General features: G+C 46.3%; 3 protein-coding genes across 7 annotated transcripts; all 3 read left to right on the forward strand.

The window, feature by feature from the left end:
* The first annotated feature begins 5,609 nt into the window (after positions 1-5,609).
* On the forward strand, positions 5,610-10,117 carry AZGP1 (alpha-2-glycoprotein 1, zinc-binding). The gene is made up of 4 exons (XM_055410256.2): positions 5,610-5,767; positions 7,675-7,935; positions 8,659-8,934; positions 9,563-10,117. The coding sequence occupies exons 1-4, from the start codon at positions 5,635-5,637 to the stop codon at positions 9,856-9,858; spliced, it is 966 nt and encodes a 321-aa protein (XP_055266231.1). The 5' UTR covers positions 5,610-5,634; the 3' UTR covers positions 9,859-10,117.
* Positions 10,118-25,596: 15,479 nt separating this feature from the next.
* On the forward strand, positions 25,597-58,115 carry ZKSCAN1 (zinc finger with KRAB and SCAN domains 1). 5 transcript variants are annotated; one of them, XM_055410228.2, is made up of 7 exons: positions 25,597-25,832; positions 35,540-35,667; positions 45,811-46,332; positions 46,582-46,735; positions 48,706-48,797; positions 49,071-49,197; positions 51,146-58,115. In XM_055410228.2, exons 3-7 carry the CDS (start codon positions 45,910-45,912, stop codon positions 52,033-52,035), a joined length of 1,686 nt encoding a protein of 561 aa, XP_055266203.1. In that variant the 5' UTR covers positions 25,597-25,832; positions 35,540-35,667; positions 45,811-45,909; the 3' UTR covers positions 52,036-58,115. The 5 variants fall into 5 exon arrangements, with proteins under 5 accessions (XP_055266203.1, XP_055266207.2, XP_088689120.1 ...); XM_055410232.2 differs by lacking the exons at positions 25,597-25,832; positions 35,540-35,667 and adding an exon at positions 39,336-39,469; XM_055410230.2 differs by lacking the exons at positions 25,597-25,832; positions 35,540-35,667 and adding an exon at positions 39,598-42,022.
* A 4,027-nt stretch (positions 58,116-62,142) lies between these two features.
* ZSCAN21 (zinc finger and SCAN domain containing 21) lies at positions 62,143-68,366 on the forward strand. The gene is made up of 4 exons (XM_088832997.1): positions 62,143-62,199; positions 65,164-65,652; positions 65,927-66,119; positions 67,136-68,366. Exons 2-4 carry the CDS (start codon positions 65,266-65,268, stop codon positions 67,969-67,971), a joined length of 1,416 nt encoding a protein of 471 aa, XP_088689123.1. The 5' UTR covers positions 62,143-62,199; positions 65,164-65,265; the 3' UTR covers positions 67,972-68,366.
* The last annotated feature ends 1,717 nt before the right edge of the window (positions 68,367-70,083 follow it).

Genomic DNA, 70,083 nt, shown 5'->3' on the forward strand with positions numbered 1-70,083 from the left:
ATATGATCAGTTCATCCAAAAGAAGGCAGAAGAGGAAAGAAAGGGAACAAATAAAGCAGATGAGACAAATAGCAAATAGATAGCAACGTGGGAGGTTTGAATTTAACCATGTAAATAACTACAGGAGGTGTAAATGGTCAAGCCACTTCAATTTATAGGCAGAGAGACAGACCAAGTAAAGCGAGAGCTACTCATATGCTAAGTACGAATAACCCACTTTATGATTTTCTTTATTTCTTTGTGACTGTGCTGGGTCTCCGTTGCTGTGCAGGCTTTTCTAGTTGCAGCGAGTGGGGGCTGCTCTCGTGCTGTGGAGCTCGGGTTTCCCACCGCAGTGGCTTCTCCTGTGCTGGAGCACAGGCTGAGCTGCTCCGCGGCATGTGAGAACTCCCTGGATCAGGAATCGAACCCAGGTCTCCTGCATTGGCAGGCAGATTCTCTACCTCTGAGTCACCAGGGAAGTCCCTAACCCACTTTTTAATTTCACATGTGGATTAGAAGTAAAAGGATGGAACATATACTATGCTAACATAAAGCAAAAGAAATCCTGAGGGGCAGAAATATTACCAGGGATAAAGAGGTCACTCCATTATTTTAAAGGGATCAATTCATCAAACCCTAAACATTTACACTCCTAATAGCAGAGTTAGGTGACTAGCAAGGAAACCAAGGTCCAGACAGTTTGAATCACTTGCGAAGGTCACTCAGGCAGCGAGTGGAAGAGGCAGGGTGGGAACCAAGGGTGGCTCTAGAGTCCGACGTCCCCCTCCGCTAAGCCGTGTCTCAAGAAGGAACCACTGAGTCAGGGGCCTTCAGCTCATCTCTGCTGATGGCAAGTGGTCACCTCCCGGGAAAGTCAGAACTGTGAGCCCACCTTTCGGGGCCTTGCAGACGGTCCAGACCCAGTGACCAAAGTCCTTGTCTAACTGAAGAGGGGGTGGAAATTGGGGAGAAACACAGGACTTGGGGAACAGGCACACTTTTCACAGTTGCCTGGAGTTCTCCCGATTCCTCAATGGCTCCATTTATAAATGTCCACAGTGCCCCGGGCAGTGTGGGTATCAGGGGAGGAGGTTAAGGTTGGTGCTGGAGGTTGAGGGAGGGGGCTTCTGCCCCATTCTTTCTAAGCTTCTGACAGGACCCTAAAGCACCAAGACAGACTTCTCTTTCACAGTAAGTTTCTGAGGATTGGTGCCAGGAAGGGAGCCCCCAAGGGTGCCGAGAAGTCATCCCACTTCTTTATTCCACCAGACAAGGCCTTCTTTGTCTCCCTCCTCCCACCAGATGAGACCGGCCTCCTCCCACAGCTGTATGCTGGCGAAATGTGCCAAGCCCTGGAGCAGCAGGGTGCCTGGGGTGCAGGGGTCACCCAAGGGTGGGGGGCAGAAGGAGGCCTGGCGTCTCTGCGCCCTCCCAGTGGTGGGAGGAGAAAGCTTTCTTCTCTCTCTCCCTCCCCCCCTCCCTCCACAGCTGGATGGATCTGTCTGCCTCGGGGAAGAGTGGGAGACCACCAGGAACGAGGGTGGAGGAGGAGTCAGGAGAAGGAAAGGACAGTATCCCACAGCACTGGGCCAGGGAGACTACCTGACCTAGAGAGAAGGCAGATAAGGTGGTCCTGGGAAGGTGCATATGATCTCTGGGGCATAGAAGGTACCACACAGGTAAGAGATGGAGTTCCCAGGGTGACGAGGATGAAGGGAGATCCCAGGCGTAGAGAGCAACCTGTCTAAACCCAAGATTCCTGAATGTCTTGTGATGAGATTCATGACTGGTGAGGCAGTTGAATAAGAACATAGAAAAGTAATGACCATCAGCGCCATTAAAAATAAAAAGTTGTGTGAGAAAGTAAAATGATTATAGCTCAGTACACAGCAGAGCTGTGAATGTATTACAGTCATAATAATGAAAATAATGAAGACCTAGCCTAAGTTCTCATATAAGGTATTTTATTGTGAGATGGATGATGGGAAATGGACGTGTGTGGTGACGGCTAGGAGAGCATGAAGGAAGATCATCATTTTCCAGGATGTTGACTTAATAATGAAACATCAAGAAAGCATTAAGAGACAAGGAGGTAAACGTCTTCAAAATAACCAGCTAGAAGATACGAAAAATCACTGCATGAAACATAGGGGGAAATATTTTTAAAAACCATACGACTTTGCATAAACCAAACATTGGAAAAAAAAATACTTATGGTCTTAAGCAAAGAATTTTGACTGAAAAATAATTAACGGGAAAAGGAAAGAACTGCAAAAAGATCATGTAATTGGAAGTAACAGTGTGCACGTTTATTTAAAACAAAAAATGTGCAGGAATTCCCCAGCGCTCTAGCGATTAGAACACTGTGCTCTCACTGCCGTGGGCACAGGTTCAATCCCTGGTCGGAGAACTAAGATCCCACGTGCCGAGGAACAACTAAACCCACACACAGTGACTGAGCCCCTGTGCCGCAGCTAGAGAGTCCGTGGCCACAACCAAGACCCGACTCAGCCAAATAAATAAATACTTTGTAAAAAGAAGAAGAAGAAAAAGGCCTACATCTGGATTCACTCCTTGTCCTGAGCTCCCCAGGGAGACACTGGCCTGGATAAACGCCACGGTCCTATAGGTCTGTCTCATAGCAGTGTTTCCTCTCACCCCGTACTCGGTAGACAGTACATGGAAATGCCATCCTTAATAATTAGTCTTGAGGGTTCCCTAAGGGTCCAGTGGTAAGACTCTGTGCTCCCAATGCAGGGGGCCTGAGTTCAATCCCCAGTTAGGGATCTAGATCCCTCATGCCGCAACTAAGAGTTTGCATACCGAGACTAAAGATCCCGCGTGCTGCACGCAGACCCAATGCAGCCAAATAAAGAAATGTTTTTTAATTTACTTATTTTAATTGGAGGCTACTTACTTTACAATATTGTAGTGGTTTAGCCATACATTGAAACATGTGTATTATCATATGTGAAACAGACCGCCAGTCCAGACGGTGCTCAGGGGTGGTGCACTAAGAAATGTTTAAAATGATAATAATTAGTCATGGAAGAGGAACCAAGCAACTCAGAAGGATATCACACAGCGAGTGATAGTTCAAAGCAATATTTGTTCTGACCTTTGAACAAACAAAGTATAACATGACAGGAGGAAATTTTTAGATCAGTGAGGAGATCCAGGGTCCACGTGAACAGGTCAGGGCTGAGGCCAATTGGAATGTGAGACCCACGCCACCTATACGACAGGAGACGCGGGCCAGGGTGGGCAAGGGGCGGAAACCTCAGAAGACCTGAGTCCTGGCCAGGTGTGGGGACAAGGAGAGGGCACACAGCCACTCAGACAGCCAGAGAAACTTCCTGGTGGAGGTTCGGATTTCAGGGGAAGCCTAAGACAGCTTGCCAAGATGAGGCAAAAGATTGATCCTGACCAGCCAGCTGTGAGACAGCTGAGATATGAGAGTGGCAAGATGCTGACAGAGGGAAGCAACCCGAGGGCAGGGCAGGACCATCGGCAGTGACGGCACTGCAGGGAGGAAGGAGTGGTCCAGAGAGCCAAGTGTGGTCCTGCCACGGCCACCTCCTGCCCACCCAGCAAAGACCCACCAACAGATTCTCCAGCAGGTGGGACCATCGTCAAGTGCAGCTGAGGATACCATCCCCGCCCCCCGCCCAGGAGGGGCTCGTTGCCACAAATTACCTCCTTCTCAACAGTTTATCAGCCATTTTAGAAGAACATGTTGCTCTGTATTTGAGGGACCCCGCTGCAGACAGCCCATCAACCCCCAGAAGTGCACAGAAAAACCTGAATTTGCATGTGATGGGCTTTCTCTGTATCCTATGTTTTATTTTATGCATTAAACATTATCTTGCGAATTTTCTGGTGGTCCAGTGGTTAGGGCTCTGTGCTCTCGCTGCTGAGAGCTCAGGTTCAATCCCTGGTTGGGGAATTAAGATCTGCATGGAGCAGCCAAAAAAAAAAAACTTACCTTGAAGGAAATTTTTTAATTTATCAGTCAGTAGAGTTGCTCAGTCATGTCTGACTCTTTGTGACCCCATGGACTGCAGCACGCCAAGCCTCCCTGTCCGTCACCAACTCCCGGAGTTTGCTCAGACTCATGTCCAGCAAGTGGTGATACCATCCAACCATCTCATCCTCTGTCGGCCCCTTCTCCTCCTGCCTTCAGTCTTTCCCAGCATCAGGGTCTTTTCGCATCAGGTGGCCAAAGTATTGGAGTTTCAGCTTTAGCATCATAAAATTTCTTTTATAAATAAATAAAATTTTAACATTAAAAAATAATAATTATCTTGAGCATAACTAGCAAGGGAGTAGACGGCTGTGCTGTGCTTTGCTTCGTCACTAAGTCGTGTCTGACTCTTTGCGACCCCAAGAACTGTAGCCCACCAGGCTCCTTTGTCCATGGGGACAGGACAAAGCAAGAGTACTGGAGTGGGTTGCCATGCCCTCATCCAGGGGACTCTTTCCAACCCAGGGATCAAACCCAGGTCTCCCGCGTTGTGTGTGGATTCTTTATCATCTGAGCCACCAGGGAAGCCTGAGTAGATGGCATAAAAGGCTAAGAACTGCTGACCTAGAGGGATGGGTGAGCAGAGGCCACAGACTGGGATGGAAAAGACACGATCAAGGAATGTGCCTCGTTCCTTGGACACTGGGCGCCCATAGGATTGTGGCCCCAAAACTCTGACTCAAGCCTCCCTTTTGCATTTACCATCCTACCACCCAACCGCTCGACCCGTTTCCAAGTCAGCCTCAGTGCCCCTCAAGTAGGTCTGGTGCCATCTCTTTCTGTCTTTGCTTGCGGATCCACTGATCTGTTTTTCTAAATGTTCATTGATTGTCTTCTTGCTGCCAGGCACCACACTGTGCAACTGGTCCTAGGAACACGTGTGCTGGCACCAGATGCCACAGGGGAAGCTGGACTACCCCGGGGCTACTGCTGCCCCAGTGCCCCCAGAAGCCACCACGATCCCCAGGACGGGTCGTCTGCTGCAGCTGCTTCTCAGATTCCCTGACCCCTGAGTCGGTGTCCAGAAAGAGAGCGGCTGCTCCCCTGAGCCCGGGCCACGTGCATCTGCTGCTGGGGGCACTGCACAAGGGGCCTCTGGCTGTGCCCGCTTCCCTGATGGAAATGCTGGGGTTCCCCCAGGCATAGAAGGCTGGGAGACAGAGCTCTGGCAGAGCAGTGGGGGTGGGGCGGGTGGGGTGGAGGTCACACCCTGGCTGAGGTCTACCCAGGCCCAGGCTTTTCCAGCGGGGAGGGGTGAAGCGTGGCTTAACAATACCCAACTCCCCCTACAAACCCCAGGGTGGGGATGTCAGAGAGGCTGGAGGGGTGACACACGCCCCAGACATCTGCCACTTGCCACACAGACACCCAGCCCACTGGCATTCTTCCACACTGGGGTACCCAAAGCCCTGGTCCCCAGATCAGCTGTCTCAGCTCTCCGGTGTTCAGATGGTCTGTAGACTCGCTGATCACAGAGCCACCCAGCCCGGCCTGTGCACCCCCTTCTCTCACTGGCAGCCCTTTCTGACACCTCTCATTGGCCCGTGGATTCCCGCCCCTCCCTGGCCCCGCCCCTGACCAGGCTCAAAGCCCAGCCATTCCCATAGCCACACCTGGCTCTATTCTGCATGTTGTCTGCTGCCAGCTCCAGGACCGGGGGAAGTCCAGAACCTTCCAGCTGGACGGCGAGCACAATGGTACCTGTCCTGCTGTCCCTGCTGCTACTTCTGGGTCCTGCAGTCCCCAAGGAGACCCAGGCTGGTGAGTGGGGGAGCAAGGGGTGGGTCTGGAGAAGAATGGAGGGGGGTAATGAACTGGAAAGGTGGGCTCAAGAAGGGCCCAAAGGTGGCTGAGATTCTCAAGTGTACTACAGGAATGGGTGTCCCAGGCCGTTCACCAGTTCAACTCACACACTTCCAGAAGCACTCAGGGAGCTGCTGGACTCAGGCAAAGTAAGACGGTAAAGAATCAGAATGTAAAACTCTCAATTTACAGGATAAACAAAACTAAGATCCAGAGAGGTGGAGTGACCTGCCCAGGGTCACACAGCCCGAACAGGGCAGGAGTCACACAAGCAGAACTGCTCATCCCTTCCCTCGCTCTGACCGCTGGACGGATCTGTCTGAGACTCAGGGGGAGAGAGAGCGACCCCAAGGGGCAGATGTGAAGGCAGATTAATTGGAGAGATGGTTCCAGAAGAAAATTCATCCCTCATTCCATGGTTCAGATATTACTCCTCTGGGACAGGCAGGCGGGTGACTAGGAAAGAAGCTGGCTGGAGCTTGGAAGGAATAAGGGCCTTTCCCAGGACAGGGAAATGAGTCTGGCTCTGGCATACTGAATTTTAGGATGAATAAATGTAAGATAAAACCGTGCAAGTTTAAAATCCATTACATTGTATGAGCTGTCAGAAATATGTTTTATGTTAACTTTATAACAATCACCTTTAGAAAGTTAATCACCCTCTACACCAAACTCTGTATCAGTCAGGGTTCTCCAGAGAAACAGAACTAATAGGACTTTAGAGAAAAAGATTGACTTTAAGGAATTGGCTCACACAATTGTCGGGCTGGGCTGGCAAGTCGAAAACCTGCAGGGCAGGTTGGCAGGCTAGAGACCCAGAGAAGAGCTGGCACTGCTGTCTTGAATCTGAAGGCAACCTGAGGCAGAATTTCTACTTCAGGGGACTTCAGTTTTTTCCCTTGGGTCCTTCAACTGATTAGATGAGACCCACCCACGTTATGGAGGGTAATCTGCTTTACTTGAGGTCTACCACGCTAAATGGTCATCACATTTAGAAACTAATTAGCAAAAGTAATAGTCGAACTAGGATTCTGCCGTATGACCTCCAACATGATTAACACCCGTGTGAGTTACAGGATGAATTAATTATGGAATCGATTGTGGGAATGCTCCCCGCCCCCCAGTCTCCACCTCACACCAAAGGGCGAGTTACAGCCCTGGGAATTCTGAGATCCATCCTGGTCTTACCCTGTGCCAAGCTACTCTAGGTCATTCCTTGAGTTTGCTAGCAAATTCTTCTTCCGACACTTTCTAACTCCATGTATATGTCAGGTTAGACTAGGCTATGCTCCAGCAACAAAGTTCGGGGTGGCTTAATCCATCAAATATTTATTTCTTGCTCATGTGAAGTTGAATACAGATCAGGCAAGTCCTCATGTAAAATTAAAGACACATCAGGCAGTCTCCTCCATGGGATGACTCTGGGATCCAGCCGGTTTACATCTTGGGATTCTTCTGTCTCATCCTGTGGCCTCCACAGCCATCGCCTAAAGCGGGAGAGACAGACGGAGCAAACCAGCTCCTGGGGCCTTGGACCAAAGGACATCACGCCCACTCACACTTCCTTTTGACACAACTCAACCACCTGGTCCCAATACACCTCCAAGGAGGCTGAGAGATACTATCTGCTTATTTGTCAAGAAGACAAGATGCAGTGAAGGCCCACAATGGGCTCGGAACTATCACCCCCAGGACAGAAGGCTGCCCCTTCTCTTGAGGGAGGCTCCGGCGGTCTGCGGCTGACAGCGGGTGGACGGAGCTGAGGAGGGAGAGGCCCGGTGCCCTCCCCTCCTGGCCCTCTGCTGCCCCGCGCCGGACTCGCCTGCAGGGACGCCACTCCTCAAAGTCCTTCTCGTCTTTCACAGGGAATTACTCTCTAAGCTTCCTCTACACCGGGCTATCCAAGCCCCGTGAGGGCTTCCCCAGCTTCCAGGCCGTTGCCTACCTCAATGACCAGCCCTTCTTCCACTACGATAGCGAAGGCAGGAAGGCCGAGCCCCTGGCACCGTGGAGCCAGGTGGAAGGCATGGAGGACTGGGAGAAGGAGAGCACCCTTCAGAGGGCCAGGGAGGACATCTTCATGGAGACCCTGAGGGACATCACGGACTACTACAAGGACCGAGCAGGTGAGTGGGCCACGGGCTGCAGGGGTGCAGGGGCTCCGCTCCAGAGCAACCCCGCAACTGTGAGCAGGATGCAAGCAGGCCCTCCCAAAGGAGGACCGGGAAGCACGAGCCGAAACACGCAGACGTTTCTACGTGCCTCTCCCGCATCCCACACTCACCTGCCTGCCTGCTCTCCCCACCCTCACTCCCAGGGCCAAGTCAGGACGAATCCGGGCACCTCTGAGCTCTCCCCTCCACACCCCCGTCCATCGAAGGCGGGTCCCTCTTTGTGTGCCAGACTCACCCCTGCCCAGGGATGTGGGGTGGAGAGTCAGGCAACCTGCAGTGTGTCCTGGGTTCACGTGGCGGCTGCCCCAGTCACGAACTACCCAACCACGGACACATTGCTCGGTTGGCCAGTCTTATTGTTGTTTAGACCCTAAGTCCCACCTGACTCTTTGCGACTCCATGGACTGTAGCCCACCAGGCTCCTCTGTCCATGGGATTTCCCAGGCAAGATTACTCGAGTGGGGTTGCCCCTTCCTTCTCCAGGGGACCTTCCCGACCCAGGGATCGAACCTGTCTCCTGCATTGGCAGGAGAGTTTTTTACTGCTGTGCTACCAGGGAAGCCCCCACTATCGAGGCTATTGGTGTCAGATTGTGCAAGAGGAAGAGCTCTTTAGGCTTAACTGATGCCCGGTTGGCCAGCAGACTTTCAGGGTGCGGCGCGGGGGAGGGTGCAGGGTCTCACACCTTTCAGGGAGCATTCGGCTGTGAGCTCCGGAATAACGAAAGCAGTGGAGCGTTCTGGGGGTACGCCTACGACGGCCGGGACTTCATCAAGTTCGACAAAGAAATCCCAGCCTGGGTTCCTCTGGACCCAGCAGCTCAGAACACCAAGCGCAAGTGGGAGGCAGAGGCAGTCTACGTGCAGCGGGCCAAGGCCTACCTGGAAGAGGAGTGCCCAGGGATGCTGCGGAGGTACCTGCCCTACAGCAGGACCCACCTGGACCGACAAGGTACCCGCTGCTGCCCACGCCCCACCCTCCCTCGCCCCAGCCTTCCCTGGCTCTGCTGGGAAAGACCAGGGCGACCGCAGGTGGGCGCCCAGGAGACCATCCCAGGCAGACCCTACAGTCCCTTCTCCCGGTGACGCCACCACCCAGCTTGGCTGTGGAGAGAAGGCAGGTGTGTGCAATGCCTGCCCCGCAAGGATGGAAACAGGGGTTGCAGGGTCGGCTGGCACGAGCTGAGGCTGACCGGAGAAGAAATGCGGAAGAGGATCGCGGCCCTGAGCAGGGAAGGGTCGGAAGGATGATGGGGTGGATGGACAGAGCCTGAGACAGAACTAAGAGGCAGGGCTGAGACATGGGGGGCACAGAGCCCGTTATGGATGTTTGTGGGGGGAGAACAGAAAAACGTTTGTCCTGTTCACAACTTCTTGACCTCGGAAGTGATACATGCTGGAAGCTGGGCAGGGAAGACAGTGGCCACCGAGGGCCCTTGACGCAGTGGGGAAGAGTCTCGGGAAGGGTGGCGGGGGCCCCGGCCTTCGAGGAGAAGCCCTGCTCACCCCTGACCCCGAGGTGGGGAGCCGTGGGCAGGCAGACGCCGGGCCCTCGGCATCCATGCCCTGTCCCTCCACAGAGTCTCCCTCTGTGTCGGTCACCGGGCACGCGGCCCCAGGGCACAAGAGGACACTCAAGTGCCTGGCCTACGGATTCTACCCGCGAAGCATCGGGCTGCACTGGACTCGGGCCGGCGACACCCAGGAGGCTGAGTCAGGGGGCGGCGTGCTCCCCAGCGGCAACGGCACTTACCAGTCCTGGGTGGTGGTGGGGGTTCCCTCTGAGGACCAAGCCCCCTACTCCTGCCACGTGGAGCACAGAAGCCTGGCCCGGCCCCTCACTGTCCCATGGGACCCGCGGCAGCAAGCCCAGTAGTCACCCTTTCTGCACCATGAGGGAGGTGGGCACTACGAGCCGCTGTCAACATCGTGGGCCAGGCCCAGGGGAGGCGGTGGATTCCGGGTGGTGGATTTGAGAGGGAAGACTTGAATGCCAAGCGCTGAGCCGACTCGCGGCCAACCAGCCTTGCAAAAAACCCATTATGTAATCTGCGAAATCAAATCAGCAGCATCGCCTTATAGAACGATTATTTTTAAACTGCAAAGTGCTGTAGAAATGTGAGAGTTTGTCATCAGTCCTGCCTCTCCGAGCACTGGATTTATCTGAAATTCTTAGTGTTCACTGGACATCTCACCACCATAGCGTGGCCGGGACCACCCGTCCCAGGGTCATCATTCACGCATGGCCACTGCTGATGCCCCCAGTGGTCACCAGGCCGTGGAACTCTGCAGTCTCTTTAATATAAATCCAAGCCTCTTCTGTACCTGTTTCCCCAGCAGTCCAGCTCCCGGACCTTCCCCACACCTTGTTGGCCTGGGGCCACATACCGTAGCTCATTTTAGAGGCTCCATCCATCCAGGACACAGAATCAGCCCTATTGTTCTTGGACTCCCTCCCCCCCTTTTATTTTTTTTAACTGTGTCACCCATCCCCACCCACAGGTTTAAGCCCCAAAGACAGAGCAGAACTCACCTGATCTTATTACCAGGCCTCGCCTGCTCAGGCAGGACCTTCCGTCACAGCCCTGCCTCAGCATCCCACTTCCTACTGAGTCAGTCCTCCAAGCTGAGCTCCTTAGACACATCCTCCCCTGCCTGCAGAATTCTGAGCCCACTTGCTTACCTCTCCTTGACCCAACCTAAAATTAAGGGCCATTCTCCTTTTTTTTTTTTTTAATACTTTGATCCAATTTGAAAATCAATCCCAAGAAGTAGCTTTTTTAGTCTATGTGATACCACACAGCCCCACCCACCTCCCGAGTGCAAAAAAAAAAAAGAAAAAGCCCAGTCTGACCAATAGGAGGCCTACAAAGAAAATCCAACTAGTCAAAAGGGGAAAAATGTAGCAATTGATATTGCAACACATTATGAGACTGGAACAAAGCATAACATGTGATAGGAAGAAATATTTAGATCAAGGAGGAGACCCAGGGTCCACCTGAACAGGCCAGGGCTGAGGCCAATTGGAATGTGAGACCCACCCTACCTACAGCAGGAGAGATGGGCTGGGCTGGGCTGGGCTGGACAAGGGGGAGGAAACCTCAGAAGACCTGAGTCCTGGCCAAGTATGGGGATAAGGAGAGAGCACAGAGCTGCTGATAAACTCAGAGAAACTTCCTGGAGGGGTTCAGATTTCAAGGAAAACCTAAGACAGCTTACCAAGAAAAAGCAAAAGATTGTTCCTGACCAGCTGGGTATGAGACAGCCAGGATATAAGGGTGGCAAGATCTTGACAAAGGGAAGCAACCCGAGGGCGGGGCGTGGCCTGTGATTGGTCACTGCAGAGAGGAAGGAGGGGTCCAGAGAGCCAAGTGTGGCCCTGCCGCAGCCACCTCCTGCCCACCCAGCAAAGACCCACCAACGGATTCTCCAGCAGGTGGGACCGTCTTCAAGTGCAGTTTGAGGATTCCACCCCAGAAGGGGCTTGTTGCCACAAACTATCTCCTTCTCAACAGCTCCTCAGTCCCTAAGTACCACTTCACCCCTCTCTGGAGGATTCTTCTGGGGCTAGCTCACCCGCTGGAGTGAAGGGATGGCTTGCTCCGAGTTAGGCAGGAGACACCAACTAGATATAGGGCTGAAATACCTACTCTGCTAATGCCGTTTTCCATTTGGCTGAACGAGGCTAGAACTTGCAGTTCCAGCCAATCAGACATTATGGTTCATCATCTGACGTACCAAGGCTATTTCCCTTTAGTATCTTTTCCTTACCTGCCCTGACCCAGCCTGCAAACCCTCTGACAAGATCAGGAGGTTGAGTTCTGAGTGTGGGTCTGTGCCCGCGCGGCTGGAGCAATGGGGCAGAGGATGCTGTTTCCCAGGAGAGCGGAGGAAGGAGAGGAAGGAGGAACAGCTGCTTGGGCTGCATCTGTTCAGAGAACTCAGCAGGAGACCCGGAGCTCTGAACGCCAGGCCAGCGTTTAGTCAAAGCCGTGGGAGGCCCCTCCCCATCAGGAAAAGGATCGTGGTTTGTTGTCCTAACAGGACAGGGGAGAGTGCTCGGGATTCATGAGCAAAGCTCAGTCGAGCTCACCTCCCTAGGTTCTGTTGTGCTGCCTTCTTCCCCTTCTTTCTTCTCCTCCGAATCCCCAGGCCGTGCAGCCAGCTCTGGGCACCTCAAAACTCACATACCAGAGATCAGGATGGACACAGCACTTTTCCTAATTGGTGGGGGGGTGGGGAGGGAACCAGAGCCCCTGGGAGCTCTACTCAGATTCCCAACACTCATAAGAGGCCAGGCCTGCTCAGTGTTAAATCCCAGTCCTCGAAAAAAGGTGTGATTGGGAGGCAGGGTTACTTCTCAGAAAGAGCCGGAGCTGCAGAAGGGGCCTGGCAGAGAAAGATGATAGAATCACGATGTTGGCCTTGCCACCCTCAAGGGACCGCAGGGATGAAGGAGCCCTCACCGCCTTATGTTTAGGAGGCTCCCTCTATGTGAATGCTTTCAAATAAACAACAATATTTATACCAAAAGCATAGGACTCCTCTAAGTTAGGTGTGAACCTCCCATTAATGGTCTCCTGTTTCTCCTCTGCTGTCCCACAGTGCCTCCTAGGCTCACGGCACGTGTCGAGGGGGCAGTTAGCTTCTCTGGAGCTTTGAATACCCAGTCTTTATGTGCAGGATCTTAAAATCCATCGTGAGGGTCAGAGTTCTTTCTTAGGCTAATGGGCCACAACTGCAGCTTTCAGGATGCCAGAAGGCCATTTCTGCCGTTGGGTGCAGGTTCAGTTGCAGCTGCATATAATGGCCACGAGAGGGCACTATGTGTCCAGCTAAGGGGCTGGGAGAGGGTCTCCCAGCAGCTTTAAGAACCTGCAGGGCTTGGCAGAGAGTTCTGGGTGAGAGGAGAAAGGACATTTCTCTTCCACTGTATCTGTTGGTCCCTCTTATAATTATAGGGTCACCTTACTCCATTTTCACTCCTATCCTCAAGCATTGCCCCCTGGATGTCCTGAAGATGTCTCAATTCCAGCATTATCTTCCCTGCTCCCAATTCCAGCATTATCTTCCCTGCTCCACCCCATCCCCAAAGAAAAGCAAAACCACTTCCCTTCACCATCCTTCTCTCCTCCTCCTTCTGCTCCTTCTCTGGGTGTCTCCTCCCAACTTCCCAAACTAAAACCCTGGGTTCCTGTCCCCTCCCTCTCATCCCAATGGATGAAAGGATGTCACCAAACTCTGCTCTGACTCCAGCCCTTTCCTCCCTGCAGACTGCACCTGTCTTGCTGCACCTCCAGCAGGTTATCACAGTCCTCCCAAGTCTGCCTCCTTTCCGATCATCCTCAGTGTTCTGACCACACAGTAAGATCATGTCATTTCCCTCTTAAAGATGAGGTGGAAACAACCCAAATGTCCATGACAGGATGAACAGATCAACAAAACGTGATCTACCCAGTGAAATATTATTCAACTTTAAAAAGGAAGGAAATCCTTACTCAACATGAATGAACCTGAGGACAACAGAAGAGCTTCGCTTAATCCAGAACTGGCTGTTGAATCCAGAAACGTCCTGCCTGACTTACTTCACTTAGCATAATATCCTCAAGGTCCATCTGTATGGTCAAAAACAGCAGACTGTCCTTTCTCACGGCTGAATAGTCCCATGTCTTAGAAGAAGGTGCATTTCAACCTTTTTTATCCTTCATCCCTAAGTGAACACTGAGGTTGTTTCCACATCTTGGCTATTGCAAATAATTCGGCAATGAACAGGAATGCAGGTGTCTCTTCAAGACCCTGATTTCATTTCCTCTGGATATCTACCCAGAAGTGGGATTGCTGTATCATATTGTAGTTTTAATTTTTTAAAAACACCTCCATACTGCTCTACATAGTCACCATGCCAATTTACAGCTTCCCTGGTGGCTGAAACAGTAAAAGCATCTGCCTGCAACGCAGGAGACACAGGTTCAATCCCTGGATCGAGAAGATCTCTGGAGAAGTAAATGGCTACCTACTGCAGTATTCCTGCCTGGGAAATCCCATGGACACAGGAGCCTGGAGTGCTACAGTCCATGGGGTCCCAAAGAGTAGGACACGACTGAGTGACTAACACACCAATAGTGCACCAGGGTTATCTTTTCTCCGCATCCTCACCAGCATTTGTTATCTCTTGTCTTTTAATTTATATATATCAATATATTAAATATAATATTTATAATATATAAAATATATTTTTATATAATAGCCATTATAACAAATGTGAGGTGATATCTCATTGTGATTTTGATCTGCATTTTCCTGACAATTGGTGATGCTGAGCATCTCTTCACATACCTGTTGGCAATTTGTCTGTCTTCCTTAGGAAAGTATCTATTCAGGTCCTCTGTCCAATATACAGTAAACAGGTTACTAGGTTTTTTGCTATTGTATGAGTTTCTTACAAATACTTTTCTCCCATTCCCTAAGTTGCCTTTTCATTTTATAGACTCTTTTTTTCCCCTGAGCAGAAGTTATTTCATTTAATTGAGTCCTACTTGTTTATTTTTGCTTTTGTTGCCTGTGCTTTTGGTATCATTTTCAAAAAATCGTTGCCAAGACCAGTGTTGTCTTGTGTTTTCTTCGTTAGTTTTATGGTTTGGGGTCTTATATTTAAGTCTTTAAACCATTTCGAGTTATTGATAGTTTTGTGAGTGGTGTAAGACAGGGGTCCAGTTTCATTCTTCTGCAGGTGGAAACTCAGTTTCCCAGCACCATTTACTGGGGAGATTCCTGTCCCCACTGAGCCTTCCTGGCAACCGTGTTGAAGATCAATTGACTGTCTCGGCGTGGATTTATCTGTGGGCTCTTGATTCTGTTCCATTGGATTATGTGTCTCTGTAGGACTGTTTTTTCTGTTTCTGTGAAAAATGCCTCTTGGAATCTCGGTAGGGAATGCATTGATTCAATAAATGCTTTTTGTGTAATATGGACATTTTAATGTTAATTCTCCCAGTTCATGAGCACAGGGTATCTTTCCATTTATTTGTGGCTTCTTCAGTTTCTTTCATCAGTCCTATAGTTTTCAGCATACAGATCTTTCATCTCTTCAATAAATGTATCCCTAATATTTTATTGTTTTTGATGTTATTGTGAATGTGATTGCTTTATCTCTTTTTCAGATATTTTTTGTTAGTATATACAGTCTTCCGCGGGGGCTGCACCATTGCACAAAGGCACACCAGCCATGCACAAGGGTTCCAATTTCTCCACATGCTTGCTAACATTTGTTGTTTCGTGTGTGGGGGTGGTTTAGAGTAGCCATCCTAGTGGGTATCAGATGTCTTCTCTGAGTTCTCCCACACTCCATCTGATCAGCTTTGAAACTTCCATGTTTCCTACCATACTGAAAGCAGTAAGCTTTTGTTTTAATAGGATTCATTTCTGTTAAGAGGCAGACCCGGGCAGCGGAAGATGCACCAACCGCTGCAGCACACACAAGTTCGCGTTCTGACCCATTCGGTCCCTGAAACCTGAGACCTGATCCGCTTTCTGCAGGCCTGTTTATCCTCGTCCTTTGGGAGAGCTAGGATATTAATCCTCTGTGCTCCAAGCCCTTAGCTGAAACAAGCCGGGATCCATTTAAGTGGAGTTTCTCTTCCACACGTAAATTCTGGATTCGATTTGCAAATGTGTTCCTGCGAGCCACTTGCCGCCCCTGCAGTGGGGCACAGGCCCTGGGTATCCCCAGGTCAGATCCCTCCGCCCACCAGCTTCGGGTCTGGAGAAACACTGAGCTGTGGGGCCTCCAGGGTCCTAGAGAGGGCGCCAGGCCAGGCTGACGCCGACGTACTTCCGGCCTTTGTGTTTCGCGGTCGACGGCAGCCCCAGGGGGTCAGTTCTCCTTGCACGCCTCTGTGGGCGAGGGCGGTGAGGCGCGGTATCCCTGCGCCCGGGAGGAGAAAGGCGTGGGTTTCCCGGTCCCACAGGGCGAGTCTCGGCCTGTGGGGCTCAAGAAACCCCGCCGGCCAGTCGGAGTCACCACATCTCCCCTCCCACTCCGGCCTTTTGGGTCCTGCGCTCCTTTTGTGCCCCTCGCTGGCAGTAACTTACAAAGACTGCGTGGGGGAGAGGGAGATCCGCGCGGTGACCATCTCATTCAAGCCTCCTTGGAACCTGCCTAGTTGCGGGGTTCAGGCCGACGCCTCCAGCTCTTAAGTCCTTGGCACTGTCCGTGGAAGCTCGTTTTGAAAAGACCTTGTGGAAAGTCGGGTTGTTGAATCAAAGAACGCACGCTGGATCCCTCGACTTTCCGTGTTCTTTTTTTCCACGTACACTTAATCGGCATTGACCTGAGTGTAGGGGAAATAAAAATCAGGCTAGAGTCTTGCGTTTCTCGACCTGGGACTCTCCTAGCAAGGGAACTGAACGTGTTATTGATACAACGTGAGATCATAACCCAGAGATGGAGAGAAACAGAGCTTGGGGGCAGAGATCAAATCCGAAGGACTTTGCAGAGGGGGTGGTATTCGAAGGAGGAGCTGTGGAAATGCCCTACCAGCCAAGAACATTCCAGATAGAGCTGGTGCAAAAGCACAAAGGTGGAAGGGTGGGGAGAATGGCAGAGAGACTGGTAAATATTTCAACACCGTTCTGGTAAATGTTTATTCTGCGCTGGGTAGTGGAGATTAAAGAATGTGTGGCCACAAATCCCTGTTCCAGAGATCTCTAAAAATAGTGAAAGTGGTCCAAAGGTACAAACTTTGGGTAACAGGGTATAAGGTAACAAATTCTGGGAATATAATGTATAGCATGGTGACTATAGTTAATACCGTATATTTGAAAATTGCTAGCAGAGTGGGTCTTAAAAGTTTGCATCACAAGAAAAAAAAATTAACTGAGGTGACGGGTGTTAATTAAACTAATTGTGGTAATTTGGAGAAGGAAATGGCAACCCACTCCAGTGTTCTTGCCTGGAGAATCCCAGGGACGGCGGAGCCTGGTGGGCTGCCGTCTATGGGGTCACACAGAGTCGGACACGACTGAAGTGACTTAGCAGCAGCAGCAGCAACGATATGTACATAAATCATTCTGTTGTACAACTGAAACTAATATAATTCTATATGATAATTATCTCAGTCAAACTAGGGGAAATTTTTTAAATAAAAGGGAAAGGTAGCCTGATGGAAGGGCTGTGAGGAAAGATTGAGGCTATAGAGTTAAGGTGACACGGGCAGATGGATACACAAAGATAGGGACGAGTGTGCATAAGCCTTAAACTGAAGCATGTGGCCGCGGGAGCCAACAGGAGGGAAGAAGGGGCGTGCACTGTTCTGGTTGTCTCGAAGTTTGCTGAGTTCATTTTCCTCAGAGTGCTTTGTTAGCAGGTGCTGGTGCTTCAGCAACTCAAAGCAGCAACATGCTGAGAAAACTTGTATATGAAACAATAGGGCTTCACCTGATGCTAATATATTAATAGTTCCACTGTTTACCAAGTGACAGAAGCAAAGTCACAGTCAGAAACACATAGTCTAGCTAAACAGACTGTCGGGTCACTTCCCCTCTGGTCCTTTTGTAATGTCTCAAGCTGCATTTTGCTAAATTTCTCCCGGAGAGGATATGATGGATGATAGTTGTGGTTCTGTTGCAGAGATGAACAAGTATCAGAAATTGGGCTGCCGTATGGATGAGGTCTGGCATCTGGTCCCATCACTTCATGGGAAATAGATGGAAAAACAGTGGAAACAGTGTCAGACTTTATTTTTTGGGGCTCCAAAATCACTGCAGATGCTGATTGCAGCCATGAAATTAAAAGACGCTTGCTCCTTGGAAGGAAAGTTATGACCAACCTTGATAGTATATTAAAAAGCAGAGACATTACTTTGCCAACCAAGGTCCGTCTAGTCAAGGCAATGGTTTTTCCCGTGGTCATGTATGGATGTGAGAGTTGGACTGTGAAGAAGGCTGATCGCCGAAGAATCGATGCTTTTGAACTGTGGTGTTGGAGAAGACTCTTGAGAGTCCCTTATACTGCAAGGAGATCCAACCAGTCCATTCTAAAGGAGATCAATCCTGGATGTTCATTGGAGGGACTGATGCTAAAGCTGAAACTGCAATACTTTGGCCACCTCATGCGACGGGTTGACTCACTGGAAAAGACTCTGATGCTGGGAAAGGTTGGGGGCGGGAGGAGAAGGGGACGACGGAGAATGAGATGGCTGGATGGCATCACCGACTCTGTGGACATGGATTTGAGTGTACTCCGGGAGTTGGTGATGGACAGGGAGGCCTGGCGTGCTGTGATTCATGGGGTCACGGAGAGTCGGACACGACTGAGCGACTGAACTGAACTGAACTGAACTGATGGATGAGGTCAAAGTATACGCAAATCAGGTCGTTCTCAGGTTGCAAGGGTTCAGTTTCCAGATGTTCTGTATGTACAACAGCTGGATGCACCCTGCCTCCTCCTCCCTTCACCCTCCACCACCCAACCCCACCCCTAGAATCCACCCTCCCTGTGGATTATGTAGCAACTAAGAGTTAAGGCTGAAGGACACATCTGATGAGACAGCTCTTTCTCACCATCTCAGGGAACTATGCGCTGTCTTTTCCTGCCCATCACTGTTTGCCGTTAAATTATGCCATCTTAGAGCCTTTCACAAGGGTGCACAAGCTCCCACTTTCTGTCCTTGCCACAGGTTCCTATCTTTCCTCACTTGCCTTTTACCTTAAAATGGCATTCTTGGCACAGTCCTTCCCATTCACCACATTAAAGACATGGTTTGGTACAAATATTTATTTACTTAGTGATGTTCGAAGAGGAACTTGAAGCTTGCTTAAAAAGAAAAACTAGATTTACTACATCAGTCAGTTCAGTTCAGTAGCTGAGTTGTGTCGACTCTTTGTGACCCCATGGTCTACAGCACACCAGGCTTCCTTGTCCATCACCAACTCCCAGAGCTTGCTCAAACTGATGTCCATTGAGTCAGTGATGCCATCCAACCATCTCATCCTCTGTCGTCCCCTTCTCCTCCCGTCTTCAATCTTTCCCAGCATCAGGGTCTTTTCCAGTGAGTCAGTTCTTCGCATCAGGTGGCTAAAGTATTGGAGCTTCAGCTTCAGCATCAGTCCTTCCCATGAATATTCAGGACTGGTTTCCTTTAGGGCTGACTGGTTGGATCTCCTTGCAGTCCAAGGGACTCTCAAGAGTCTTCTCCAACACCACAGTTCAAAAGCATCAATTCTTCGGCAAACAGCTTTCTTCACAGTCCAACTCTCACATCCATACATGACTACTGGAAAAACCATAGCTTTGACTAGACGGACCTTTGTCGGCAATGTCTCTGCTTTTTAATATGCTGTCTAGGTTGGTCATAGCTTTTCTTCCAGGGAGCAAGCGTCTTTTAATTTTATGGCTGCAGTGATCATCTGCAGTGATTTTGGAGCCCAAGAAAATAAAATCTGTCACTGTTTCCATCATTTCCCCATCTATTTGCCAGGAAGTGATGGAACCGGATGCCATGATCTTCATTTTTTTGAATGTTGAGCTTTAAGCCAGGTTTTTCACTCTCCTCTTTCACTTTCATCAAGATGCTCTTCAGTTCCTCTTCACTTTCTGCCATAAGGGTGGTGTCATCTGCGTATCCGAGGTTATTGATATTTCTCCTGGCAATCTTGCACGTAGATGGGATGAAAAATATCAGAGCAGTCTGCAGTAATTATAAGGACAAAACCCCAAGCAAAGGATGGTGTTTTTATTTCTATGCAGACTTCAAGTTCCTCTTTAAGCATAACTAAGTAAACATTTTCATCAAACTTTGTCTTTAAAGGGGCTTTCCCGGTGGGTCAGTGGTAAAGAATTTGCCTGCCAAGCAGGAGATGGGTTCGATCCCTGGGTCAGGAAGATTCCCTGGAGGAGGAAATGGCAAATATCTCCAGCATTCTTGCTTGGGAAATCCCATGGACAGAGAAATCTGGTGGGCTACAGTCCATGGGGTTGCAAAAGAGTCAAACACCATTTAGCAACTAAACAACCACAACATGTCTTTAAAAGGATGAATGGGAAGGATTGTGCCAAGAATGTCGTTTTTAAAACGCTACCCTTTGCTTGGGGTTTTGTCCTTACTGCAGACTGCCCTGATATTTCTTACCCCATCGATGGAATAAATGTATTTACCAGAGTGAAGTGATTCAGACACACTTGTTTTCCAATTTCCTTTGAGGCAATGGATAGAAAAACATTATTTCCTGGACCTGCTCTGTCCTGCCATCACTTATCTCTCCTGGTCCCACTGGAAAGTGAAAATACCCTCTTTCTGGATGCAGGTCTGTAATCACGGTCTGTTCTTGACCACGTGGTCCTTCTGTTGGACGGGTAGGGCTGGAAGTAAAACTAAGGCAGGAATGGTTGCTCTTTCAAGTAAGTTCCCTTCCCAAGGGCCTTATCTGTGGTACAGCATTGCCCAGGGACCAGGAAGGCTCTACCCCAAGGGGTCCATCACGGAGGACTAGGCTGTGCTGAGTGTCAGTTTTATCTGTTTTTAAGTAGAGACATCAAACTTGCCCTCCCACCTCATTGAAGATTCAGTGAGAGAAGACAGATGAAAGCACCGTGGAAACTGCAAAACATTAACACCTGTCACAGCCACTAGGCGTTAAGCATCTCCAAGGAAACATGCATGGTACCAGATGCTTTGCAGGCACGATAGGATCATTTTTAAAACCCAGAACATTTGCCAAACTTCATCAGCTATAGAGTGGGAGAGGCAAGTAATTTCAGGTTCAAAGCTCAGGCTCTCTTCACTAAAATCCTCCAGATATAGGCTCGTATTTTCAGCCATACCCAGGATGAAGAGCTGTTTAAAGTTCTTAACAACGGCAGATGGGACAACAGTGATTAATCACAACTTCAGAACAGCTGGCTGAGAGGCACAAGGCTCTGTGCTCCATTTTAGAACAGGCCCCAAACTGCCTGGAAAATCCACGGGCCCTGCTCATTAGGGGGAATGTTGCTGCATAATAAAAAAGAGGAAGACTGAAGTGTTTAGGAGGACAGAGTAGTATCTCGCATTCCGGACGTAGCCAGAGATGCTGGAATATTCTTTCCCTAAAATTCTGTCTTCATATTATTGCATAGATGCACAAATGACAAACAACGTGGAAAAATAGGACTTGATTGTTTGTTGAAAACTGCCAAACAGCAACAGAAAGAAAATTTAAGAAATGCAAAGAAGTCTTTTTCCATTGAGGCTAAAATGTTTTCTTTAGATTTTGAAAACAGTTCTGTTTATCACCTGAATACAAACATGCATTTGACTCTTTAGAAAAATTCTGAAACTCTTGCTTCCTGCCCAAGAAAGGTCCGGCTGCTTCTCAGCTCCTGCACTGCTGCCATCCTGGGATGTCCTTTCTGCAGCCCCCTGGGGAGCCCTTAATCCCGTCCCCTCCCATCTGTTGGGTTGCCTGCTTCTGGGTCCTAGTTCTGTCCCAATTACTCCTCCTTTGCGTCCATACTAAGTTGCTTCAGTCCTGTCTGACTCTGTTACCCCATGGACTGAAGCACACCAGGCTTCCCTGTCCATCCCCAGCTCCCGAAGCTTGCTCAAACTTATGTCCATTGAGTCAGTGATGCCATCCAACCATCTCATCCTCCGTCGTCCCCTCTTCCTCCTGACTTCAATCTTTCCCAGCATCAGGGCCCTTTCCAGTGAGTCAGTTCTTCACATCAGGTGGCCAGAGTATTGGAGTTTCAGCTTCAGCATCAGTCCTTCCAATGAATATTCAGGACTGATTTCCTTTAAGACTGACAAAGCTCCTCCTTTGGGTGAAGCATATTCTTCTGTAAGCATCCTGAGATAACGTGCCTGTTGGAGTAAATATTTTGAGACCTTGCTTATCTAAAAATGTCTTTTTGCTCCCCTTTAAAAATAACTTTATAGTTTGGGTGTTAAATTCTAGTTTGGAAACTATATTCCTTTGGAATTTTGTTTCCTAACTTCCAATGTTGCTATTAAGCCACCCAGGAGCATTCTGATTCTTCGTCCTTTACATGAGAACTCTTTTTGATTTCTGGTTTCTGGAAATCTTTAGGCTCAAAATTTTCTCATCCATGTGTCGATTTTGTTTCTTTCACATTTGTTTTGCTAAGCTTTCAGAGGGCTGTGCATGTCCTCCATTTCTGAGAAATTACCTTAAATTGTCTTACTCATAATTTCCCCACTTCATTTTCTCTGTTCTTGCCTCCCCAAACTCCTAAAATTCAGATGTGGGACCTCCTGGGTTGATATTCTGATTTTCATGTTTTTTACTCATTTTTGAAAATGTGTTTGTCTTTTCTGTTCTGTTTGCTATCATATTTCCTTAACCTTCCCTTCTATTGAATGTTTCATTTTTGCTCCAGTATTTCCCATTCAGAAGATACTCCTCGTGTTTCCTGATTGTTCCATTTGTAGAGCACCCTGCAATTTCTTCTCCTATCTCTGAGGTTGTTAACAGCAGAGGTTTCCGCTCACCGTTTTCTTCTGCTCCCTGCATTGTTGTGGTTTCTTGGTCTTTCTCTTGTTGTAGCCACAGTTATTTCATGAGCTAGAGACGACCTCGGTGTGTTTCACTTCTTCACAGGAGGCTCCAAGCCCACCAGCCCTTAACACAAATCCTCACAAATCCCATTGCTTTAAATATAGCCCAAAGAAGGATATATTTAGCCACCTGAGCCTTCCTGCTTTGCAAAAGGGCACTCAACATCAGCTCCCAGTAGATAAGACAAAGTCCAGGGCAATAAAAACCCCAAACCTGCTGCTGCCCTTCAGGGTTCTCTGACCCAGAAACTCCCCATTGGACTCCTGCGTGACATCACCGAGACACACAAGTCCCTTCTAAGCGATTCCCCTCTCTCCTGGAAGTTCCCTCCCCCTGTTCCCTCTCTGGGTGCTGCAGCTATTCCTATAAGGTCTTCTGCTAGGCCTTCAGCTGTCTGTAAGGTCCTTTTGAAGCAGTCGTGACCAAGCCCTACCCAGTAAAGCCTGTTCTGTGATCCTGTCTCATCTTGGTCCTGTCTCTTCCTTGATCAACCCTGAAGTTCTCAACCTCACCGGACCTAAAGATGGGGCTTTCCTCATACATCCCGGCCGTCCACTCACAGGCCTCGTCCACCTTGAGCGTCCCTTAGAAGATCTGGTGGGAACTAGACTCCCACGGTCAGCATCGAGATCACATCTCCTGGTCAGTTTCTCCAGGGAAAAATCCTCCAGCCTCCCTCCTGAGGAGTTCAAGCCTGGCTGCCAGTACTCCTCATGCCAGGAGAGGAAAGAACTTGACCCTTGAAGGGTGGAGGGTGAAGGGAAAGGCCACTCTCATCCACCGGTGGGTCTGACAGCCCGTACTCCTCAGCTACCAACTAGACCCAGCTGGACTGAGGCCCCCAGGCACAGCTGAGGCGTGGGTGCTGTACAGAAACCAAGGGGTTAAACAAATATCTACTTCCCCAATGATGAGACCCTCCCCACAAGCCTCTGTGTCACAGACACATGGGTTTTTCGTGGGACAGGAGATCATGAACTTCTCTAAAGGGTCAGACAGCAAATATTTTAGGCTTTGCAGGCCACGTGGTTGATGTCACAACTATTCAACTCTGCCATCATAGTGCAAAAGCAACTCTGTAAACGAAGAAGCGTGGTTTCCTTCCGAAATCACTTGATTTATGGACACTGAAATCTAAATTTAATATAATTTCACATCATGAACAATAGTCTTTCTTTTGATTTTTTTCCCAACCATTTAGAAACATAAAATTAAATACATAAAATAGACAACCAACAAGATCCTGCTATAACAGTACAAGGAACTCTACTCAACATTATGTGATAACCTGTATGGGAAAAGAAGCTGGAAAAGAAGGAATGCATGTGTAACCGCATCCCTTTCCTGTACACTTGAAACTAACACAACATTGCAGAGCAATATACTCCAACAAAATTTTAAAAAATGAAGTCCCCAAAATAAATAAATTAAAGCCATAAGATTCTCAGATTGCTAACTCTACCAGAAAGTGGCAAGCCGCATTTGGCCCAGTGGCAGGAGTTTGTCCATCCCTGTCCTAGAACATCGTGGTCTACAGTTGACTGTCAAATGCTTCCAGCGCTGAGTTTTGTAGGTCGAAGGGTTACCGGTTCCCTCTCTCCTCCCCCTCGAGCAGCATCTAAGACGCGCCATGGAAATGCAGACACTTATGAATTGCCCTGAAGTGGAAAAGGTGGTGACAGCAATTCCAGGAGTTCCTGCCAAGTTCTACCCTGGGTGGAACAAGTTGTTAATTGTTCTCTGTCCCTGGATTTTACCCAAGGTGATACAGAAGTGCAGGGAAAGCAGAGGAGATGACTGGGGGAGGTGGGGGCCCTGAGGCAGAGCTTATGAGTCAGAACCTCTCTCTCCAGCAAGAAAGGTGGTTTTCAGTAAGCCAGAACTTTCTAATCTCAGTTTTCAAATCAGCAAGGAATCCTCCATTGAAGGGGCAGAATGGGGGTCTGGCAGAAAAAAGAGCTGCTTCTGCCACTCCTTTTTTTAAAATTTATTTTTATTGGACTATGTTGATTTACAACATCATATTAATTTCTGCCGTACAGCAAAATGAATCAGTTATACATGTATACACTCTTAGATTCTATTCCCAGGTAGGTCATTACAGAGTATTAAGTGGAGTTCCCTGTGCTATACAGTAGGTTCTTATTAGTTATCTATTTTATATATAGGCTTGTGTATATGTCAGTCCCAATCTCCTGATTCTTAATATGCATGTTGGGGGTAAATCAGGTCTACTTGCTGAGCCTCAATTCCTCTGTCTCGAAAATGAAGGTAAGTATTCCCTAATTGGGTTCAGTTCAGTTCAGTTCAGTCGCTCAGTCGTGTCCGACTCTTTGTGACCCCATGAATCTCCTGTGGTTTACTTCCTAAAATTCCTATCACATCAAGGGCGCTCAATGGCGGAGAGTACAATCCAATTTATCTAGACAAGGAAACTCGGAGAGGTTAAGGCACCATCCCAAAGGCATACAGCTCACTAAAGCGTGGAGGCGGGAATACAGTTTATTTTCTCACCTCTCCACTGATACTCTTTCTTTGACCCTGCACTGAGGGAAGAGCAGGCCTTAGTTCTTTTGCTTACCACACCTGAAATTCTACAGTAGGGAAGGTGTCAGGCCTGAGGACATCAGGTCCGCTCCACCCCTTTCTCCCAGCCCCCCCGCCCGCCCACCCACCTTGGTTTCTGCTGCAGGAGACAGACCCTTTCCTCCCTCAGTCAGACACTGGGCAAAGCGGCCTCTCTGCACCACACAGCTCAGTGTGGTGGATGGGCCTCACCTCTCCACCACCTCCCCTCTCCCCACATCTCCATCCCCACCTCCTTCCTGAGGCAGGTTCCCTTCCTCTGGACAGCTACAAAGATTCTTTGTAACGTATTTACAGGCAGAGTGAGAGCCGGGGCCTGGCTGCACTCACACCACCGGGGCCCCCAGCCCTGTTTACATAAAGACAGGAGCCAAGACAGGTGACCCGTTGCCCTGTGGGGCGGGAGAGAGGGCGGCCGAGAGGGTGGCAAACTGAAAACAGAACCCAAGTCCAGACTCGAGGCTCGGGCTCCTGGTTTCTGGGCTACATCCCACAGGAGCGGCGCCGTTACCCAGGGAGGCCTGTTTACTCGGCTGGGTGAGAGTTGTTTGCACAGGGAGGGAGTCACAGTGCCATCTGGCCATTCTCTGGCCGAGTGGGGGCGGGGGTCTTTCGCAGGTCAGGCCCCTCTGCGTTCCAGGGCCTCTGAGCAGGCAGCCCCTGACCACAGTCTTTTGGAGACGCTTGTTGCTGCAGCCAGCACAGCAGGTAGGGATCGAAAGTGGTCGACACACAGTTTGGGGAAAAGAAACTAAAGACAGAATTAAAGTTTTAAAGATGGGACCGGGGGGTGGGGGGGGGTGGGCGGGGAACTCAAGACCTCTTGGGTCAAGAGCCCCGTTCCTCAGAGCCACATCACTTTTATTTAGTGTCTTGGCAAGGAGAAAGGATCTATTGTGCTACCATGAACTCAGCCTCCTGTGTCCCTGGACACCTCTCCCATTTTATTGATTACTTTTAACTATCTGTTATTTCCTTGTACAAGGGCTATCACCTAGCTGGAGGTCATAGACCCGCATATGCCTTGGGAAAACATCTTGGTGTGTGCACAAGCAGTGTTCTGAACTTGCACTGACCCAGCGTTCCAAGGTCCGCACTATGTTTTTCCTTAGCTTAGCAGGGCATGACAACCCCAACTGATCAACCCGGTGTACTTTGATTTGGGTTATGCTGTGTTGCTATATTTTGTTTTTATTCTTTTCCTTTGGTGGTTTTCTCATGGCTTGGCAGCAGGCAACTGACTGGTAACCCCTGCATATACCCCTTTCTGTTTTGTAGCAGAAGATATTCTTCATTAATTCTTGAGGGATTTTCGCATGCATCTGAGGACTGTTGTTAGTCTCCTCATCTATATGAGCCTGGGCTCCCCAGTATACTCTGAGATTTTTGTGTATGTCTGGAGACAGTCTTGTTTGGACCTTGGTGAGGCTGTTCAGAACCCAAATGTCTCCAATTCCTGGAGGGACGAGACAAAAAAGAAACATGTTTTAATTTTACCCACAGGTATAAATCACTAAATTGTTTTAAATGATCAGTGACTTGAGTTTTTTAATATCTGAAAACAAAGATTAGAAGCCAGTAACATGTCAGACAAAAAGTCATGAAAATTGTAGTCATATTTAGCAGTCTGTTCAATCTCATATAGCCAAGAGGTCCTTGCCTGATGACAAAGGACGTCCATGACGATGATAGTCTCCAAGAAGCTCTTGAAATTTTTGCCAATGTCTGTGCAAGCTGTCCATCAAAGTGGGTGCCCTGATCACTGGAGATTGCAGAAAATGTATTTTAACCATTTTTTTCCATTGTGAGATATTAACCCTACAGCCAGGAAAGGCTTTATCCTATCAAATAAAAGTGAGGTTTGTCAGGGGGCCAGGAAAAGCCAAGCAGCCATCTTGGACTTCCCATAGCCCCGACTGATTTATAGCCATTGTTTATCCATTTCAAATTTTCTGATGAGGGGTTAATTTTATAGAAGCAGAATGAGCTTTGTCTATGTGTGCCATAGTTTCCATAGATCATTGTGAAATAACACTCATTGGTTTTATCAAAATAACAAAAGATTTTAAAAGCAAGTATGAATCACTTAAAGACAAATTTACATAGTCTGTTATCAAAAGCCACATTTCAAGAAAACTGTTTTTTAACAGGAAGAGAAAATCAAATTCCAGATTGGTACCTGCTTATATTCATTGTGAAACAATAGTTATTCACTTAGTCAGAGTAACAATAAAAGATTTCAAAGGCAGTTTAATGTCTTAAGAAATTTGTATCATGCACAAAACTCTCTTCCACTTGCCGCAAACCTTTTTTATACTTCCGTATTCTGAGCGCCGAAGAATTGATGCTTTTGAAATGTGGTGTTGGGAGAAGACTCTTGAGAGTCCCTTGGACTGCAAGGAGATCCAGCCAGTCCATTCTAAAGGAGATCAATCTTGGGTGGTCATTGGAAGGACTGATGCTAAAGCTGAAACTGCAATACTTTGGCCACCTCATGCAACAAGTTGACTCACTGGAAAAGAGTCTGATGCTAAGAACGATTGGGAGCGGGAGGAAACGGGGACGACAGAGGATGAGATGGCTGGATGGCATCACCGACTCGATGGACATGAGTTTGAGTGAACTTTGGGAGTTGGTGATGGACAGGGAGGCCTGGCGTGCTGTGATTCACGGGGTCACAAAGAATCGGACACGACTGAGCGACTGAACTGAACTGAACTGATTCTTCACTCTATCTGCCCATTCAGAGAACAGCCGCCTGCAAGTTCAGATGCACTTCCCTTTCCTTTAACAGAATGTGATTCCATTCCTTATACCTTTCTATTAAAAACACATGTCCTACCTTCTTTCAGCAACCATGAACTGTACTTTATATCATCATTTTGTAGATATAACTCACCCAAAGCTATGCCATTTGCAAAATTAAATACCAGGTATCAATTCAATAATGAATATTTCCCAGTTCACAGAAGCCTGAATTTCATTTTAGTTTAATTTTTTAAATTTAGAATTGCTTGATTCGTAAACACTTACTTCTCTTTAGGACAATTAAATAGAGCTCATTGATCAATTAGCCTTTAGCAACTTTGTCCAAGGACGAAGACACACACTGAGACACACATAAATTTAGACAGGCATATGCAGAGCACATCATGAGGAATGCTGGGCTGGAAGAAGCACAAGCTGGAATCAAGATTGCCGGGAGAAATATCAATAACCTCAGATATGCAGATGACACCACCCTTATGGCAGAAAGTGAAGAGGAACTCAAAGGCCTTTTGATGAAAGTGAAAGAGGAGAGTGAAAAGGTTGGCTTGAAGCTCAACATTCAGAAAACGAAGATCATGGCATCTGGTCCCATCACTTCATGGGAAATAGATGGGGAAACAGTGGAAACAGTGTCAGACTTTATTTTTGGGGGCTCCAAAATCACTGCAGATGCTGATTGCAGCCATGAAATTAAAAGACGCTTTCTCCTTGGAAGGAAAGTTATGACCAGCCTAGATAGCATATTAAAAAGCAGAGACATTACTTTGCCAACCAAGGTCCGTCTAGTCAAGGCTATGGTTTTTCCTGTGGTCATGTATGGATGTGAGTGTTGGACTGTGAAGAAAGCTGATCGCCGAAGAATTGATGCTTTTGAACTGTGGTGCTGGAGAAGACTCTTGAGAGTCCCTTGGACTGCAAGGAAATCCAACCAGTCCATTCTAAAGGAGATCAATCCTGGGTGTTCATTGGAAGGACTTATGCTAAAGCTGAAATTCCAATACTTTGGCCACCTCATGCGACGAGTTGACTCACTGGAAAAGAGTCTGATGCTAGGAGGGATTGAGGGTAGGAGGAGACGGGGACGACAGAGAATGAGATGGCTGGGTGGCATCACCGACTCGATGGACATGAGTTTGAGTGAACTTTGGGAGCTGGTGATGGACAGGGAGGCCTGGCGTGCTGTGGTTCATGGGGTCACGGAGAGTCGGACACGACTGAGCGACTGAACTGAACTGAACAGACAAAAATCTCATATTTTTCTGTTTGATATTTAAAATATCTCTCTTTTTTTCCGCTTGATATTTAAAATGTCTCTGCCCCTTCTTTTTCTCTTGATTTGAGTTCTACCAATTTGTTTATGGCTGGAGTCCCAGATAGAGTGGGTTGTGTGTCCCAAGGACATGATAAGAGTTAACTTTAGGTTTTTTTCCCAGGTCTGTTTTTGTTTCTCAGGCAGAATTGGAGCTCCAAAAAAGTATTTTAACAAGCCAACTTTTTTTTTTTTAATTGCGCATGCAAGAAGAACCGGTTTTCCAACTTCAAAAAAGATTTTATTTTAACCAGTTTTTTTCCGAAGTCTAAAGAATATCATGGTCATTCAGTGTCAAAAATGTCATCTTTCTTTTTTGTAGTCATAGTTTCATAGCTAAACTTTAAACCAGAGAGTGTTCTAGTTGGCTCTGATGACAGGGGTAGACTGATAAGGTGTTGTCCCAGCAAGGATTGTCTCTCTGGGGAGGCGAGGTCTTCTCTTAAAGTAAAGAAAGCCTGTCCTTTAACCTCTATTTTCTCCCAGGCTCTTATGCAGTATTGCCTAACCTGTTCTATAGGTGATCTTCCATAAGCACTTGATCTTGAGTTCTCCCCCAATTTCCACAGCCAATCAATTGATCTAAAGAGATGGGGATCTGTCTGGCTTGGTCATGAGCCACCATAATCAAATGGGAACCCTCAGCTAGTCTCTGCACTATTTCCAAGGTAAAAGGAGAATTTACATCATAATTTTGAACAGCTTGCTTAAGTTCCATTAGTATTTTGAAGGGAATCTGTTTGTACACAGCCTCATACACCCCATCAGGATTATTAGGATCTTTCCAGGAGCTACTCGTTCCTGTACTGTCATTGGAAATGTCATGGTCATAGCTTCCAAGTCACCCTCCTGTTGAGCCCACTAAATACTTTTCTGGAGGGGTGACAGAACTGCTGTCTGTGGCAAGGAAGGAAAAGCTTGAGTCACTCCATGGGTTAAGACAGAAGGAGGAAGAGGAGGTAAAGGAAATTCATCCTCCCCAAACAAAGGTGCAGTTTCACTCTTGGCAATTTTTTTGGGCTCCAAAATCACTGCAGATGGCGACTGCAGCCATGAAATTAAAAGACGCTTGCTCCTTGGAAGAAAAGTTATGACCAACCTAGACAGCATATTGAAAAGCAAAGACATTACTTTGCCAACAAAGGTCCATCTAGTCAAAGCTATGATTTTTCCACTAGTCATGTATGGATGTGAGAGTTGGACCATAAAGAAAGCTGAGCGCCAAAGAATTGATGCTTTTGAACTGTGGTGTTGGAGAAGACTCTTGAGAGTCCCTTGGACTGCAAGAAGATCCAACCAGTCCATCCTAAAGGAAATCAGTTCTGAATATTCATTGGAAGGGCTGATGCTGAAGGTGAAACTCCAAAACTTTGGCCACCTGATGCGAATAACCGACTCATTGGAAAAGACCCTGATGCTGGGAAAGATTGAAGGCAGGAGGAGAAGGGGACGACAGAGGACAAGATGGTTGGATGGCATCACCAACTTAATGGACATGAGTTTGAATAAACTGCGGGAGTTGGTGATGGACAGGGAAGCCTGGTGTGCTGCAGTCCATGGGGTCACAAAGAGTCAGACATGACTGAGCGACTGAACTGAACTGAAATAAATGTGCAGTTTCGCTCTCAATGATCCTTCACTTTCGAGCCCCACATTGGGCGCCACTTGCTGCAGCCAGCACAGAAGGTAGGGATCAAAAGTGGTTGACACACAGTTTGGGAAAAAGAAAAAGAGACAGAATTAAAGTTTTAAAGATGGGACTAGGGGACTCAAGATCTCTTGGGTCAAGAGCCCTGTTCCTCAGAGCCGCATCACTTTTTAGTGTGTTGGCAAGCAGAAAGGATCTGTTGTGCTACCATGAACTCAGCCTCCTGTGTCCCTGGTCATGTTTCCCATTTTATTGATTACTTTAAACTACATTTGTTATTTTCTTGTACAGGGCTATCCCCCAGCTGGAGGTCATAGACCCTCATATGCCTTGGGAAAACATCTTGGTGTGTGCACAAGCAGTATTCTGAACTTGCGCTGACCCAGTGTTCCAAGGTCCACACTATGTTTTTCCTTAACTTAGCAGGGCATGACAACCCCAACTGATCAACCCGATGTACTTTTATTTGGGTTATGCTGTGTTGCTATATTTTGCTTTTATTCTTTTCCCATTGTGATTTTCTCACGGCTTAGCCAGAGCAACAGGTGGCTGAATGTTAACCCGTGCAGCTTGTCATTCCTTTGAGAGTGAATATGGTGAATTTGGGGAAAATTCTCAAAACAGTGCTCACTTTTTCCCCTGTAATTCATACCGACATCAAATAAATCATCTTGGACTTTTCAAGGTGGGAAGAAATGCGGTTTTCAGCACTCAAGGAATGGTGATGTTTAGCACCATAAGGTACTTTGCCCATTTCCCCATTTCACATGACCTTCAAGACAGCACAGAGGTGGGAAGCTGTGATCAACGTCATCCTGTGTTACAGATGAGGAGCTGACATGTAGAGTCAAGTTACTGCCACGAAACCACACACACAACAAGAGGCAGCAGCCCAGTGACTGCAGATGATGCTCCTTTTCTACTCTGTCTCTGCCTCCCACTTGGCTGTTAAGCAACGTGTGCAGAGAGCTTGTTCCTATATGTAACGGCCTTCCAGGTGACTCCTGGGAGAGCTGCAGGACACTGTGTCCAGACCATGGGGTCTGTTTCTGGGTACCACCAGTGGGGTGTTCCCTGGGCACCAGATGAAGCGTTATGTGGACTAGTCATATGAAGCCACATGTAACATACACACTCTTGTTCAGTTCAGTTCAGTTGCTTAGTCATGTCCGACTCTTTGCGACCCCATGGACTGCAGCAAGCCAGGCCTCCCTGTCCATCACCAACTACCGGAGCTTACTCAAACTCATGTTCATTGAGTTGGTGATGCCATCCAACCAACTCATCCTCTGCTGTCCCCTTCTCCTCCTGCCTTCAATCTTTCCCAGCATCAGGGTCTTTTCCAATGAGTCGGTTATTCGCATCAGGTGGCCAAAGTTTTGGAGTTTCACCTTCAGCATCAGCCCTTCCAATGAATATTCAGAACTGATTTCCTTTAGGATGGACTGGTTGGATCTTCTTGCAGTCCAAGGGACTCTCAAGAGTCTTCTCCAACACCACAGTTCAAAAGCATCAATTCTTTGGCGCTCAGCTTTCTTTATGGTCCAACTCTCACATCCATACATGACTAGTGGAAAAATCATAGCTTTGACTAGATGGACCTTTGTTGGCAAAGTAATGCCTCTGCTTTTTAATATGCTGTCTAGGTTGGTCATAGCTTTTCTTCCGAGGAGCAAGTGTCTTTGAATTTCATGGCTGCAGTCACCATCTGCAGTGATTTCGAAGCCCAAGAAAATTAAATCTCTCACTGTTTCCATTGTTTCCCCGTCTATTTGCCATGAAGGGATGGGACCAGATGCCATGATCTTAGTTTTCTGAATGTTGAGTTTTAAGCCAACCTTTTCACTCTCCTCTTTCACTTTCATCAAGAGACTCTTCAGTTCTTCTTCACTTTCTGCCATAAGGATGGTATCATCTGCATATCTGAGGTTATTGATATTTCTCCTGACAATCTTGATTCCAGCTTGTGCTTCATCCAGCCCGTCATTTCGCATGACGTACTTGGCATATAAATTAAATAAGCAGGGTGACAATATACAGCCTTGACATACTCCTTTCCCGATTTGGAACCAGTCTGTTGTTCCATGTCCAGTTCTAACTGTTGCTTCTTGACCTGCACACAGATTTCTCAGGAGGTGAGTCAGATGGTCTGGTATTCCCATACCTTGAAGAGGTTTCCACAGTTTGTTGTAATCCACACAAAGGCTTTGGCATGGTTAATAAATGCAAAGTCAAGTGGGCCTTAGGAAGCATCACTACGAACAAAGCTAGTGGAGGCGATGGAATTCCAGTCAAGCTATTTCAAATCCTAAAAGATAATGCTGTGAAAGTGCTGCACTCAATATGCCAGCAAATTTGGAAAACTCAGCAGTGGCCACAGGACTGGAAAAGGTCAGTTTTCATTCCAATCTCAAAGAAAGGCAATGCCAAAGGATATTCAAACTACCACATAATTGCACTCATCTCACATGCTAGCAAAGTCATGCTCAAAATTCTCCAAGCCAGGCTTCAACAGTACATGAACCGTGAATTTCCAGATGTTCAAGCTGGATTTAGAAAAGGCTGAGGAACCAGAGATCAAATTGCCAACATCCATTGGATCGTTGAAAAAGCAAGAGAGTTCCAGAAAAATACCTGTTTCTGTTTTATTGACTACGCCAAAATCTTTGACTGTGTGGATCACACACTCTTGTACCACCAGCGAAATGGTGGTGAGGGAACATGTTATGGGACCACTGAAGTTTCCTCCGAGTTCATATGTCCCTGCCTCCTCTCTGCCTTACCTCCCTACATTAAAACTGTGGGTTTCTACCTGAAGCCATGACCTGAGTTCCAAAAACAGTCCCAGCCCCTTCTTCCCAGTTCTTTATCTTCCCTTTTTAACCCCAAACACCAAACCCACCCAATAGGCATCGTTCCCAGCTGCCTCCCCTTTCTCTCTCCACCTCTGTCCCTTAAGCCCAGCTGAAGTCGACGGAACTTCTCAGCTCTGCTCCCGCCCGCATTAGCCCAGCCCCAGCCCCTGACTCTGCACCTGAGCAGCCTCACCTCCTGGCCTTTCCCTCCCTGTCAAATCCTGTCTCCCCTCTTCTCACCAGTCCATCCTTCAGTGACGATTTGTCTGACAACTAATGTGCAACTCTTGCAAAGTGCAGCTTGCAAAGTACACTTGCCTTTGTGCATATACAAACATTCTTACCAAGTCTCATTTAGAAGTTAGTTTTTCCTCCCTGCTGGATCTCTCTTCATCTCCTGCCTAAACTACTACTGGTTTGGGGCAGTGGGTAGGGGGAGAGATGTGGGAGTTTTGGTTGTATGTTTTGAGATTTTTTGTTCGTTTGTCTTTGCCTTCAATACGCCTTAGTTCTGCCTGCCTTTAAAAAAAAAATTGGCCACACTGTGTGGCATGTAGTATCTTAGTTTCCCAATCAGGGATCGAACCCTGGCCCCCTGCAGTAGAAGCATGGAGTCTTAACCACTGGATTGCCAGGGAAGTCCCCCGCCATTGTTCCTTTAACCAACCTACATTAAGATCTTTCCCTACCTTCCTGACAAACTGCTCCTTATAAGCTTTCAAGTATTCTTCCCAACATGAAGACCTCACTTCCTGTCCTCCAAAAATTCTAATTAACCCTCTCCAGTCTCTTCTTTCGGAGAAGGCAATGGCAAGCCACTCCAGTACTCTTGCCTAGAAAATCCCATGGATGGAGGAGCCTGGTAGGCTGCAGTCCGTGGGGTCGCTAAGGGTCAGACACGACTGAGCGACTTTACTTTCACTTTTCACTTTCACACATTGGAGAAGGAAATGGCAACCCACTCCAGTGTTCTTGCCTGGAGAATCCCAGGGAAGGGGGAGCCTGGTGGGCTTCCGTCTATGGGGTCACACAGAGTCGGACACGACTGAAGTGACTTAGCAGCAGCAGCAGCAGCAGTCTCTTCTTTCTCAACATTCAGAGCCTGTCAACAATCGTTAGAATGTGACTCCTGGATGGACCTCCCTGGTGGTCCAGTGGTTAAGAATCCTTTACCTGCCAATGCAGGGAACATGGGTTCAGTCTCTGGCTGGGTAAGATCCCACATGCTTCAGAACAACTAAGCCCATGCACCCCAACTGCTGAGCCTGTTCTCTAGAGCCTGAGAGCCACAACTAGTGAGGCCCACGCCATAACTAATGAAACCCACACCTAGAGCTGGTGTACCGCAGCAAAGAGTAGCCCTTGCTTGCCACAACTAGAGAAGGCCCATATTGTAGCCATGATGACCCAGCACAGCCCCAAATAAATAAGTAAATAAAGAAATAAAAATAAATATTAAAAAAAAGTGACTCCTGGAACCAGCAGCTCTAAGGATCAGGTGGCCATGAATGACAGTTCTCCCCATGACCAGTCACCCCGTGCTGCCTGGGTGTGTTTACACATCCACACTTTGTTTCTTTACCCTGCAAGCTCTTTGCGGCAGTGAAGAGATCCTCTTCCTTTGTAAACTATACAGATGTTTAGAGGAAGCCCTGGATTCATTTGGCTGCTTTCCAGTTTCTGGCCCAACTCAGACGTGTCCTGTGTCTTATGTTCTATTACCTGTTGGTTTGGAGTTACATCAAAGGCAATTTTGCAGGGGGTAGGGGAGGAGGCACTGTGTAAAATTGAGAAACTTCAGCTAAATATCCCATTTCTCTTTTTTCCTTGGAAGAATTAGCCTCTCTGGAAATTCTGAGTCCACACCCAGCTTGGCAGCAATAGCCTGAAGGGTGAATGCTTCCCTTGGCCAGAGTATGTGGACAGATGGGCAACTCCCCCACAGTCTCACTTCGAGCTCAGGTAACAGTTACATTTACCCCCGCCATTGGCTAGCCTGGCCCCTGTGGGAACTTGAGGGTGGGGTGGCTGGACATGCATAAAGAGAAATCGATGTTCAATAGAATAAAAGTGTGGGACTTAGGGGCAACAGGAAGAGAAGTTGCATGCATCATAGCTGACTGGCTGTGCAGGCTTAGACAGCCCCTTTTTCTTTTTCTTCTAATTAATTTTTTATTTGAGTATAGTTGTTAGTTTCTGCTATATAGCAAAATGAATCAGTTATACGTATACATACATCCACTCTTTTTTAGGTTCTATTCTGTTATAGGTCATAACAGAGTATTGAGCAGAGTTCCCTGTGTCTGACAGAGACAATCCTTTTTTTCTACTACCAGAGAGTTACCTTGGAAAGAGGCACCCCACAGAACCCTTAATTCTGTCCTGGGAAGCCCACAATCAGGCAGAGAAGTGTATATCACTTCACTTTGTATTTTGGTGACTCATACATTGGTTTAATGTCCCCACCAGATTGTAAACTTCTAGAATACCAGTGCAATGTCACCATCATATCCTCCGAAACAAGCATAATCCCTGATACATAATATATCATGATCAATGGTTATGAATAAATAAGTTCTGCCCTAATGCTGTTGTGACTCAATAAATTAAACAAGGTCAATGAAAGGACATTTGTCACCCTTCTGGTGTAAATAACTTTGCTACAGCACTGAGATAAGAATTAAGCCTCTTTGGGGAAGAAATATGGTTATACATATATTTTTTATTGAAGTATATAGTTGATATACAATATAAGTTACAGATCTATAGTGATTCACAATTTTTAAAGGTTCTACTCCATTTATAGTTATGAAATATTGGCTATATTCCCTGGGTTGTGCAATATAACCTTGTAGCTTATTTTATACATAATAGTTTGTAGCTTTTACTCCCCACCACTATATTCCCTCTCTCCTTCCCTCTTCCCACTGTAACCACTAGTTTGTTCTTTGTATCTGTGAGTTTGTTTCTTTCATGTTACATTCACCAGTTTGTTGTATTTTTTAGATTCCACATATAAATGTTGTAATTTTTAAATTCCACATACAAATATCATACAGTATTTATATTTCTCGGTCCAATTTATTTTACCTAGCATAATACTCTCCAAGTCCATTTATGTGGTTGCAGATGGCAAAATTCCATTCTTGTTTATGGCTGAGTAGTTTTCCATTTTGCATATCTACAAACACACACACCACATCTTCTTAACCTATTCACCTGTTGATGGACACTTAGATTGCTTCCATATCTTGGCAATTATAAATGATGTTTTTTATATATATGTATGCATGTGTATATGGAGAAGGAAATGGCAACCCACTGCAGTACTCTTGCCTGGAAAATCCCATGGACAGAGAAGCCTGGTAGACTACAGTCCATGGGATCGCTAGGAGTCAGACACGGCTGAGTGACTTCACTTTCACTTTTATGCATTGGAGAAGGAAATGGCAACCCACTCCAGTGTTCTCGCCTGGAGAATCCCAGGGACGGGGGAGCCTGGTTGGCTGCCGTCTATGGGGTCGCACAGAGTCGGACACGACTGAAGTGACTTAGCAGCAGCATGTATGTGTATATGTAAATATTAATTCACTTATCAGAATCTGTCCTAATTAAACAATCCAAAAGACATTTGCACAAAAATCTTCATTTTAATATCTCTTAACCTAGCAAAACTTTCAGAGTATTCAGCATGTCTAGAAATATAGGAATTACTAAATAATTAATGGTACACTGCTTGATGGACTACTATATAGCTATTAAAATGATGCTTATGCCTTCTGTGCAGCAAAATTTTAAATGCCAGTGATATGATAATTAAGCTTTTTAAAGTAGTGCACATAATTTCACATCAACCACATCCGGCTTTTCTAGGTGACAAGGAACCAAGTAAGACTCTTTTACTGGCAAGGAATTTATTGTAAGGACACACAGGGAAATAGGGAGACAGGAAACAATAACATTTGCAGCAAAGTCAAGCAATGCACAGAATAGGGACCTGAAGTTTATTCAGACGGTCACCTCCTCATGCTGTGGGTTCTCAGTAGTGGGTGACTGGGCTCCCCTCTATGTACTCTGCCGTGTGATGCATCAGCCCTGAAGCCACTGCTAACCCATGACACCCACAGCTTCGTGGCTTCTGTCACCTAATGCCTTCTGCTGATTGATTTCTGCTTGGCCCCAGTTTTCTGTTTGTCTCACATTTGAACTCCTCAAGAAAGGAGATCTAGATGCTTTAGTTCCCTACTGTTCCATTCTTCAGAACTCTCAGACCAGACCACGTCTGTAATTCCAGTGGTCAGCATATAAGCTGTGCTTCCAAAAAGTGCCCAAACCTGATCCCATCAATTCGGTCCAAAAAGTGGTCAAACAGTATGAATGTGGCAGGTACTTCAAACATATCAGCCACCTATCCAATACGATCTATAGTTTTGAACCATGTTTAAAATAATAAATAAAAGCATATACATATGAAAGGGCTTCCCAAGTGGTGCTAGTGGTACGGAACTCATCTGCTAATGCAGGAGATGTAAGAGACACTGGTTCCCTTCCTGGATTGGGAAGATCCCCTGAAGGAGGGCATGGCAACCCACTCCAGTCTTCTTGCCTGGACAACCTCATGGACAGAAGAGCCTGGTGGGCTACAGTCCATAGGGTCAAAAACAGTTGGATATGACTGGAGCAACTTAGCACATACACACACGCATACATATGAAAACAGATAGGAAAGAGATAAATCCATCATAGTTGGGTTAGGGTGGAAGGATTATAGGTGATTACTTTTCTCCATTTTGCACTTTTCATTTAACAATACTGTAATTAACTTTTAGTTTTCAAATATTTTTTCAAAGTACTCTTCAAACTATAGGAGTCACACAGCCAAGCTACTAAGTTCAGTCTCTCCCCAGAACTTGCCTTGGAATATAGAGCAAAGTCACAATCATTAAAGTCTGTGGGTGCTCTTGCTCAGCAAGTAGAGTATTATTTCTGTCGTATCTTACCAGGTGAAGGCCATAATCATTGTAGGTTGTGAAAGCACCTTGAAGGCAAAAGTGCCTGTTATTATTCTGAAAACTTCTTTTAAATTGCTATAATAGCATATGTCACATGAGCAGAACATAGAACCTTATGACTAGCTTGGGCATAGAAAGACGTTCTTTATCCACAAGCCAAGTATTAATACCACCCACTCAATTGGCAGACACCTTCAGGGCTGGAGAGGAACTACCACCATAGTTTTGTGAAACTGAGCCACCCATGGCTTAACTTTGATCTCTTCTGTGTACATCGTTCTTTCTGCTCCTCTGCCACAAACATACAGTTACTAAATATTATTGCTTGATAATAACTCTAATTACTACAAGGACTGCCCGAGGTGAAAAAGGAGAAATCGAATTATCAGATGGACTGGTGTCAGAGTTGGACAGTCTGTTTATCCTTTCGTCCCCAGCCCTAACTTGGGGGCGCACAGGCTGCGGGAGGGGACCCCCAAAGCGGGAGGCTGCACCTGTGCAGGGCAGTGGACACGTCCAGCATTGGGGAAACCGAGATGTCGAGTCCTCCCGCCCTCCTAGAGAGGACCCGGAAGCGCGGCGCAGTCCCGGAAGGCGAGGTGCTGACACACTTCCGGCCTTTGTGACTCATTGTGTCTGTGTCGAGGCGGCAGGAGGGCCCCGAGCCGAGTGCGGCGCCCTTCGGCCGGCCTGAGCGCCGGCGTCTACTCCCTTTGCTCGCCCAGCGCCCCCAGCCGCTCCCGGGGCTCACGGTGAGATTTGGGGCCGGCCTCTGAGGGAGCGGGAGGGGCCGCAGGGGTGTGTGCGTAGGGGTGGGCTCTGCAGCTGCGAACCCGGGGTCCTGTCCTGGCGGCAGGGGCGCCGCAAGCAGCGAGTCCGTGCCCCTGTCCCCTCCTCAGGCCGGGCCGAGGGCAGCGCCGTCCCTCGGGGCAGCCAGCCCGCAGCATCAGGGGCCCAGGCAGGGAGGGGGGTCTCGGTCCTTGGCAGGGGGCCCTGGGAGACCCGGGGGAACGGCTGTCTGCGGGCCCCTTCCGGGCCCTCACCTGCAATGTCGTCGTCTTCGCTTGACGTTTTTGAAAACCGGCTCGCGAGCGAACCGAGCCCTGTTGGGTTTTTTTTTTTTCCTTCTCTGCCTTAGTCGCCATTTGCTTTGATTCCAGTGAGAGGTTTTTTTTTAAATTTTCGGGGTCCTTGAAGGACCTCCAGGTGAAAAATGCGGAAGGCTGAGAAACGGACACGTTTCAAGATGCCCAGTACGTGTTTCCAGATCACCTGCTTCTCCCCACCCCGTCCCCCAAGCGGTGGTTAAAGAGCGTCTGAAACCTAGTCTGAGTGGATGAAGAAGTGATTCTGGTCTAGTAGAGATGATCCGTACGTCCCACTCTCAGCTTTAGAGCATATTTCGAAGGCTTTTGAAAACGAGTTGTCCGGAAGATTTAGGTGCTTTTTTTTTTTATTTCTGGGTAGTAGTTACTCTGCCTGACTTGGAAGGGTGAAGAGTGAAAGGAATTTGTGGAAATTGCACGGGACCATTAGGAGACTGATTAACTGTGTGACCTTGGAAAAGACAGGACACTTCTGCCAACTCTCAGTTCTGTCATCCATCAGATTAGGTTTTCTCCAAAGGCCCCTCCAACTTTGAGATTATTTGCTTTAGTCAGTGTAATTGAAAAATTCAGCTATGGTTCAGCCTGACGCTGCCCCCTGCACTCCCCTCCCTGCAGTGCCTCCAGTACACAATAAGATACTTTCACTATAGAGAGTGGCTGTTACATGGCCTGGGACCAAAGAAAGCATTTATTGTATAGGCCATTGCTAGGCGGATTGGAGGTGGTCAATAAATACTTGTTGAATTGAATTGTGGAGGATTCATTGTAACCAGTCAACAAAGCCCTGTTACTGTATTTGCCAGCCACAGGTGGAGAAATAGCTTTATTACTTAGGGAACCATGATGATAATTTGCCTCAGAATGTTTCTCCAAGTTTGTATTGTCTCTGAATTAATATGCACAATAAACAGAAAAAAGGCTGTTTTCACCAATCTTAAAATACAAACAGGGAGGCTCACTAATTAATACCTTAGGCTTTTGCTGATTCTCTGCTTGATCTAAGTATTTAAATTTTTGCTAACTTTATACTGTATCTAAATATAGATGAGTGTTATGTTAAGTCTTTCCTTTTTATTCTGAGTATCAGTATTCTTTTGGAATTCTCAGGATATCTAGTTATCTTTTAAAGGTAGCTTTTTCATGTTTTAAAACATTTCAGAGCGCTTTTCAAAAATGGGGGGGCAGTTTGTTTAAAATGTCAAGACTATACCCTGGAAAAGATACTGGCCTGTTTAGAAAATAGCCTCTGAAATAAACTGAGCTTGTAACTCCAAGCCTTTTTTGTAAGAAAATCTTTTGTATTTGCCTTCGGTGAGAACCAATTACTGGGGGTAATCTTGTCTGTATCGGATAGTGTGTCAGAATGGTCTGCAACTCAAAGGGGCCCCAGAGGTAGTTTTCTGCTCCTCTGATCCTGCCCTACCCACTGTTTGACAGGTAAAGATACTAGGTGTCAGAGAGGCTAAATAACTCACCCAGGGCCATGTAACTTACTCATCATAGGAGACTAGAATTCAGGTGTTCCAACTTGTGCTACTTTCACTATAACAGGATTTGTCTCATTGCTTAAGTGAGTTGGTGTGATGGTTGGAACCTGAACTGAGTCTCACCAAGCTCATTTCAAATCCTGACTTAACCATTTAAGTGCTCTGTGACCTTGGGTGTTACTTAACGTCTATCAACCTTAGTTTCATTGTTATGCATTTTGACCACAATCGTACCTACCTCCTAAGAGTGTTGTGTGAAATGCCTGGTACATAGACCAGTTAACATTGGTTCTTACTATTATGCCTGCTAAAGGCTTCTTGAATTGAACAGTTGAGGGGCAAGTGGCATTTCAGCTTAGCTCTGAAGGATAAGGAGGATTTGAAAAGGCAGGGAAGACTGGGAGGGAAATCCCAGGCATTATGATGTGAGAAAACGATGACAGTCAAAATATGAGATATTTAGGAAATACTGAGTAGAGTCATTTTGCTGGATGGAAAAGGTTCATGCAGGGAATGGGAAGAAATTGATGGGAAATGAAGCTTGATGGGGAAGCTGGGACGAGGTGCTGGGGGGTGTTGGATTGCATGGCTCTATGGCGTTTTAGGAAGAAGAATCTGAGAGCAAGGTTGGAAATGAATTGTGAATGTGTTCAGAGGAGGAAGATATTCCTTTAATTTGGAATATGAGGAAACAGTGTACATTTTGAAGGTGAGTGAAAATTTGACCAGTTGAGGTTGATGAAGGTGGGAGATTTGTCCTAGCAAAGGAGTGAAGATGCAAAGTCACACCCTAAGTTAATGGGTATTATGTTAACAGGAATGTTAATAGGCCGAATAGGCTGAAATAGAGGGGATCGCTACTACTAAGAGAAAAGTAATGAAAGTGGAAAAGTCCAGTGGAGTGTTTTGCCTCTTCCTGTTCAGGTCCTGGCTCTTCTGATGCTCCAGCTCCACGGGGGCCATTTCCTGGAAGCAGCCTTGTCAGCTGTTAGTCACTCCTCGGGGCTGCCCCAGCACTCACGTTGAAACCTCCTTAGAACTGTTGGAACATCTGCTGTGTGCGTAATGATTTGTGTGAAAACTGGAATCAGGCTGCTTATCGTTTATTCTCCTCAGTCCAGGGTGACACCGTGTGTATTTGTGCTGTTTAGTCACTAAGTCGTGTCTGACTCTTCCGTGACCTTGTGGACTGTAGCCCTCCAGGCTCCTCTGTCCATAGGATTTCCCAGGCAAGAATTTTGGAGTGGGTTGCCACTTCCTTTTCCGAGGGATCTTCCTGACCCAGCGATCGAACCCGAATCTCCTGCATTGGCAGGCGGATTCTTTACCACAGTGCCACCTGGGAAGCCATTGCGTATGATAAATCTTCAGAAATGCTTAGGAAATTGAATACTTGTAACCAAGGACTTTCTAGGTAAAGTTGCTCTGAAGTTGAAAAACAAAATATATTTCCCCAGCAAGCGGGTGGAGTGCAAAACAAGTCTGAAGGAATCGATCAATTCAGTTCAGTCACTCAGTCATGTCCGACTTTTGTGACCCCATGGACTGCAGCATGCCAGGCTTCCCTGTCCATCACCAACTCCTGGAGCTTGCTCAGACTCGTGTCCATTGAGTTGGTGACTCCATCCAGCCATCTCATCCTCTGTCGTCCCCTTCTCCTACCGCCTTCAATCTTTCCCAGCATCAGGGTCTTTTCAAATGAGTCAGTTCTTTGCATCAGGTGGCCAGAGTATTGGAGTTTCAGCTTCAGCATCAGTCCTTCCAATGAGTAGTCAAGACTGATTTCCTTTAGATGGACTGGTTGGATCTCCTTGCAGTCCAGGGGACTCTTAACAGTCTTCTCCAACACCACAATTCAAAAGCATCAATTCTTTGGCACCCAGCTTTCTTTATGGTCCAGCTCTCACTTGCGTACATGGAAAAACCATAGCTTTGACTAGACGAATCTTTGTCAGTAAAGTAATGTCTCTGCTTTTTAATATGCTGTCTAAGTTGGTAATGACTTTCCTTCCAAGGAGCAAATGTCTTTGAATTTCATGGCTGCAGTCACCATCTGCAGTGATTTTGGAGCCCAAGAAAATAGTCTCTGACTGTTTCCATTGTTTCCAAGTGATGGAACCGGATGCCACGATCTTAGTTTTCTGAGTGTTGAGTTTTAAACCAGCTTTTTCACTCTCTTTCACTTTCATCAAGAGGCTCTTTAGTTCCTCTTCACTTTCTGCCATAAGGGTGATGTCATCTGCATACCTGAGGTTATTGATATTTCTCCCAGCAATCTTGATTCCAGCTTATGCTTCATCCAGCCCAGTGTTTCTCATGATGTACTCTGCATAGAAGTTAAATAAGCAGGGTGACAATATACAGCCTTGATGTATTCCTTTCCCAATTTGGAACCAGTCTCTTGTTCCATGTCCAGTTCTAACTGTTGCTTCTTGGCCTGTGTACAGATTTCTCAGAAGGCAGGTAAGGTGGTCTGGTATTCCCATCTCTTTAAAAATTTTCCAGTTTGTTGTGATCCACACGGTCAAAGGCTGTGACTGATCTTCACAGTCAGTGAAGCAGAAGTAGATGTTCTTCTGGAATTCTCTTCTTTTTAGAAGATGGTTTACAACAGGACTTTTACCAGTTTAAAGTATTGGAGAAATGACTTAATTCCCACATTCTTTTTATATTTATACAGAGAGCCTTTTTGAATGTAATGTTCTTTATTGTGATTATAAGCTGCTATTTTAATAACAATTTCTGTTTTTTATTAGGGACTAAAGAAAGAAAAATGAATCCTGTTACAAACCTCAGATTAAAATCATAATCTTTGTTTAGAACAGTCTTCTCCAAACTTTTCCAGTCACATAATCCTGTCAGTAAAAACTGTTTACAAAAGTTACATACATATATTATTATACCAGCATTTTGTATAATTTTTAAAAAAATACAGTAAGTTGTGCTTTTTTAAAGTAATTTTGTGCTTTAAATGTACATGATCCGTTTTCCACCAAAATTACTAATAATTTTTTAGTGAAAGTCATATAATTAAAAATGTTTTGTTAGTTTAAAACTATTGGCTTATCTCATTTTGATAGTCGGATGCTGTCTCTAAAACTTGATGCTTAGTTTTGATGGCTGTAGAGGTGAAAACAATGCCTCTCAAAGGTTTGTCATATAATTTTAACAAACAGGCTTAAGACCCACTAACGATCCTCATTTGGAAGTTCTTAAACAAATTAGGGAATATTTCCAAGTTTTTAAAATGTGTAGACAATAAGGAGTTTCAAGGATGCTGAGTATCATTTTTAGTGGTTAAAATTATGTAACAACCCACTAATAATTCCTTCCTCATAATTTTTTTTTTAACTTTTTCACTCATCGGTTGACTTCTTGTTAGATTTAGATCCACATTGGTTTTCACCTTCTAACCTGGCTGAGTTAAAATTGCTCTAGACAGAAGCTTCAGCCGCGCCATTTTCTTGTTTGTGTGTGTTTGCCTTCTTAGTGTCTCCCCTTGTAGTTTCTCTGCAAGAATCTCTAAAGCTGCTTGTTAAGATGTAGTTGATATATAGCGTAAGGTTAGTTTCAAGATACATGATGATTCAGTGTTTCTGTATATTGCCAAGTGGTCCCAATAAGTCCAGATAACATCTATCACCATTGTTATATGTTTTTCATTTGAAGAGAACTTTTAAGAACTTCTTTAAGCAGCTTTCAAAAATGCAGCACCCTATTAACTAGAGTCACCACACTGTGACTCCATCCCCAGGACTGACTGACTTTATAACAGGATGTTCATGTCATTTGACCCCTTTTGTCCCTGCACCACCCCCCATACTGTCTCTTGTGAATATGTTCAGCATTTAGACCAAGTGAGCTTGTTAGTATCCATTTGCACATTAAATGTGGTCTATTTTCTCTCACTTTGAAAATATAAATAGACGTTCTGATATTTTCCTTATTCAAAGTGGATCGTTTTGTACTGACCAGGGCACCCATGAAAGACATAGAAATAGCCGAATGGTGGGTTACAAGTCTGGGCCTTCAGATCTGGCTTGAGTGTTGGCTCCACTAGGTAGGAGGCCTTTTGCTCCTGGGCACACAGCTGAAGTCACCCACGCCGCAGTTGTGTCATCTATGAGAGGGTGCTCCGGGTTGTCCTGGGAGCTCGTACGTGTGCCGCTGCAAGCCACTGCCTGGCACCCCTCTCTCAGCTCTCACGAGGCTGAGTGTGTAAACACATGACGTCATAACCTGCCTTCCCCCTGGAAGGAAAGTGCCTGGACTCCAGCAGACTCCCCCTGGTAGAATTCACCAGTTTGGGGGTTTGCTTGCAAAACCTTAATATCTATAAAGTGACGGTGAAAACAGTTGGCACCGGGGCTTTTTTTTCCTTTACTATTCAGAGGCGTTTTTAATGCTTGGATGTGTAGCCTTGTATGAAGTATTAATGGCAAAGTATCACTTTTCATAAAGGTACCAGTAATTTTTTTTTTTTTTTTAACTCTTCAGGAATAGTACAGAAACAGATACCAGACCTCTCACCGGACAGAAAGGGAGCACAAGAGCACAGACCCTGTTCGGACCGAGTCAGGTCCCTGAGCCTGAACGATGACTGCTGAGTCGAGGGAAGCCACAGGTCTGTCCCCCCAGGCCGCCCAGGAGAAGGACGGCATCGTGATAGTGAAGGTGGAAGAGGAGGATGAGGAGGAGCACGTGTGGGGGCAGGACGCCAGCCTGCAGGAGTCTCCCCCGCCCGACCCGGAGATCTTCCGCCAGCGCTTCAGGCACTTCTGTTACCAGAATACTTTTGGGCCTCGAGAGGCCCTGAGTCGACTGAAGGAACTTTGCCACCAATGGCTGCGGCCCGAGATCCACACCAAGGAGCAGATCCTGGAGCTTCTGGTGCTCGAGCAGTTCCTCTCCATCCTGCCGCGGGAGCTCCAGGCCTGGCTGCAGGAGTACCGTCCGGACAGTGGGGAGGAGGCCGTGACCCTGCTGGAGGATCTGGAGCTGGATTTGTCAGGACAGCAGGTGAGGCGAGGTGACACCTGTGATGTGTGAGCAGCACGTGGACTTTGAGACGGAGCAGAGAGAGAGTTACTGATTTAAAGCTCGTATGTATAGTCTTTGTGGTACTTCGATCCTGCTCTGCTTGGCTGTTAAAAAAGTATTCAGGCCCTGGCCCTCGCCCAGCCACTGGCATACTTAACTGTCTTTTTGTTTGTCTATATTCCTGTTTAAAAAGTAATTTACCCACAAGCCCAACCCATTTGTCCTCAGGTCCCAGGTCAAGTTCATGGGCCTGAGATGCTCGCAAGAGGGATGGTGCCTCTAGATCCGGTGCAGGAGTCCTCAAGCTTTGACCTTCCTCATGAGCCCACCCAGTCCCATTTCAGACATTCATCTCGGAAACCCCGTCTGTCACAGCCTCGAGGTAGGAAGCCTGGTTTCTCATGGGTGTGAGCGGGGACATGGCAGTCAGATGTGTGTGTGTGTGTGTTGATGCCTGTAGCGGAGAAGCCTGTTTGTTTCTGTTGGCATTACTGCGACATATCAGAGGAAGCATAACCTATAGACCAATTTCACGACTTAGATAATGTTCCTGAAGAGGTAAGTGGAGTGTGCATAGTAAATGTGGGTGGACGTTATATTATTTGTTGAATTGTTACCATTCTGGATGTCTAGCAGACTTCTTTTTAACAGGAGAGTCCTCAGAAGAGATGATATATATCCAGCACTCTTTAATGTCATGAATTATCTTTAAAAGGATCATCTTAAAATTGATTTTATTTGGGACTTCCCTGGTGGTCCAGGGGTTAAGACTCTGTGCTTCCACTGCAGGGGGCATGGGTTCAGTGTGTGGTGAGGGAAACTGGATCCTCCTTGCCACACAGCACAGCCCAAAAGTATAAATTCATTTTCTTTTTAATGTATAAATACTGTATAACATCACTTTTTTTCTAGGTTATTTTCAGAAATTCCAAAGGATGGAAAAAATGTGTTGGTTGAGGAACATGAGGCAAAAAAAATCACTTCAGAGTCATATAAATAAAAATTAGTTTTTTTCCTTTGAGAGAAATATTAATGCATTTTAACCACTTTTAAAACCAAAGTAGGTACATGGACTATCAGTAAATAATAATAACATCCTAAAAGAATGATTGTTCAAGAGCTGATAAATGCACAGTCTTTACCCAGTGTGTATGTTCGTGGTGACGTTTAGGGTGGGCGTGTAAAGCTGAAGGAAGCATTCGTGTCCATGCGTTCTGGAGGATAGCCAGCATTCATAAGCTGGAGAAACCCACATGAAACCATCCAGTATGCTGTGATGTTTAGTCCAGCACTGTCCACCCCATCCCATTATTTCCTCTTGGGGGTTGAAATCAGGAAATGGAAAAGGATATTCATGGTTTTAAATGGCAGATTAGGGCCTCAGATTACGAGTAACAGCTTTAGAAAGCCTGGAATATATAGTTGTTACACAGTAACTATGCACTTGTTCTTAGTTCCCTCTTTGTTCTAATCATCTTCAATGGGTGTTTCCTCACTCTTGTAAGGTTGGAGTACTGGGTACTGATCTTTTTGGACACTTTGCTCTAGCTTTTAGTAATTCTGTTTCAGAATGATTTTTCTTTTATCTTTGTAATACAGTAACATCATCTGTTTACCAGTAACATTTCCTAATCTAACATTACTTGGCAAGGGAAGGTTTTGATTTTGCAGTCTCCTAAGAATTTTCCAGTTTTTCTTACACGTTGCAGTTAGTGTGATCCTATATTGAATATGTCTTTTATTAGAAGAGTATCAACCCGTGCCTTTATACACTTGGAAATATTTCATCAGCATTCAGACCCTGTGTACGTTTTATCCAAAAACTGGTCAGGTGAGGGAGAAAAGTAGAGGGACAGCAATTAGCAGAAACTTTAAGCAGAGCCCTTTCCTTCTCTGTTTCGAGACATTACTGCTAAAGATTTTTAAAACTTAATTTTTCACAAGTGGATGGGAATCTGAGGTCCTAGTATACTGTTCCTTGGACTGGAGAAGGTTAAATTATGAGTCAGACTTGACTCAAGAGCTGAGTGTTACCAACTTCTGTGGCTGAGAACAGGAACCTGGTTCTGGTTCTAGCTCTGCCCTCTCAACAGGGGACGTTAGGCAAGTTGCTTACCCTCTTGGGGCCTCTGTCTCACCTTCTGTGACTCCGTGTTCCTCCTGCTCAAGAACAGAAGTCTTGGGAAGACACAGCTTATGCTGGCCTTCTTAGAGTCTCTGTAATTGTCAGTTCTGTAATTCCTCGTTGAACATCAGGCACACTGGTGCAGGAAAGAGGGTGCCCTGGGCCCTTCTTTGAGGGGGACCCAGCGCAGAGCTGGCTTCACTCACAGCTCCTTTCTCCTCCTTCAGCTCTCCCTGCCACCCACGTTCCTGCCCCTCATCCCGAGGGGGCTCCCAGAGACCAGGCGATGGCATCTGCATTGTTCTCGGCAGATTCCCAGGTGAGCTGTGGGCCCCTCTGCCCTCCTGAGTCCCTGCCATCTGCCTCTTGCTGGGGCTCTTCTGGCGGTCTTCTCCCAAGACGCTGGCTGTTGAAGCCTGGGCCCACAGAATAGCCCCACTCCCCGAGGGTCTGCTGGAGCCTGGCGTGGCCGCCTTTCCTTCCCAGCATCCTGTAGGTTTGCAGTCATCTCCATCCCTGACTGCAGGTTCGGGCAGTGGGACTGTCCCTGGGCTTTGGGGGAACTGAGTGTGGGGATCTCGTGTTATTTCAGGCAATGGTGAAGATCGAGGACATGGCCGTGTCCCTCATCCTGGAGGAATGGGGATGTCAGAACCTGGCTCGGAGGAATCTCAATAGGGACGCCAGGCAGGAGAATTATGGGAACGTGATTTCCCAGGGTAAGACGGGTGCAGGATTACTTGTGATAAGAGTGTATTGCCTCTTTTTCCAGTAGCTGTGGGATCTCTGATGTGTTAGACTACCGAGCCCCTTTGTTCAGACCAGATGGAGAAGAACACTGTTTATTTCATCCCAAAACCTGGCACTGGGACTTCCTGACTCCACGTGGGTTTCTTAGGTCTAGGTAGTTTTACCTCTAGGGAGTCTTGAAAGCAGAAGTAACTCTTGTGTTCTGATTCCCTACCTCTTGAACTACTCAGTCACCAGTGAGGATTCTGCTTCATTCCCTGTGGTTATAATTGAGGTACTTTTGTTGGGGTTGGGGAGTGTCTATATTTCTTAGTGTAGAGAGCCAGGTGAACACTCATCATCAGTCTCATCCTAACCTGGGACCTGTTCCTGAACCCACCAGGCATCCTTCCACGGGTTTTCAGCCTTGCGTCCTATGAGCGCTGCTCCACCAAAACTCTGTGTAATTCCATGACCTTATGCCTGTCCCTCCCTCAGGGTCAGGTTTCCTAGGTTCCAAACTTAATGGTGATCTTCTGTGAAGAGCTCTGGCTCCTGAGTGTGTAGTAAGAACAAAGAAGTTCTCAGAGGCATCAACCGGATGAGACAAGGTGACGCAGCTGACAATCTCCTCTGTCTCTGTTAGGTCTCAACCCTGGGAGACTTCACTGTAGAAAACTGTCAAATCAGTCCTATCACAGGGAAAGCCCACTTCCTGAGACTTCTGCCTGGGCAGAGCAAGGGGTATGTGAATGAAGGGAAACTAGGAAGAGAGGACGTTACTACAGAAACTTCAAGTTTTGTTTTGAACCATAGGGTTAGCGGGGGTTCGTTTCTTAATACTTGCTCTTTGGACGAGGTGAAAATTAAGCCAAAATACTGATCTGTGTTTGTGAGCTGGGTAGTGCCCACCTGTTGCTAACTTAAAACATAGGGAACCATCCAGATCATCAAGGACCTAGGCTTGGAATTCAGAAGAATAGACCAGTTTCATTTTCCTTATGACTGGGTCCGTATTTATGGCGGTTTCATCACTAAAGTCAGGGGCTAGATATCTAGCTCCTTCGGAGGTTGTGTTAAGGTAGGGCACACCCACTTGGAGAGGTTTCTTAACGCCAAATGAATGAAAAACCTATTTGGATTAGTTGTTGTTGTTTTCCTAAACAAAAGTAAACATATAAAATAGTGTTTTTGTACTGAACAGTTTTTAGTCTCTACTTAAAAACAGGGTGGCACACAGAATATAGCAGTCCACAATAAAAATATATTCCAGTTTTTGCTGAAATCCGAGATCAGCTCTGCATTTGTAAAATCTTGTTTTCTTACATTGCATCGTTTGTGAGCCATCTCCAGACATGTTTTCACTTCCTTTGTTCTTAGTGATTCTTAGTCATCTGTCGGTGAAAGTCTCAGTTACATTTACTGATGCCCCAACCAGCTTCTCTCCCTCAGCCCTGTTACTTGAGCACATCACCTGTCTTCTCCCTAGTGGAGAGAAACTGTTTCATGTGTCTGAAGGTGCGCGTCACCTGCCAGATTCTTTTTAATTTCATAAATACTAAGTTAAAACTGAAACTTTTTTTTTGAATGTGTATTGGTTCTTTCACATTAGTTATTGGGTGACCAACTATAGAACCATGCGTTGTGACCTCTTATGTTCCTTGATGTCTCACCCCTTCCCTCGCCTGGTCTGTTCCTTCTGCTTGTTCCCAGCTTCTGTACACCCTGCATTGCCCTTCCCACTCTTTGCCTGCCCTCACATTTCCCAGTTCTCCCTGTTGTCCCTATGTTTTTTCCCTTTTTCTACTATTTTGTCTACAGTTTGTAGTGTGAGGTCATTTTGCAGGTGTGTAGAGGCTTCCTGGAAAAGTGTCACTTGAGTAACCCATATATTCAAAAGAAAAAGGTGCTATTTGTATTTTCTATTTATTGTGTCAGGTTGTGAAAACAGGAATGAGAATGAGGAGTCCACCTCAAAGGCTGAAAGTGCAGAAGACTCAGCATCACGTGGGGAGGCTGCAGGAAAATTCCAGAAAGATGGAGAAAAGCGTGAACAGCAGGGCAAAGTGGTAGAAAGGCAGCAGAGAAACCCTGAGGAGAAAGCTGGGAAAGAAAAGAGAGACTCGGGGCCAGCTACAGTCAAGGAGAAAAAACCCAGCACAGGAGAGCGAGGCCCAAGGGAGAAGGGGAAGGGTCTGGGAAGAAGCTTCAGTCTGAGCTCCAACTTCACCACCACCGAGGAAGTTCCCACGGGAACCAAGTCCCACAGATGTGATGAATGTGGAAAATGCTTCACACGGAGTTCAAGCCTTATTCGCCATAAAATAATCCACACTGGAGAGAAGCCCTATGAATGTAGTGAGTGTGGGAAAGCCTTCAGTCTTAACTCAAACCTCGTCCTGCATCAGCGCATCCACACGGGAGAGAAGCCTCATGAATGTAACGAGTGTGGGAAAGCCTTCAGTCACAGTTCAAATCTCATTCTGCATCAGCGAATCCACTCTGGGGAGAAGCCCTACGAATGTAACGAGTGTGGGAAGGCCTTCAGCCAGAGCTCAGACCTCACTAAGCATCAGAGAATCCACACGGGGGAGAAGCCCTATGAATGTAGTGAGTGTGGAAAAGCTTTCAACCGAAACTCATACCTTATTTTGCACCGGAGAATTCACACCCGAGAAAAGCCCTATAAGTGCACGAAGTGTGGCAAGGCCTTCACCCGGAGCTCAACCCTCACCCTGCATCACAGAATCCACACCAGAGAGCGAGCCTCAGAGTACAGCCCGGCCTCCCTCGACGCGTTCGGAGCATTCCTGAAAAGCTGTGTGTAAAGCATTTGTCAAGCCATTTCCTCCTTTCATTTCTAAAATGATTTCAGAGATTTGTGCCCATGGAGGGGAAAAAAAAAGCCTAAACAGGTTATAAAGAAAATCACACTCAAGGATCCTTACAGCTACATCAGCAGTGTTCTGCCTTTGTCTAGTCTGTAGGCCGGTAGTTCCTCCAAAGCCCCTGTAGGGAAATGCTCAACTCGGGATGTAATCCACACGCTACTTCCACACAGGATAGAAGCACACACACAGGAAAACATCAAGGCTTTCAGTAATGAGGGTACCTCTAAGGCACCCTTGGACTCTCCACAACCATACCATATAGTTGAAAGACTGAGATCGTGTCTTTGAAAATAACACTGATGTCCAAAACCTGCTTGCCACAGGCAAACCCTAGTTGGCCAGCATCTTGCTGAACCTTATTTCTCAAAAAAGAGGGACAGTTTGAACAAACTACATGGAGACCTGCTGCTCAAACTAATTACATAGATATGGTAAGTTTTGTCCAGGTACTGGTAGCCTACCAAAGCTGTAGAAATCTAGGACTGCGCTCATCCATATCAAACCAAAGATTTCAATCTCTTCCTGAAAGGGAGAGTACACGTGCACCAGGCAGCAGTTCCAAAGGTAGGTGGTTCTGTCCTCCTCACGGAGAGAAATCCTGCTGAAACGGCAACTGTGATTCAAACCTCTGCTCTCCCTTTGTGAGATCCCTGAATCCCTAAAGCGCTGTCGCACTCCTGAGTGCACCTGAAGTGCACCTCTCCATGAGTTAGCACTTGATCGCATACTGTCTGTAATCCTTCATTGTTCCATGTGTGAAGACGCTTCTCCTGTCAGGGGTATATTTATATTTATATCCTGGACAGCCCTGGACATAGTGCTGAACATGTAAGAAGTGCCGCTTAGGCCTGACTTCTAGCAGGACTTTTACAGGAGTACCTGAAATACGGTAGGCCGGGCCAAGGTAGGTGAGACCTTCAGGGCCAAGGGCATTGCTCGAGCTCCAAAGTCCCATGCCTGTTTTTGTCTTGAAGATAAATGTGGCAGTCCACCACCGGCATAGACTCTATCTGGATCCAGATCAGAGAGTGAGTACCAGGGAATGTCAAAAGTGACTTTGTTGTCATCATCTTAAAAAAAGAAAGACACTTAGGCTGTTGTTGGACGTCCGTTTATGGCAAAGATGTTCACCAGAATCTGTCAGTCAACTGCTGGACGCCGTGATGATTGGAGCACTTTCTGAATCATGTGGAACGTTAAACAATAAAGTTCAGAAGATGTGATTTCTGTTGCTTTTCAGAAAAAGGAATATTTTTTCCCCCAACCCTTCCAGAAACTTTGAAAAAGCATTTGACACCATTATCTGGCAGTCACTAAACATGTCTGTTTGCTCCGAGAAGCTCACCAACCTACTGAGATGTAGGTGGTGGTGTCGCAGTCATTCTGCACGGTGTCTTTTCTGTTTCTCATCACTAAAGACGGAGGTGTGCTTGTGAAACTTTGATCTTTGCCACCATCTGTACAGGAGGTTACACTCCCTTCTTTTAGAAGCTCATAACAGACTATTTTTGGATACACATAAACGAGCCCCAGCAGCGTGGGCTACATCAGAAGTCACCAGGGCTTCAGGTAGGGGTGACTGCTCACGCAGGAACCTAGAAACAAACTGAGAACATACCTGAAGACTAGCCTCATGATAGGAGACTCCCCACCCCCTGCCATGTAGAGTTTGACATTTTCCGTCAAAAACTAAAACTGTCATTCATCACTTGTTTGTCAGCCAACAACCCAAGCCCGTGAGACAGTGTCAGCTTCATGGGGAGCCATGGAGGTGGGGGCAACTGTAGCCTCAACTCCAGGCCAAACAGCACCAATCCTCTGGCCTCTGTAACTTGGACCCGCCCCCAGCTTCCCTGCAGCTCCTGAGCAGTTGCTTCAGTGTTGCCTGGGGGAATTTCACCGAGGTCAGCTGGTGACCAGGGTAGTCTTATCCAACCAGGTTAAGAAAAGGAGTGATACTCCAGAAGGGCAAACCTGACTGACTTTTAAGAGAAAAGGGAAGGTAGAAGAAACTGCTTTGAGGAGTTTTCTTCAGAGTAAGACAAGGATAGTCAAGTAGAGAACTTGGTGCGTTTGAGCAAAGACTTCTGCTGCCAGGGAACTACGGAAAGCAGTGAGGTGCTTACTCCAGACACTGATCAAAGTACCACCTGTTCTGAAGAGGGAACAAATGTTGGTTGGGTCCATGTTGGCCTTTTTGAGCCACAACTCCATGCCAACATAATTCTGCCATCATTTCTTTTTCTGGAAATTATAACCTGTTCCCCCATATGTAATTCCCATTTTCCTGGGATATCGTACTGACTGGGACAGCTATGGGGGTTGCTCCAGGTCTTCAGCAGATGGACTCCTTGAAATAGCTGTTTGAAGACATCTGAAGAAAGCAGGCTACTGCTGTTTATTAAAACTATTCGCATTGCATTCATTGATCAGCTGCTCAGCACACAGTATAATTGGGTCTTGATCCAAAAGGCTCACAGCACCTAAATTAGTGCTTGGAATCGTCATTTGAAAGTCCTCGACTGGCTGAAGTCTGTTAACAGTTTAAGGACTCTAGTTAACTGTTGGCATGCTAGCTGACCCAGTGGAAATTTTTGAGAGGTTTTAAAAAATATACCTTAACCTTGCCAGGAAGAGAAGTAAAATTCTTCAGGTTGCAAGGCATTTATTTGTTTCTGCTTCATCCTGGCAGGCAAGGCTAAAGCCTGAGACTGCAGATGCATAAGGCATCTTGATATGTAGGGCACTTATTATTTTATTAAAGGCATAAAAGTGAAACTGTGCTAAAGATGTACAGACAGGTTGACCCTTTTGATAAGAGTTCGCATCTTACCTGGCATCAGAAAATTCATTCCAGGAAAGAACCTCTTAAATGTGATAAATATGGCAAAGCCTTTAATCACATTTCAGCTCTTAGCATCAGAAAGCTCACTGTAAATAAACATTGTTAATACTATATGTGAGGAAAACTTTCCATGTATAGCACTCATTGCTTTGGACAGAAAAGGAATTCCTTCAGTGTGTTCCAGTCATGTTATGAATTTCAGAAACACTGTGGAGAAAGCTGAATCTTAACTGCAGAGGATCCACAGAAGAAGAAAAAATGTGGGGAAATGCTAAAGAAATAGCAAAATGTACAATTTCTGACAAAAATTGTTGATGTTGGGTACTTCTGTATATTTTGTATGATCATAATGTCAGTGTCTGTATTTTGTACCTCCAGCCCCTATTAGTCTGTATACTCCCTGTACCAGATGATGTATTTTTATTTTAATCTATTTGACAGAACACATCACTCCAAAAGAGCAATGTTTTGGAGTGAGTGGTGAAATTGACATAGACAAAAAGTCAATTCACAGAACTGAGGAGAGGGAAGAATGAGGGGGGAAAAAAAAACACCCTCATAGTTTGGTGCTTATCAAGTCCAGAACTTAGGAATGAGTAGATTCATTAAGAGGGACAGGTGAATAGGGAACTAAAGTGGAACAGTTAGCTATAGACACCTGCAGTTTCCACAGCCAGAAACTCGACGCTTAGCTGCCAGATCACCATTTCAAGCAAGGAGAGTGGGTTCTCTGCGCTTGTCGGGGGCAGAAGAAAGTCTGCTCCATGAGTTGAGAGTAGGGAATGGACTGGGAAGGCCAGGAGGACCACTTACTATCTTGACCTGGACCAATGGTGTAAAGCATCATCCTGCTTCCCCCACTAACTCTTACATCTCTGTGTTGAGAAAACGTGGGGTAGGAAAACACCAAGATGGACTTTTCCCTGGAAAATAGACACAGATGCATCCAGGCCCTGGCATTGCAGCATTCCTTCTGTATACCTCCTGTGTACAAGAGTCTTCTGTATACCTCCCCTGATCCCACTCACCTCCCCGGCCTGTGATTATTAAGAAAGGGCTTGAGAAGATTCACAGCTGAGAAAGAACTTATTTCTGTTCTTTATCCTAGAGCTGATCACCTTTTATTGCAGGGTCTGGTCATCCTGACGAACTCATGTAAAGCTAGCTAACCAGGTTCATCCTACCACCCTCACAGAAGAATCATCGTGTTAATTGGTGTAACAGAATTAACCTGGAGTCAGACAGTGACAGCAATACCTGCCAGAGAAGCCATGTGTTTTTGGTCCCACTCTGTGCAACTGCTCAGAAACAGCGGTGACGGGGCCATGGTGCCTGAACTGGGAAGCCAAATGCAGGTCTGCAGATTGCAAAGCAAAATGTAGAATCAGAGAAAAGGAAAGTAAGTGGTAGAAATAGATGTTTTTGTAGACGTTAAGAGGAGATTTTTATTTCAGCTACTGCTGGAGAACATAATAGAAAGCATTGTTTAAAAAGTTTCTCTAACATTTGGGTTGCATTCCTGGGATGGACACACTACTGTACATTGAAAAGTAGTTACTTATTTTGCTATTCAAATTAATTTTTTATTATATCTAAAACTGAAATTATCTGTTTTACTTTTCAGAGTTTTGTAAAAACAAACTTGATGTTATAGGGAGGTAAGCCATCTCCGATTCTGCAGGTCAAACAAAAGTTTGGGAAATATTTTAGACATCACATAATAAGAATGTCTTAACATGAGAACTTAGTTTCATATTGTCTGGTTCTGTTTAATAGTGGATACCACAAACCTCGTGTTTTTTTCTTATCCTGAACCTGTGGAAGGTAAAGAGTGGACATTAGATTGACTTCTGAACAATGGTCTGTTATTTAACAGGTTTTTTTAATTGTTGAGTTTCTCACCTCCATTTACTAGAATCCTGACTCACTTCAAATTGCACAGCAATCAGCAAAGTTAATTGATCCTAACTTAAATTTTCTCCCTTCAGCAAGCACTCATTAAGCAGTCAGGCTGAGTGTGTTAAGATGCAGAGTAAGTTTGTGAGGTATTGAAAGGTGATGCTGAAACTGGGATTTCTTCAGCGTCAGATGTGGGTTTCAAGTTCCTTTGGTCCAGGGAAGGGACTGGGCAGCCACAGGTGCCCCCAAGTTGCTTTCGGTTAGTCTCCCAACAAGGTCAGATGCTCCATGAAGGAGAGTGAGGAAGAGGGTTGTAGAAGACAGACTCCAGCTGCTTAATAGTGACGGGAGCCTGGGGGAGGGAGAGGAGAGAGACTGGCCATGAGTTGTGGACCAGTACTCGCCCGCCTTTCCACCTGGCCCCTGCCCCACCCGAGCAAGGACAAAGCATATTAGAGATGCTTCTGCTGGTTGTAGGGGTTCTTACATGAAAACAGATATATGAGGGGGCTGGGTGGGAGGAAATGGATTGTGATGATACAGGAAAATCTGTGAGTTTAGGGGCAAGGGGTGGGATATGCAGGCAAAATCAGCAATTATTTTAAAATGAACATGTGTATTTTTATTAGCTTTTAGTTAAATAGAGATGATTACACCCAGGTCAACACGATAAGCCTAAATCTATATAGAGAACTAACTCAGGCATTGTCTTGTTTATCTGTAGACTGGATAAAATAAACCTTTCCTATTTTGTCAGTTCCTGGTTTCTTCGTTTAGAATAAATTAGACCAAAAGAAGAAACTTGTCTTTGTACACCCCCAGAGTTAAGTTATTGCTGTTCAAGTCTGGCCTTTTCATTTCACTGGTCTTTGAAGAGTCCAGGTGCTTGGTAGATGTTAAGTAAATGATTTTTTTAAGTGAACTTGTTTATTTAAAATCCTCATTAACATTTCTGGAAAGGCTTCTTTCGGTAAGTAATGGGATCTTAGAGGGAAAGTGGTTTTGTTGTTGTTAAAGGTAGGAAACTCCTCCATTGAAAAGTCTTTTGAAAACTGGCTCAGAAGCTAAAAGTTTCGATCATGAAAAATGGCAGCAAACTGAAACTAATACACACTTACAGTCAATGGTCCACTTTAGGAGGCTGGTGCTGTCTGACAGAAATAAGAGTAGTGAGGTCGGGGAAGGAGATGGTGGGGATTTGTAATGAATATTCTCTTTGTGTTCTCTTCCAAATCTTGGTAAAACAATAAATTATCATCTCTAGGTGGCAGTAGTTGGGATGTTTGTGTTTTGTTGTCCTTGGTTGCATAAAATGTACATTTTGGATAAAGAGAAGTATAATTTCAATGTCAAATACACGCACTGTGACCCACAAACAACCCTCACCCAAATGACATGTCCTAAGTAATTTCTCAGGAGCTTAGGTAGCTTCTAACAGGGCAGCAGAATGAGAAGCCACAGAATAAAGATGCTTTTTAACAATCTCCTAAAACATAATTTTCTCATAAAATGAAAACATTAAAATAATCTTTGACCACTTTATGAATCTTAGAAAACAGAATATCCTAATGGTAAGAACAGGGGCTTCCCTGTTGGCTCAGAGGTTAAAGCGTCTGCCTCCAATGCGGGAGACCTGGGTTTGATCCCTGGGTCAGGAAGATCCCCTGGAGAAGGAAATGGTAACCCACTCCAGTATTCTTGCCTGGAGAATCCCATGGACGGAGAAGCCTGGTAGGCTACAGTCCACGGGGTTGCAAAGCGTCGGACACGACTGAGCGACGGAACAGAACAGAAGAACAGCATGTAAAACTGATAGTTTAGATCTTTAAACTATGACTTCTAATAACCTTGTTTATTAGAAACTTTTTTTGCTTTGTCTCATTTAAATAATTTTTTTCACTCTATTTAGAAACCAGAGAGAAGTGCAGTGTTCTGTTTTCCCCTGAGTTTCAGTTTCCATATCCTAAAGGGGTCCTAAAGGAACAGTATTTGCCCTGGAATAATGGACATTGCTGATACAAGTTTAAGAGGCCTTTCCAAACTGCATGTCCATTCATCAGCAGTCGCCGCCACCACCTCCCAAGACTCCTGTGTCTTCAGCACAGCCTCCACTCCAGATGCCTGAACACGGGAGGCACTGGTCTGAGTCTCTGAGTCACTGTGCACCCTGCATTTGGTTGTGGACTCGCATTTTAAAAGACATCAACCATAGGAGGGAAAAACAAAACCACCTCTGGTGTGCAATGAAAGGTTTTGTTTGGTGAGGGAAAAAGGCATAAGAACTTGGTCTCTACCCTCAAGTATCTAAAGGCCTGTCATGTCAGAAGAGAGATTCAGTCTGTCCTGCCCGACTCCAGAAAACAGATTGAAATCCCTTTCAGTAAACGTCAGACCACGTGCTGGGTGTCAGGAATAATAGGCTCTGCAATGAGTAAGGCAGATGCATAAAACCAGCTCTGCCCAGCCTCAGCCTCTAATTGTCCTGGCAGAGGCAAATTAGAAAAAGGCACCTCTTCCTCAAGACACGTGGCTGCCTTGTGCTGGTGAGTTGTGATAACCACACAACTCTAGGGGCTTCCCTCAGGGTCCAGTGGCTAAGACTCTACCCTCCCAATGTAGGGGGCAAAGCTTCCATCCCTGGTCAGGGAACTAGATCCCACATGCTGCAACTAAAAGCCAGCACAGCCAAATATTAAAAAACAAACCCTACAACTCCCTGATGAGATGAATGGTGGTGCCCTGGGGTTTTGTAGGGCCCAAGCTGCACAACCAGGAGTGACCCCAGTGGAAGTCACACGGAGAAGGAAACTTCTTGCCAAGTCAGCCAGAGCAGGTTGCTGCATCGAATCAGGTCAGCTGTGACACCTGGGGTCCTGGGCAGGAAGGGATTTTGCAAGTGGGACGGTTGGGCCACATGCCCTTTGTGATCTCCATCTACTCAGAGAGAATGCAGTTTTTTTTCTGGGTTCTTCCACAACAAGGGGCAATGAGCTGGCAACCTGCTCTTGTAAAAGTCTTGGCAGGAAACTTATCTTCTCTTGTTAAGAAGACAGGTGGCCTTCTCCAGAGAAGGTAGGATAACAAAAAAACCGATCTGTGATGGGCAGAGCCACATCCATGGCGGTGGGGCGTGGGAGGCCGACATTAAAACACAGGAGATGAGAAAAAATATTGTAGCCCAGAGTTTTGAAGATTAAAATGTCCTTAGTATTGGTACAGCTAATTACAAAGCTAGTTCACTCTCCTGTGATCCAGGCGCTTTAAAGTTGTCAGAGGAGGTTGTTATTACGCCCCTTTTCCAGGTAATTAAATTGCATATTCAAGTCCCCCAAGGCTCATTAGCACAGAGTTCCAGGTCTAAGCTATGGGGTTGTCTAACTACATCACCTTGATTCTCTTTTCATTTTCTTTAGCTGAATGAATGTCTTTGCAACTTCCCGACAGGCTATACAGGTAGACTCCTAGGGCGGGGGGTAAGGAAATTTTAGAGCTGTGATGGGCAAGGAACGTGCCTTGTTTTAAGAGAAATCAAGGTTTGATCACCCTCTACTGGCAAAGCATAGTGATAGCAGCAAAAATAAGCAAGTGAAACTTAAGGGACAAAGATCCTGAAAGCAGCTCTTTTGGAGAGAACCACAACCACCCTCTCCAAAACAGAGGGAGCCGGGACTTACAGTAACCAGCGTAGCATTTTGCTTTCCAGATTTCTGCTACAAAGGGAAGGGAACCCCCCCTTTTTTTTCTTTTCAAACCAAATCTTTCAAAACAGAAGAAAACTGAGTAATGCAGAGAGTTAAGGGGGAGAATATGGCAGAGTATGGAGATTTGTTTAAGAAACCGAGCCCTCAGAAAGTCATGTTACACTTCACATTGCAAGATTCAGAAACAACTTTCAGACAAGATTGTGAAACTGTTGTAGCTGACCTTTGGGACAATCATGTGGCAATTTCCAAATATTTTGAAGGGGCTGACAAGAACTACTGCATGTATTTTGTGAGAGGAAATGCTCAGGCAAGACTAGAATCAACATGGGAATTCCTTGATGGTTCAGTGGTCAAGATTTGGTGGTTTCACTGCTGAGGGCCTGGGTTCCATCCGTGATTGGGGAACTAAGAGTCCACAAGCCTTGTGGCACAGTTTAAAAGAAACAAAAAAGACTAGGATCAATGAATTGAAATTACAGGAAAGCAAATGTTTAACTGAACTTTTTGCAAGTAGAACTCTCCATAAGTTTATTCGTATGTGATTGTTGAATGAATTCATTGAAAGAGTATGAGGTTCTTGGAAGCCAAAACAATTCTGAAATGCAGATGCCACATCCCAGCAAGCCACCAACCACGCTGGTTAACTTTGTTTGCTGTGTAGTCTTTTCTCTAGTTGCTGAGAGCAGGGGCTCCTCCCTAGTTGTGCGCGGTTTTCATTGCGGTTGCTTCTCCTATTATGGAGCACAGCCTCAATAGTTGTGGTGCATCAGCTGAGTTGCTCCACAGTATGCGGGATCGTCCTAATCAGGGATAGAACCTGTGTCTCCTACATTGGTAGGCGGATTCTTTACCACTAAGCCACCAGGTAAGTCCCAACTTGAGGGACTTATCAGGGATAGAACCTGTCCTATCAGGGATACAATCTGTGTCTCCTACATTGCTAGGCGGATTCTTTACCACTAAGCCACCAGGGAAGTCCCAACTTGAGGGACCAATCCCTTATCTACAGTTAGTCCCTAATTGCAATTAAGCAAGAGTGGGGGTGGGGGGGAGGGGGTTGATAAGGCAGGCAACATCAGATGCATCTAGAAGGTGACATCAGAGATCTCTGTCCAGGAAACTTAGAACCCACAGAGGCCCAAGGGCACAGCTACTTCAGCTGGATGCAGCCAGGAGAGAGAGAACTGAATCTCAGGCTTAGAGGGCTAAGTGTGGAACTCCATGTCCATAAACGGGGACCGAGTTCCCACGCGGTGACCGGCCTGAGGATCACAGGAGAACCGGCCTCAAGTCCAGGAGGGGGACCGAGGTCACCGTGCCGAGCCCACGCCTCTCCCTGGCCCGGAGGGAAGCGGCGGGTGCGAACACCGCCAAGACTTCGTCTAGTCGGCCCTTTCTTAGTTTAAAAAAAAAAAAAAAACTGGAGTGCGGACTAGGCCCCAGCTGTTACGTTGCGAGGGGTTCTCTCCACTATTCGCTGGCAGGAACCTCCGGCGCACCCGAGACACCGAGATGCAGAGACCTCCCGAGTTCCTAGAGGGGCCGCTGCGGCCCCTCGCAGCTCTCCGCGGGCGGGGCGATGACGTACTTCCGGCTGCGCCGGCCGCGGTGCGCGTTGAGGTGTCCCAGCGGCCCGAGAGGCTCTGACTCACGGTGAGCCTCCTGGTCCACGGTTCGCGTGGCGGGCGGAAGAGGGAGTTTCCGCCGAAAGGGTGCGGGGAGGGACGAGTGGATTAGGCAGCTGTGGCCTCTGGGGACTCCCCAGACCGGTCCTGGGAGGGAGGTGGGAGGAGGCCTCTGTCCCTACCCGGGCCCAGATGGCGGAGGCCTTTGCTCTCCTGAAAGCATTTCCGCTCCTGCCCCCACCCTCGGGTTTAACAAGTGAAAGTTGGTCTCTTTCGCGTTACAAAGCAGTTTTTTTCGACGTTCGGTGAGCCTAGTCGCCAGTCAGCTGGAACAGGGATGTTTTCTCTTATTTCCCGGGCTCTCAATAGGCAGTCCAAATTCAAGGCTAATTGATTTAAGAATTCGCCCGAGGGTTGGGAGCCTCGTGTGAGAAACTGAGCCTCGGAAGTCTTGTGTATTGTCTGAAATAAGGGAGGGACTAGTCCGTTGGGCATTGTTCAGGTTAGAAAGTAGGTAACAGGAATCTGCTCAAGTTTAGAAACCCATTTTATAGGGCCGTTTACTTACAGTTTGTCTAGAGAAAGGTGATCTGGTGAGTGAGGTACTTAGAAACTCCTGTTATAAAAGGAGCAGTTGAAGAGTTGTGAAGAAAAGAGTTAAGCAAGACAACTGTTTTCAGGTGTTGGAAGGCTACTACGGAGAAAGTAAGTTTTGGACTAGGAGCGAACTAGGATCAGTGAAGAAAGAGAACAGGTGATGCAGAATTTGGTGTGGTTTAAAGAAGCAAGAAACGCAGAAAACCATGCAACAGTAGAAATCTGTGCCTCAAATTTATCAGATTTTTTTGCGTAGGAGTTTTCAGTTACAGAAGGGTAACATTTAAAAAGTTATAGGAAAAAAAAAGCATTCTAGCAGCAATAGGTAAATCCCATTTAATTGTTAGAATTTATAATAATAACTTGGTTCATTTATGCCTGATCTTCTAGAATGGGATTTGGGGCACTTTTGGGGGGCATATAAGCTTTGGGAAATTGGCCTAAAGGAGGGGAAAAAACTCCGAACAGAACAAACACCTCTACTTGTAGACTATGAACTTTTGCTCTTTGGCCCTTTTGTGCTAAACAGTCTAGATAGCTTAAAGAAGATGGTTCGTTGTGGTTGAAGACAACATATTGCATATTGAGGTTTCATTCTTAGAACCCCATTTCCTGTATTTTTAATTACCCAAACTGACCACAAAAAATAAAGGGGAAGAGTCATATAAAATACATGTTTTAAATACATGTTTACCAAATGTATGAAACCAAATACGTGATATAAAAGCTGTAACAGAAATGTACCTTTGTTGGAAGGTTCAGCATGGGTTGGAATTGGTGCTTTTTTGTTTTCCTGTTTTTTGTTTTTTTTTTTGAAGGCTATAGAATTTGGGCATTAGAAGTAAAATCTATCTTGGTTTGTTAAAAACTGCTTATGATCCTTTAAAGATTTTATTGTTTTTCTAGTTACAAAAGTAATATCCACTAAAGAAAATTTAGAAAATGTAAGAGACTTTTAAAAATTGAAATCATACATAATTCTCTATCCCAGAAGTATCACTTAGTGTTTTTTCCTTCATTGTGATTATGTGTATATTATGTGTGTGTGTGTGTGTGTGCAAGATATTTCAGATGCAGTCAAAGCAGATCCATGGAGGCTGACGTGCATGTTAGGAATAAGCATGCTTTGCTGTATGGCTCAGGAAACTCAAACGGGCTCCGTATCAACCTAGAGGGGTGGGGTGGGGAGGGAGGTTCCAAAGGGAGGGGATATATGTATACCTATGGCTGATTCATGTTGAGGTTAAAAAAAAAAGAAATGAGCATACTCAGTTTATTAACTGCCTTAGATCTAGATTATCTACAACTCCTGTCCCCTCATCTTCAACTTTTGTAAGCCATTCGTGCATTCTTTGTATGGTCGTTAACGTTATTGTCAGTGTAACTTCATGTAATGAACACCCTCATAGATTTTTATGTCTTTGGCTCCTTATTGAGACTGTTGGAATTTTCCTTACTCAGATCCAGTGTAGGAACACCTGTATGACAGGAAAGATGCTGCTTAGAGTTTGAAAACATGCTCGTCAGGAAGGACAGTCATAAGCATGTAAGATTAATTACGTAGTTTTCTTCCAGAGTATATTTAATAATAGGGTGATTCTGTTGGTTCACTTTCTACTTTTCCATCTCCCCTTTTCTCTGTCCCCTACTGGTAATCACTGGTTTGTTCTCTATATATGTGAGTCTGTTTCTCTTTTGTTACATTCACTGGTTTTATTGTTTAGAGTTCACATGTAAGTGACGATGTACAGTATTTGTTTTTCTCTCTCTGACTTGTTGCACTAAGCATAATACCCGCCAAGTCCATCCATCCATCCATGTTGTTGCAGATGATTCCATTCTTTTTTATGGCTGAGTAGTATTTGCGCGCGTGTGTGTGTGCACGTGCATGCATGCACACCCCTTTCTAGCTGTTCGTCTGTTGATGGTCACTTAGGATGCTTCCATATCTTGGCAGTTGTAAATAATGCTGATATGAATATTGAGTGGTTTAGTCGCTAAGTTGTGTCCAACTCTTTGTGACCTCATGGACTGTAGCCCACCCACAGGCTCCTCTATCCGTGGGATTTCCCAGGGATTGAACCTGGATCCCCTGCATTGCAGACAGATTCTTTACCAACTGAGCCACCCGGGAAGGCCCATGTATATTTTTGAATTAGTGTTTTCATTTTCTTCAGCTAGCTATGCAAAAGTGTAATTGAGCCACAGAGCACTCTTTCAGATAATGAAGACAAAATCAGATCAAAATAGGATATCCTGAGCTGACTCTAGGAATATTTTTGATAGTGATTTGTTATATGGTATTTTTATAGTGGCTATAAGTTTCACAGTTTCTTAAAAGACCAAAAAGCATACTTTTTCTTTTGATAATTTTATGGTAATCATATTTTCATAGGTTTAACGTGTATCTCTAAAGAACCAGAAACCCACAGGAACCGATACTTCTGCTCCACAGAATCCTGTCTGTAGTGACAGCTGTTTCTGGAGTACCTCAGAGATGAAGGTGCTGGGCATGGCCACAGTTCTGGGTCCTAGGCCTCCACAGGAGCAGGGGCCTGTGATTGTGAAGATTGAGGAGGAGGAAGAGAAAGGGAAGCGCCTTCCCATGGAGATATTCCGCCAGCGCTTCAGGCAGTTTGGGTACCACGACACCCCTGGCCCCCGGGAGGCCCTCAGCCAGCTCCGGGTGCTCTGCTGCGAGTGGCTGCGGCCCGAGATCCACACCAAGGAGCAGATCCTTGAGCTGCTGGTGCTCGAGCAGTTCCTGACCATCTTGCCCCAGGAGCTCCAGACCTGGGTGCAGGAACACTGCCCGGAGAGTGCTGAAGAGGCCGTCACTCTCCTGGAGGATCTGGAGCGGGAGCTGGATGATCCGGTGCCGCAGGTATGCCGGGGCGCCCTCCTCCTCCGCGAGATTGAGAGCCCAGCGGACCAGGCAGGGGTGCATATGTCCACACACTGAGAGCGGCTGACAGGACCTTCCGCCGAGCTAGAGGGTCTTTCCTCCTGGTTTTCTTCTGTTATCCTGTGTGGAATTGAGTTAAATGGAATGGAGGGTCTCTTTCCTAGAGGTTCTGCATAGCTGTTCTGAGATTTTCTTTCATTCTGGTTCTTAAAGTGAGCTGTGCATAGACCCAGCCTTTCATAATTGTCTCTAGGCGTCCCCACCTCCCCGTGAGCAGAAACGGTCGTGGGAGAAGATGTCACCCTCAGGATTGGCGGAGGAGTCCTTGAGCAGCCCACAGCTAGAGTCTGTGGAGACCAGTCACAGATACGAGTCATGGGGGCCTCTCTACATCCAAGAGACTGGTGAAGAGGAGAAGTTCACTCCAGCGCTGAGGAAGGTTCGAGGTAGGACCATCTCTCAGGCCCCTACTTGGTGCCCCAGGCCTTTGTGGTGGAAGAAAGAGTCATCCTCATTCCTGATTGTCAGAAGGTCCCTTGGGCTGACGAGGCAGAATGAGTTCCTTTCTTCCCTCAGTGTGTCTCAGTCAGAGTTGGGAACAAATGACACACTCTTGAAGGGAGAGCTGAAGTTTGGTAAGGGGACTGTTCACGGAGGTGAGGGCAGGTTGAATGAACTGATAAGAGATGGTGCTGGTTCATTTGTTCATGACTTAGTGGCCCTACTGTCATCGGTTTTCAGTGTGGATTTCTCTTTTTCTCCTTTTCTTTATGTGGATGGTTAGGTGGACTTTTAAGATGTATGACTGCCTAGTGAAATGGTCTAAAAAAGCTTAACGACTTCAGTCAGATTTCAACAGTTGATTTATAACTGAGAGAATGACAGGAAACATGTATTGGTAGTTTAAATGATGAGAGTTGAACCCTCATAGGAGTTAAGTACTGTCATTCAAATTACCAAGGATCTGGGATTAGAATAATTATATATGGACCAAACGTTCTCTTTCATTGCTATTAAATACATTCAACTTCTGTGAGAATCCGGATTTTGTGAGTTTGCCACTAGCCTCTTCGCCCTTAATTATCCTTTTTATTTTCTTTTACCAACGTTGACCCTGCCACAGTCTTTCTTCTGCCTGAACATCACCAGCTTCTTTGCTGCTGTCTCAGTATGTTTAGTTTTGCCTCATTTCCCTCTGTACATGAAGTTCTCTGGCAGACAACGCCGTGTACTCCTCATACCATGAGAGCTTCTGGTAGGGGCTTGCGTGAAAGTCCGGCATTGTAAACTAGATCTGATAATGACCTGTTTGTCTTAAACATGGTACTGTGACTTTATAGAGTGGTATTTGGTTACTGCTTAGAATCCATCAGTGTCACCTGATGGTTCTGTTTATCATTTAACAGTTTTTTCCTCACGACAGGAAGCAACTGACATGTCCTTATCCTGCCTGCTGTTTCAGATCGTAAGTCGAAGACCCAGAATGAGGAGCCAACAGACAAGGAGGGAAGTTCTGAAGAGTGTCACGCGGAAGGACTCAGAAGGGATCCACTTCCCATGATTATCGCCGGTAAATGTGAGGCCAGGTTAGAAAGGCAGTGGGTAAACCCAGAAAAGGAGAGAGGAACAAAAACCCCTCTCCAAGACAAAGGTTCTGCTAAAGGTAGAGAAGTAGTGACTAAACCTGCCCCAGGAGAGAGACGTTACATATGTGCTGAGTGTGGGAAGGCCTTTAGTAATAGCTCCAACCTCACTAAACACCGGAGAACACACACTGGGGAGAAACCATATGTGTGCACCAAATGTGGGAAGGCTTTCAGCCACAGCTCCAACCTGACCCTTCACTACAGAACACACCTGGTGGACCGGCCCTATGACTGTAAGTGTGGGAAAGCCTTCGGTCAGAGCTCAGACCTCCTTAAGCACCAGCGAATGCACACTGAAGAGGCCCCTTACCAGTGTAAAGATTGCGGCAAAGCCTTCAGTGGCAAAGGCAGCCTCATTCGCCACTACCGAATACACACCGGGGAGAAGCCGTATCAGTGTAACGAGTGTGGGAAGAGCTTTAGTCAGCACGCGGGTCTTAGTTCTCACCAGAGACTCCATACTGGAGAGAAGCCGTATAAATGTAAGGAGTGTGGGAAAGCCTTCAACCACAGCTCCAATTTTAATAAGCACCATAGAATCCATACTGGGGAAAAGCCCTATTGGTGTAGTGATTGTGGGAAAACCTTCTGTAGTAAGTCCAATCTTTCCAAACATCAGAAGGTCCACTCTGCAGAGGGAGAAGGGTCTTAACTGTCAGGTACGATCTCTTGGGTTTTGTTTTTCTTACTTTAGAACGTGAATGTTAGAGACAGCCCAATAATTGCAAAGTTAACTATGGAGTAGATTTTGTTTGTTTGACTCTATGTCAAGGGGATGGAGTGAGAGCTCAGGCAGGGACAGGGTGTATTCCTCACCTGCCCACCAACTCACTGGGGCAGGGTCCCCTCACCACACTTCACATCCCATACACCAAGCCGGCATTGCCTTTTGTATAGTTACACTGCTGTGTATCCAGTATAATTAAAGAAGAAGCATTAAAACTGTTTAGCTGTTTTAACATATACTCAAGATTATAACTTGTAAAGAAATGAGCCATGTTGAACACAGTTTAATCTGATTCAGAATAAACTTAAAAGTTCTTGTAATGCCTCAGGACTGTTATTGTAAAAAAAATTGTTAATCAGCCCTATTCTAGAAAGAGGAAACTTCCTCCTGGTTTTGCTTTTGGAAAATTTGGATTTGGGTAATAGAACTTGGAGTACTTGTGAATATGTGTTAGGAAATGGCAGCCACGTTTGTAGAGCAGCTGCAGCTTGGTCTTCGCTGTGCTTTTCCTACGTACCGAACACTTCCTTTTTTTTGTCTTTGGGAACATGCTGTCAACCTCACGCATTCTGGTCTTGTTTACTCTGTCTCTGCCAAAGTCTGAAAATCTTGACTCCTTGAGACACTTCTTCTAAGTTCCAGAAGCCAGTAATACAGAATATGATTTTACCTTAAATCAGTCGACCTTGTCCTTTCCCTCTGACTGCAGACTCTGGTTTCAGGTGTGGCTTTTGGCCAGTTGGTCCTCCTTCACTCCTTCCTCCTGTTGGTTGCTTATCTTTGTGAGTTCTTTTTCCATCTCTTATTGGTAGTCACTGAAATATCTCTTTGCTGCTGCAGCTCTAGCAGTCATGCAAACCTGACATGCCAGGATTAAGGACAGCAAGAAAGTGTCATGTCTAGTACCAGTTCTGATCACAGGAAACTGCCTCACATCCCATCCTGGAATCAGATTAAACTACAGGTAATGAGTCCCTGCACCAGCCAAATATGTTAGGGCAGGAAATGAGGGAGTCATTATTGAAAAAGATTCAGCAGTGCTTGGATAGGAACAGATCCTCACGGAGGCCCACAGAATTAAGTGATTAGGCGGCAGCTGGGTGTCTTTCCGGCCCCCACTGGAGCTTCTGGTCCAGATCAGGGATAGTAGGAACCTGCTAAGCCCAGAGACCTGTGTCTGGTCCTCTGGTGGGAAGGGCCTGGACCCCAGGTCTGTCCTGTCCCTTATCGTCCTGACTGCAGTGGTACTTTCTGATGGGCATTGAAGTGAGACAAAGGTCCAAACACTTCTTCAGCTCCAATGAGTCCATCAGCTGAAATCTTCCTCTGATCTCTTTGTCTCAGACTTTTCAGCCTTATTCTTTGCAGACCCGTTGTCTAGCCAAGCCACAGCCCAGGAGACACTGTCTCCTTCCACGAAAAGTTGGTGCTCAGTACACGGCTCACAGCTCTGCCCACCAGTTTCCCCTCTGGTCTTTAGGGCCACTCCTGAGCAGGGCCGTGTGAATCATCACATTTTTGGTTCATATATCAAAATACTGAGCTGAACCCTCTGTGAGACAGAAACCATGCTTGTCTCTTCCACCATATCAAAGGGAAATGAAGCCGTGGGTGTGAGCAGAGACATCCGTTCGGCAGAGGTAAAGGACGTGGGGATGTGGGTCTCCTGCTCACACACCTTGTGTCCTATGGGCCTGCTCAGATTGTCTGGTGACTGTATTCATATTTGTCATAAATCACAGTGTTGCAGTCCGGATGTATTGGGGAAGGTGGGGACATTTTGAGGAGAACGGGCTTTAATCTTGAGAGGCACCTGAGTCAGGTGGGATCTTTGCATGGTCTTCAGGCAAAATGAGGCTCTTCTGTATCGAGGGGGAAGGGAGGTGCTCCTGGTAGGCCAGGGGGCTGAGGCGCATTCAGGGTTCCGGGTGATAAAGCACTGCTACTGAAAGGTCTCGGACACCAGGACCCAGTCAGGGCCTGGAATTCTGGCCTCAGTGACTAGGTGAGGCTTTTCATTTAGCCACCTTTGCAGCT

Source organism: Moschus berezovskii, chromosome 27 (assembly GCF_049115385.1).
Source record: "Moschus berezovskii isolate FMDL1 chromosome 27, NW_MosBer_1.0, whole genome shotgun sequence".
Classification (NCBI taxonomy): Eukaryota; Metazoa; Chordata; class Mammalia; order Artiodactyla; family Moschidae; genus Moschus; species Moschus berezovskii.

What these genes read in the sequence shown, in the direction of transcription:
- AZGP1 (XM_055410256.2), top strand. Translation starts at nt 5,635, where the DNA reads ATGTTGTCTGCTGCCAGCTCCAGGACCGGGGGAAGTCCAGAACCTTCC. An exon ending in CCCCAAGGAGACCCAGGCTG is followed by an intron (nt 5,768 to 7,674) that starts GTGAGTGGGGGA and finishes CGTCTTTCACAG; the next exon opens with GGAATTACTCTCTAAGCTTC. An exon ending in CTACTACAAGGACCGAGCAG is followed by an intron (nt 7,936 to 8,658) that starts GTGAGTGGGCCA and finishes GGGAGGGTGCAG; the next exon opens with GGTCTCACACCTTTCAGGGA.
- ZKSCAN1 (XM_055410228.2), top strand. Translation starts at nt 45,910, where the DNA reads ATGACTGCTGAGTCGAGGGAAGCCACAGGTCTGTCCCCCCAGGCCGCC. An exon ending in CCGTCTGTCACAGCCTCGAG is followed by an intron (nt 46,736 to 48,705) that starts GTAGGAAGCCTG and finishes CTCCTCCTTCAG; the next exon opens with CTCTCCCTGCCACCCACGTT. An exon ending in TGGGAACGTGATTTCCCAGG is followed by an intron (nt 49,198 to 51,145) that starts GTAAGACGGGTG and finishes TTATTGTGTCAG; the next exon opens with GTTGTGAAAACAGGAATGAG.
- ZSCAN21 (XM_088832997.1), top strand. Translation starts at nt 65,266, where the DNA reads ATGAAGGTGCTGGGCATGGCCACAGTTCTGGGTCCTAGGCCTCCACAG. An exon ending in TGGATGATCCGGTGCCGCAG is followed by an intron (nt 65,653 to 65,926) that starts GTATGCCGGGGC and finishes AATTGTCTCTAG; the next exon opens with GCGTCCCCACCTCCCCGTGA. An exon ending in AGCGCTGAGGAAGGTTCGAG is followed by an intron (nt 66,120 to 67,135) that starts GTAGGACCATCT and finishes CTGCTGTTTCAG; the next exon opens with ATCGTAAGTCGAAGACCCAG.